A 72,089-nucleotide genomic window follows, 5' to 3' on the forward strand; every position below is an offset into this window, starting at 1 on the left:
AATTTTTCCATTTCGGAATATTCGCGATTTAAAGTCTGATTTACCTTTTTCCATTCTAAGTAAATAGACCTCGAAATTCACCTAACTCATTATACTCATATTCAATTATGCAATCTATATGATATATAAAAGGGGAGTTTTGAAGAAATTTACAAGATTGTCATTTAATTTAAAAAATTATATTAAGTTAAATATATATAATTTAAAGGCCATTAAACCTGTGATTAAGTGGAGTGAGTGGGAGGTTTTACTATGTCATGTGTGATTAAGTGGAGTGAGTGATTAAACGTTTGATTAGAATTCCAAATAAAAATATTTTTTGTCCTTTCATCGAATGCATGTGGTGTGAATTGTTCGATTGTGTACTTTCATGGATCTCATCTTATGCTTACCTCTACAAATGATCGTTTTAATACATATTGAGTATTGATTTTTTGCATTGCAAATTGATTTTGTTCCTTATATTATTGTAGTTTTAGGCCACGGGGCGGCTTTAAAGATGACAAGCGAGTTATTTAACCTATGAGTTCTGTTGAAGAGTGACGAATTGATGGTTTTAGTTTATAGTGATGAGTTTGATTTTAATTTTAAAGTTAATGTAGTGTATAAAGAAGTTTTAAAAATGATGAGTAATTATCCATTGTGTTTAATTCTTTACTATGTCATGTGTGATTAAGTGGAGTGAGTGATTAAACGTCTCATCTTATGCTTACCTCTACAAATGATCGTTTTAATACATATTGAGTATTGATTTTTTGCATTGCAAATTGATTTTGTTCCTTATATTATTGTAGTTTTAGGCCACGGGGCGGCTTTAAAGATGACAAGCGAGTTATTTAACCTATGAGTTCTGTTGAAGAGTGACGAATTGATGGTTTTAGTTTATAGTGATGAGTTTGATTTTAATTTTAAAGTTAATGTAGTGTATAAAGAAGTTTTAAAAATGATGAGTAATTATCCATTGTGTTTAATTCTTTATTTTGTGATAGATTTTTATCTTCCTACTCCATGATTTAATGTTTAAACATTATATTATGCGATTTGTTTCAAATTTATTATGCTTCAACGTTGATTTGTATAGATTTTTTATTCTCATATAACTACAATTGTTATTCGTATTGTTCATTGTTAATATTGATTCTAATTTTGTTTAATTAATTTAAAATTGAAAATTAATGTTTTAAAAATATATTAATCTGTAATAAAAGTGAAATTTCCACGTTCCACTAACTCATTTTCAAATTTTTATTCATAAAGTCAAATAATTTCTTAAAACTCATGCCGAATCAAAATGAGACTATAAACTGTGGACGGGGAAGAGTACGAGAATTCCAAACCATACCCCTATTCATTTAAGCCTTGATAAACAAAAAAACAGAGGCAGGCAGCCCATCATCAATTAGGCAGATTCTTCAATATCAGACTAGTTGTATACTGCATTGATCTTTGTCATTGCTTCAATCAGAACTTGGAACTTGAACTTCTCAAGAAACATCTATATTACAACAATAAGTTCTCTTAAATCTCAACATAATACTGCAGGAGTTCCATTTCAAATTTATGCATCTCTTCACTTGGGACTCATCGCATGTTTCCTTCAAACATTTGTCCATCACTTCCATTATCCTTTTCTCTTTCAATAGCAACCATGCCTGTAACAATCACATATTTCTCACTTTTTTTCATACAACAAATATAGGAGGTGTACATTGCCTAGGAGGCTATGACAATGGTCATTGTGCTCAAATTCTCTGTTCCTTTTCTCACTTATTATCTCTAGCACCACTACTCCAAAACTATAGACATCAGACTTCACTGAGAACTTGCCATGAAATGCATATTCCGGAGCCATATAGCCGCTGCATAAAAATAATACTACTACTCATTAATTAGGCCATCATGAAAAATAGCAGTCTAGTTTGATGGGATACAAGAAAGTTCACTATGTTCCACCAACTCTCTTAGTTCTAGATAGAGACTGATCCTCTTCAAAAGTTCTTGCTAAGCCAAAGTCTGATATTTTCGGATTAAGACTTGCATCTAGTAATATGTTACTTGTTTTTAGATCCCGATGGATAATCTTAAACTTGGAATTATGGTGGAGATAAAGCAGTCCCTTTGCGATTCCCATGATAATGTGTAGGCCACGTCAGAATTGTCCTTCTATCATGACCTGCACATGATCCAATACTTTATCAACATATTTATTAGATACAAACAAACAAAAGGATGAGTGAGATATTAGGCCAGCACCAAGAACAAAAGTATCCAAGCTCTTATTTTGTACGTATTCATATATTATCACCATTTCCTCTCGTTCAATGCAACAACCAAGGAGTTTAACGAGGTTTATGTGTTGAAGTTTTGTGATCAAGAGGACCTCGTTCTTGAACTCTTCAAGACCTTGTCCAGAAGATTTCGACAGTCTCTTAACTGCGATTTCTTGTCCTGTTGACAGACTGTCCTACTTATGAATATTATCAAGGGAGTAAGGATGCCTGATAGAGTAGAGGTAATGCTCAACTCAAAGCAATATGTGAAGGTTAGTTACCTTATAAACAGGACCAAAACCTCCTACTCTTATCATATTGTGTTGGGGTTTGTTGCTTCCCCAATAGTTGCCAGTTTGATCGATGGCATTTCTAAATCCTCGTCATACTTATTTACTGCCGTGGAGCATCAAAAAACAAAAGATTCAATGCCTCAGGCTCTGCTTAATTTTGTGTTATGGACATTATAACAAAGTTTATAACTTTTACCTCTCCTTTTCCATTTTGTTAGTAAAACTATACTTCCATTGATGAAACTCGAGACATGACCCCAGTAGCAATGGATATTAGACTTATTGGTTCCTTCTTCTCCTCCTCCGAAATAGAGCTAATTAGTATAGGAAAATTTACCAAGAAATATCATACAAATAGCTTCAAAATATGAGGAAAGGATCTTACACCAACCTAATTGTGAAAGTGGGACGCGGATATAGATGTTCTGCATGCTATGAGTAGCAGGAAGCTCTCTGGTGTCAAGAAGATCCCCGAACCACATCAAACACCCACTGCCACCACTAGTTATGTAGGGATTGGCACACGCAGAGCACTTACAGTTCCTTAGCACTCGGCTTTGCAGTCATCAAGGCTCATGCTAGTATTCAACCAGTATGTCAACATATCATGGTGCTTCACTCCTTTAACCTCTACAAAACCATCTCCACTCTCGCAATTCAACGGCCTAATTCTAGCACATCCACCACACCAATCTTGAAGATCCTATTCGTTGGGAAACTTAGGGGCAAATCCTGCGAAACACTCACACCTTTGCTCCTTCTCAACCGTGCAGATTCCATTGGGGCCGCAGCTCCCATACTCATCGCACTGGTCTCGGGGGAACGTGAACATGAGATTCCACTTATCCTTTCTGGGACTCATCATATACTGTTGGATGGCGCCAAAGGCGTCTATTGAGGTTCTCATGATCACGGAGCTGTGATAAGGCCTCCACATAGACACCAGCCTCCCTTGTTCGAAAATGTATTCAGCACTTGGGAAAGCACCATAGAAGCGAGGGATCCCGTTGAAATAGAGGCCATTCCACTTTCCACATCGAAATCTTTTCCTTGTGCCTTCCAAAATGAGTATCTCAGGCAAGCCGTGGTTGTCTATCTTCATCACGAAAACTCCGGGCGAAGGATCGTCTCAATCTCTCCACGATGTCAAATTCGTGATGAGATTAAGCTTCATACCTGATGTAATCAAATTCAAACTCTAAATATATGCAAACCGTCAAACAATGTACACTTTATGTATATATAATGTACTATCACTTATAATGAACATTATATGCATAAAGTGTACGTTGTTTGACGTTTTGCATATAAGACTGTTTTCTGTGCAAGTAATATGCAACTTGTTGTTCAAAGCAGACAATATCATACTAAAGTGAGTTCAGGTGTGCGTTACCGAACCCTCACAATACCTGGTAGCCCCGTGTCAGTTGGGAAATTGAAGCTTTGCCATAAGCAGTGGCCTTCCTCCGTCGAGACAACCAGGTTTCCGGTATCAAGGACGCTGCCGTTGGTGGATTCGTTGACCAGATAACAGCTCCATCTCTTCTGCTAATACAAAGACTTCCATTTAGAGAGATGCCAAAGTTAACTCCATGTGAGTGAGTGATGGGGTGGTTTCTGTTAGCAACCCAGACAACCACTTCAGGTGTGAATTTATACCAAATTCCTACAAATACATTCTTTGACTTTCCAGGTTGGAAAAATCCGAGTTCAAAGACTTGGCTTTCGGAAACCAAAGTCTCCCCAATACCAATCTTTTGGTTGTGGAGAAGTGAGTGATTTGCTCCACACGTTGATTTGAGAAGCACATAGCAGAGGATTGCTGTGAAAAGGTAAGGCGCCATTTTGAACACTGATCATAAAAATGTTTGTGATTGACTGATTGCAGAACCATGAAGACTTTATGGGGTAAATAACTTTTGAGTCAAAAAAATTGAAATTTAAACTAGACTTTTAAGCACAATCAACAGTCCGTATTGAGTAAAAAATTAAAGAATAATACTCCCTCCGTCTCATAATAGATGACACACTTAGGGAATGACACGAGATTTTAGGAGATATTGTTTTGTGAGTCGGGTGGAGAGAGAAAATAGTATATTTATATTAATGTGAGAAAGAGTGTTTTCCAAAAGAGAAATGTTACCTATTTTGTGAGACAAACTAAAAATAAAAGTGTGACATCTATTATGGGACAGAAGAAGTACACAATTCTTCTAATGAAAAATAGACATATAAAATAATAAAACTATAAACACTTAACAAAAAATACAAATGTAATTAATATCAATGTATTTAAGAGTGATGTATAGTACTCCTCCGCCCCACCGAAGATGACCACTTTCCTTTTTTATTTGTCCCAACTAAAATGATCCATTACTAAAAATAGAAACACTTTTATCTCTACTTTATTCTTTCTATTTAACAAACAAAATAAAGTTGAATAAAATCTCATGCCGTCCAAGGAAGGGGTCATATTTCTTGGGACGAAGAGAGCAGATATTTATAGGAAAAATCAAATGAGATACACCCTCTTATAACCACTTTTGTTTCCACAAATAAACAAATAACCAACAAATATTTAGGAAAATATCATAAAAAGTGGAAAAAGATCATTTACAACATGCATAAAAATTGGTGGGAAAAAACTAACTTTTTAAAAGTTCCATGATATTAGGTGCCAATATCCTAAAATTAAATTACATAAACATACCTTGTTTTAATATTTTAACCATGAAAAATATAAATCGTTTACCTATTGTGTAAATTGTGCACCTCAAGTACGTCATAGTTCAAAAGAACCATGGAAACAACATACCTATTGCGTAAATTACGTATGCAGTAGATCTTGGACTCCTAATAATCTTTTCAGCACCCAAACTGGAAATGAAGCATCAATTTTTGTTCCCTGAAATAAATATAATTCAAAAACATATTATGTATTTAATATTAAAAATTATATTAGACAAGAAAAGAATTGTTGAATTCTTTGCAAAGAGACATACTGTTCGGTCTTGCAAAATGTCTAGTAATTGAATGTTTTCTTCGGTACTAAATAAAATATAAAGTATAAAATATCAAAAACACAGGAAAATGAGACTAAATAAAGAACATACAAACATTTAAACTCTGTTTGAGGAATTTATGCGTGTTGATTCATCTCATAGTCGAGGTTTGATATTTATAGAAGATTTTGGAGGACTTTTGGCTACAAAATATCAAATTTCGAATTACATTTCTTGAACATACAAACCTAGCTAATACCTATTGTTTTATAAACATTTACTAAACTACACAATAGATTTTAAACTACTATAAAATATGTAAATATATATACATAGCTAATTGCCAAATTGACTGATTGCGGAGTACTAATAATCATTTAGTCAAAATTATCAGTTGATCTTAAAAAAACAATTTGTAAAATAGATTCTCATGGAATTATGGATATATTTATTGAGATTGCGTGAAATAGTTGGTCTTCAAATATTTGTTGATTATTTAAACACAGATTGAAAGTTTTTACCATTTGGTCAAAAAATAAAGCTATATTAAAATTATGAAGTTCACCATTAGACCAATGCAAGAACATAATAATTATTAAAGAACAGAATGCTTGTCACGACCGCACTTCCTAAGGATAGAAAGCACGGTGGATCGCGACTAATGGGGGAATTAAGAAGCGGGGAAGAAGGGGGAAAACAATCAAGGGAGTACGATATGTGGATCAAAAGATGAAACTTCATTATCAAATCATAGTCTCAGATCACGAAGCAACATAGTTTGAATAAAAATAATCCAACGGAATAAAGAAAACATCAGAGTTATAAAACTTGACGTAGCGGAAGCATTTGAGAGTTAGCTACTACTATGTATGAAGACACAATAGTAACCAGAACGTTATTGATTACAATTCTTGGCTCATTGCTCAACATCCTCCGCCTCCCGACCTCGCTCAACCTGCACATAGGGAAAACATATGCAGGGGCTGAGTACTTGATGCACCCAGTGAACTCATGCCCGAAATACATTTATCATTTAAGTTATGTCAAGCCATCATAGAGTGAAACTCGGATTTTACTTTAAAAAGACCGAGAGACACCAAAATCATTCCTTTAAAAGTGTCAGCGCTGACAATCATCATCCTCCATCATATACCATATCTGAACCTTCATGTGAAACGAGACTGTGGCCACAATCTCGATCACTGGACCGGCCGACCTAGGGGACGGCTCACGATCCCTATCAGTGCACTAGTCCGAGTAGGGACTCACTCCCTAGTCAGACCCGAATTCGTTAACTATCAAAGTCTAGTAGGATATTATCCCAGTAGACAATCAGATAGGCAATTCAAAACATAAAAACGGCATGACATACTATTTTAAACCACCCTTATTTCACCATAAACATATCATTTCAAAATAAAAGAATTTAAGTAATAAAGCCCACCTCGAAAGCTTAGAATTTTCCTTAAGCAGCTTCTCGTTCCGACCTTAGCGGCCGTGCGAACCACCTTTTCGGAAAATACATAAAGTTCACGTCAATCTCGATAACGAAGACATTTTAGAATGCATGCACTCTAATTAAAATCTTTTAATTCGTTTTCTCGGTTTTCGTGCATTTTCGATTATTCGGCGGTCGCCCAAGGCGTCGCGTGCGACGCCGGTCGGCCGCTTACGCTCGTTCTTTCCTCCGTTGGCTCCTCGTATTTTCCATGACGTCGGAAATAAATTTCCTAAAATTATTTAAACGCATACTTAATTCATCGCAATTATTTCTCCTCGTAAATACTTTTACTTCGCACTTGGGTAGTATTATTCGTGCTTCAAATTATTCCGGGATTTAATTAAATCATTATTCACGATTAAATTATCGGTCCAAACATCTAATCATTCCCCCACCTTTTATCTCCAATTTAAAATTTTGAAGCCCAACAAAAAGATTTGGAGCCCAACTAACCAAACATCCCATTTTAATTAATAGGTCCACTTTCAAAAAAACAAGTAGAGGCCCAAATGACAAAGGCCCAAATCCCTTTTTCTTCCACCATTTTACACGTCTCTCTCATCTTCTTTTATCTCTCTCTTCTCCTCTTCCTCTCTTCTTCTTCTTCATTTAAAATTTCCGCCGCCCCTCCCTTTTCGCGTCGGAGCCGCCTGCCCGGTGAGAGGAGTGCTGCCGCCGAGCGTCGCTCAGCGTCGTTGTACTCCCGCTGTCGCCTTCGATCCGTCAGCGTCGCCGTCGCGGTGGGGGTCCAGCCGCCGGCTTACTTAGCCGCTGCACAGTGCCGTCGTGGCTGTTCCGTCGCTGCTGCTGTTCGCCAACGGGAGCTGCTGCCGGAGTCGACGGACAGCGCAGCTGCTGTCGCCGGACAGCATAGCTGCTGTCGCGCCATCGTCCCTCCCCGTCGAGCCGCTGCCGTCGCTTCCTCCTCCCCAAAACCACTCCGAACCCGCTCGGAAACACTCCGAAAAGACCCGCAAGGTGTATTTTTATTATCAAGTTACGTTCTTTGGGACTTTCGATTGCATACGGCGAGTGTTTCAATTGTTGATTGTTATTTTGTTTGATTTGATTATGGAAGTGGATTATGCAATGATGTATGAAATATATATACAAAGATTCATGCTTTGAGGCTTGAAAAGAGATTATACCTCAAGAAGGATTGAATTTGGTGGTGGAGGAGCAAGAATGGTAGCAACCGACTTCCTTCACTCTCGGCTCTCTTCTCAAATTTTGTTTTGTTTGAAGTTGAAGTAGAAGAGTAGTGGAAAGATGAATGAACATAGGTTATAAAATGGGTGACTCTTGATTTTGTAGAATTAATTGTGAGAAGATGGAAAGTGAAGAGAGTTGGAGGTGAAGAGCCCCCATGGTGAAAGACCGTAGACTACTTGGAGAAGAAGAAGGAAGGAAGATTTTTTTTTTCTTTTGGGCTTGCTCTCATATCTTTGGAAATTGTATTGGGCTCAACATATATCATTTAAATTAGTTTGGGTTCATTTAGTTGAAAGCCCAAGTTGATAATTATTTAATTGTTAGGTATATATTGTTATGGCCCAAGGCCATTTTATATATACTCATTGGACTCTAATTTAATTTGAGAAGCCCAAATGTAAATATACGTACTTTATATTCTCGCATTTTTTCGATAATTAAAATTCGCAAAACTTTATTAACTTTTGTTATCTTGTTCAACACAAAATAAAGAATGCCTAGCGTCACAACTTATATTTGATGTTGTTCCAAATATAATTTCTTCGACCGTTCCTCGATTTACGCGCATCATCTTCCATAAAAAGTATGGGCGTTACAATGCTATTACTCCTATTACTTTTATTGCAAAATGCAGGCAACTAAACAGAACACCTATCTTGATTGAATTACAATGGCTATTGGTTCATTATTCTTGGATTTCAGAATAAAAAGTACATGCACATTGTAATCAATATTATACACTCCTCTCGCCCCATAAAAATAAGGACACTTTCTTTTTTCGTCCATCCCACAAAATTTTCTCATTTTCATTTATGGAAAGTTACCTCAAACTTATTATCCATATAAACACTAACAATAATATGGGTCTCACCATCCACTAACACTATTTTAATTATTCTTCTTCTCAGCTCTCTTACTTTACCAATGCATTAATTCCCGTGCCGTCCCAAATATCCTTATTTTTTTGGAACGAAGGGAGTAATTATAAACCAGTAATCACTACATAACTATAAACCAAATTTAATTTTATATAAATAAAAAATTAATATGCAATAGAAGTAAATGAATGAACATGTAATGAAAAGTAATTAGTTTTTGGAAACACATCAAACCTCTTAGTAGTTTTATTAGTACCTATTAATATTAAGCTCTTATCCTGTAACCTGACAAATGCATTAATAATTGATTGTCTGGTATCTAAAAGGAACTATCGGGTATGGAGAAGGAAAAGTGAGGACCTCAAGATAGATGGGAACACTGATTCAAGTTGGGTTTAACCTATAGATCGGAAGTCAACAAGAGGATACTTCATCTATGCATGGAGAAATCTAGTTTAGGGTTTAGGGTCACTAAACTCTAAATCTGGTCGCGTGGAAAATAAGAAATTAAAGGTTGTAGCTTTGTCAAGTGCAGAAGCAGAATTTCAAGATTAAGAGCGGTCTAACAAAGATATTGTGGTTAAGGAGGTTACTCAGTGAAATCGGTTTTCCACTAACTTCAAAAAACCAACTGTTTTGTGATAATAAAGCCGTCATCAGCATTTCATAAAATTCAATCCAATATCATGGGACTAAGCATGTGGAGGTTGATCGCCACTTTATAAAGAGGAGATTGAAGGAGGAATTATATAACTCTCATTTGTTCAATAAGAAGAGCAGTTTGCTGTCATTCTAACAAAGACTGTAAATCTAAAGTTTTTCAGTGAAGTTATGGACAAGTTGAGTATTGGTGATGTCATTGCTCAACTTGAGGAGGGGTGTCAAACATGCCATACTCAAGACTTACCAAGTGAAGAGAAGATATTCAAGGCAAAAGATATGTAACTGATAGGGAAAATATACATCTAGAAATGGAGTAATTCTCTGCCTAATTTACATTGTATTAATTCCTATAATAAGGGAGAGGACTCGATCATATATCAATTGACAAACTCATGTTTTTATCGGTTTAATTGGTCTGTTGATGTGCTAAATGCCGAGTTTATTACTCGAAATTGTCTTTGTCCAGCCAATTATTCTATCTTTTGGAGCTTTATATGTTTGTTGAGTGTTTTAGGAAAAACAGACGGAAAAGGAGGAAAAATGCGATTGTGCCGCTATGGAGGCAAAATGGCTCTAAACAGCACCACCCGGCCGGGTGAATTAACAGCACTGAAATTCTACCCGGCCGGGTATCCCAGTTTCAGCATGCGAGAGTCAGGAGGGGGTCGATAATGACCACCCGACCGGGTGGATTTACACTATATTATTTCACCCGGCCGGGTACTTCAGTTTGACGTCGATTTTAGCAGAAAATGCGATTTTGAAGAAAAAAATTAGAAAAAAAGGCTAGGGTTGGAGACTACGAGATTCATTCGACACCTACCGCCTCCAACACTCACACACACCTCGAAGAACACCTTTGAGAGAGAGAATTGAAGATTGAAGACTCTAGATCGGAAGATTGAAGCTTCATTCCATAGATTCGTTCCACATGAGTTCTTAGTATCTATTTTTCATGTTTTTGTTTGTATTCTTTGTGTTTGACTTGGTTTCCTCCATGAACATGAGTAGCTAAACATTTCTTGTAAAATTCTTGGTGATGATACACTGATTTCATAGTTTTTATCCAATTAATTTTGTTCTTACCTTGCTGTTGTAGTTATTTGATTATTCTTGGGTTTATTCCTTTCAATTGCTTGATCACCTCTTGATTGTGTAGGATTAATTAGATTAATCGGGAGATGAAATAATTAATCTGGAAAGAAGAATAATTCACACCTTAATACAACAGAACTCGAGAGAGTTGAGGTTTTGAGTGAGGTTTTTGACCTTATCGAGCTATTGGGAGTTAGGGTGTTTAGGATTAGAAGGGGACTTCAATCCTAACACCTAATCTACAGGTTTCTCACCTCGGGAGAGATTTAATCTATAATTGTGGTCGACTTAATAACTCTAGAGACACCAAAAGGTAAGGCAATTTGATTGGATAAGAGCTTGGAATGGTGCATCGGATCCTTGAGTTCTACAATTTTCTCCATATTATCTTCTCACTCCGTGTTTACTTGTGTTCACTTGTTTACTTGCTTTTTATATGCTTTTAGACTTTAGTAGTGTTAGAACAAACCAAACTTTTCCCGATTGTCTAGATAGTAGTTAACGTTTGTTCGTGGTAGTTAAGTTGATACAATCTTGTCTTTGTGGGATACGATATTCTTACTTGTTTTATGCTACACTAGCCTCGAATTGAAATTCGGATCCAAATTCTGAAAAAACAATTGAAATTTTTGCCAGCTGGTTGTTACCAAGTTCCAACCCATAAATTTGTAACCCTTTTTCACAATATAACAACGAGAGATGCAACATTCGTGGAATGCCACAGGCCTACAACAGTATCCGATTGTATAGACTTTCCACGAAGAGCATTCTGTCCAAAAATAACAAGAGCCTAACATCAAGCAAAGTCATGAAATGTGTTGGTAAGTTAGAATTTTAGTTCAAAAATGTTATATGAGGTTGTTATCTTGATTCATTGACGAAGGGATTCAGCTCATCCCATCCAGACAGTGGCGGGCAGCCATGGGAGAAACTGAACATAATGGAGGTGTTCTTTGCGAAGGGAACGCAGGGCTGTGAATCATCTCCTGTCTCGTAGATAGGTGCCACCCAATCTGATCTTTAATGGTGAAAATGCTACATGAATATGTGGCAAAAAATAGGAGGCTTTTAATGTATTATTTTCGGGCAAGGATCCTTGCTGCGCACAGTAATATGAACACACAACACTTTAAAAGAAAAGAAAAAAGAGATGAAATAAAAGAAAAAATACCTGCATTTTATTGTGTGAAGGCCTGTGTTTCAGATCTCTGGCCTTTATTTTCATCAAACATGAAAAAGTTTAGAGCTTTCGTGATGGAGAATACATTTTGAAAAATTAAGAGCCTTTAGAATTTGGAGTACCGGAAAGATGCAGCGAAGGCGAAAGGGAGTGGAAGCGGCATAAGTTTCAATTGTTTTTTTTTTCCAGAATTTGGGTCCAAACTTGAGGTGAGTATTTTGGTTAATTAATAAAATATTAAAAGGAAAATAATAAGAATAAGAAGAGAAATAATATAAAATAAAATAAAAATCTCAGAAAAATTCGCACATCAGTCTCATATTTTGAAAGATTAGCGAATTTAATCATGAATTTTGAAAAGTCAGCAAATTGAGACCATTTTTCTGAAATCTCTCTGCCACGATAGTGGTTGCCGACTCCAAAACAATAGTGGGACGGATCGACGGACAAGAAACACATCTCCTTCTCTATACCAAAACTGTATTACGGATTAAACACCTCTCCTTCTCTATACCAAAACTGTATTACGGATTTTCATATTTGGATGCAATAATTTTGGCCAGAATCTAAGAAATTTGAGCTTCAAGAGCGTCCAGGCCGGATTCGTGGAGTTAGGTGAACAGTCATATTTATGCAAACTAGGCGGCGATATAGCGCCGTGATCGACCAGTGATTGAGATAATGCGGTGATTATTTAGATGCACGTAATCGCGTGTAAAAATTATGGTAAGTACTATAGGTGAACAATGTAAGCAAGAAAAGTAGTATTAGTGATAAACGAAGAGCAGTAAAATTATGAAATTGTATATGACGTGAACATAAAAAAATATTAGAGAATTAGAAAAACAAATATGTAAAAAAATAACATTAAACACAAAAAAGGACAAAATATCGGAAAATAATACTCCCTCCGTCCCACAATAAGAGTCACATTTTGTCATTTCGGTCTGTTCTACAATAAGAGTTACATTTCACTAACTCAATGTAGAACAATGTTTTAAAAACCGGACCGGACCGGCTGGTTCGACCGGTCGGACCGCGAACCGGTAGGTAGTCCGGTCCGGTTCACCCCTTTAAACCACCACTGCATTGAACCGCCGTGAACCGGTGGAACCGGCCGGTCGGACTGGTTGGACCGTGAACCGGAAATCGGTTTTCTATTTTTTTTTCAAAATTTTTTAAAATTTGTTGTTGGTAGAGGTTGAACTCATGAGCTCTCTTCTAGTTAAGAAGACCTCTACCACTCCACCACATGTGCTCATAGAACAATTTGAACATTAAATATTTTTATACATTAACCATTAATTTTATCTACAAAAACTATTAATTCATTTTAATTTTATTATTCTTTAATATAATTGTTAATTATAATATATATAATTATCATCCTTTATATTTTAATGATGCTCTACTTACCACCTATATTATTATTAGTACCATATATAAGATTCATTATTTACTATAAATAAATTTTTTATATTACATACTTAATTTATATACCCTAGCTATTGACATTAATTTTATCTACAAAAACTAATAATTCATTTTAATTTTATTTTTCTTTAATATAATTGTTAATTAAATATTTTTATACATTAACCATTAATTTTATCTGCAAAAACTAATAATTCATTTTAATTTTATTATTCTTTAATATAATTGTTAATTATAAAATATATAATTATCATCCTTTATATTTTAATGATGCTCTACTTACCACCTATATTATTATTAGTACCATATATAAGATTCATTATTTACTATAAATAAATTTTTTATATTACATACTTAATTTATATACCCTAGCTATTGACATTAATAAATAATCTTATCTAAACTAATTAATAAGTACTTAATTCATATTTAATTATATATTATTTTACGAAATAAATTTTCTTAAATTAATATAAACATTATCTATTTTAATTCATGAAATATAAAATTTTTTATCTAGACTAACTAATATTAAATATATATATATATATATATATATATATATCTGAATATATTTGCTAAATTTTAATATTATTTATATTTATACATCACTAATTATCTATAAGGTTTAATGTTTTGTGATATATTATTAATTGTAAATCATTTACTAAATTTAATATATTTTTATATATATTTGCAACAGTAAAACGGTTAGACCAGTGGTTTGACCGGTTGGACCGGTTGAACCGTGAACCAGTAACGTCTCCGGTTCGCTTGTCGTTCCGGTTTTTAAAACATTGATGTAGAAATACTCAACTCGGATTCATACGATCCAAGAAGAAAGAGAAGAGAGAAAAATCTCGAATGAATGTTAGATTCCAAAAATATCCGAGTGTGAAGCTCAAAGCTATTTATATAAAGGGGGAAAATTAGCCAACTAATCACACACTTATTTCATGATTAACTAACAACTAATTAACTTGATCATCTCATCAATGAGCTGACTTGGCACCCACTCAGCTGCTGACTGGATCACGACTCAGCACAAGAGTCACTTTATTCTTCATGCTCCCAACTGCCCACAGCTTCTAGCTCTCACAAACCTTCACCATTTTTAGCACTCACTTCACTCATATTTTATTATAAAATTAATATAAAAAAGCAGATCTCATATTCTACTAATTTTTCTAATCCACTATCCTATACGTTTTTTAAACTCGTGCTCACATCAAATGTGACTCTTATTGTAAAACGGAGGGACTAGGAGTAATATTTACTTAAACAATATAAACTCTTTCACCTGACATTTTTAGTGATATTAGTTTTTTTTATATTGGGTTAATAGTTATTTAAATTATGAAATTTGGTCAAGGATTTTGGTCAATCCATGAACTCGTGAAATTGGAATCTAAAATTACAAATTTTGATTTTTTTGCAATGGTCTCATTCATGCACAAAATGCCGTCTTTTAACGATATTCAAAACGACGTGTTTCATTAAAATAAATATTTTTTTAATATTCCTTTATTTTCTTATTTCTCATTTATTTTGTTGAATATTGTCATTTTTAATATCAACAAAAAGCCGCCGAATTGTGTATGGATGGAACAATTGAAAAAATTGAAAGTTCATAATATAATCCTTTTATAAAATACAGCAAATATGTAAATACTACTCCTTCCGTTTTTTAAAAATAGCAACTATTTCCATTTTAGTTCGTTCCTTAAAAATAGAAACTTTAGAATCTTTCTATTTTAGGACATGGACCCCACAATCCACTAACTCTACTTGCACTAGTTTTTCTCTTCCACTCTCTTACTTTACTACTCATTTTTCTTTTCATCTCTCTTACTTTACCAATTCTTCTCACTTACTTTATCAATTGTGCATTAAAACTCGTGTTGTTTCAAATGTTTCTATTTTTTTAATACGGATGGAGTATCATTCACCAAAAACCTTTTTCAGTTTTACTCTTTTAAAAATTGTATCCATAGCACATATGTTTGCTTAGGGTTGGAACGGTACGGTATACCGTGCCGAAATTGTCATACTGAATACCGTACCGAAAGTGCGGTATGACCAAAAACCTTATCGCATACCGGTATACCGAAAAGTCGGTATACCAAAATTTAGATATCGTTACCTTACCAACATTTCGGTATACCGCAATATGCGGTAAGCCAAAATCACGGTACGGTATACCGAATACCGCATGTCAAAACCTAACATTCATGCATTAAATAGCAAAAATATCATTTTAAACATCTAGGAAATATCCAAAGTGATAAAAATCCATCACAAAGCAAACATAGTTCATGACATTCAAAATCCATTCAATTATGTTTAATAAAATTATATAATAATATATTTTATAAATAATAAATATGTTAAATATGGTATATCTGCGGTATATACCGCCAATTACGGTATATACCGTATTTGCGGTATACCGTGTTATACCAGTATATACCGTAAATTTGACGTATATACCGCAATTGCGGTATACCGCGGTATATACAAAATGCATACATTTACCGTACCTAAAACTGTCGGTACGGTATGATACCGTACCGAAAAGTACAGTATACCAAAAATTCGATATTTTTGATATTTTTTCGGTACGGTAAGTGCGATATTACGGTATATTTTCCCAACCCTATGTTTGCTAGGGAACCTTAAACCATCTACTCATTTAGTTACTTGCCTTTTATAAATCATACTCCAAGGAAAGCAAAATTTAGTGGGCCATTGTCCAAATTTTGAAAAAATACAAAAATCTTAACATTCATTATTTTGTTTTTAACAAAAGTTTCGTTGAACGCTCGAAAACTTAAGAATTGGGTTTACCGTAAATACTATTTCATTAAACATGTTCAAGATAAATTCTGGATATGTACTGCTAAATTAAATCTAAATATTCAGAATCCATTACTTGAACAGAATTTCAATTACTAGTAATATTTTAGAGCTGCGAATTACAAGACAAAAATAATTATCCAATTAAACATAAATATCAATCTTTTATGGCTCGGTCCAAATCAGGAGCCCAAAAGGGAATTTGGCCATTCAAAAGAAGATAGCCCACCACCCAACTAAATATGAACGAAAGGATAAGTGATGGGGGTTTAATAAATTAATAACTAATCCAAGCCCCTTGGCCTAGCGGTAAAGGGTGCTGGATACCGCGTCCATCCTGGAGGTCTCGAGTTCGAACCCTAGGTGGCGTAATTTGTCTTTCCTCCTTGTTATAGGAGTTGATTTGTAATTTCCTCCTTCATATATATGATATAAATATATAAAGTTAATTTAAAAAAAAAATAATTGATCCATCAGTATATCTGAGCCTTTTAACTTTGGGCCACTTTGATAGAGTGTTGGTTCAATCCGATTAAAAAAGGTTCAATCCCTCCGAAATTCACCCTGAAAGATTTTTGAGGGAAGGTGTTGGCAAACGAAACTATGATAAATATAACAACATCTCGAACCAATATAAAAAAACAACTTAAATCACTATATAGATGTCATGAGTCACTCCTTTTATTGTTAGTTAGTTAGTTTTAAGATTGAATCCAATAAATTTCTATCCATCATTACCTAATATAATTAGTGATTCATGAATTCACACCTAATTCATGAATTTCTATCTGTCCTATATTTGAAATTTCACATTGATCTAAAATACTCAATTTTACATTTTTTTTACTGTGATCTATATTGAAAACTATGATACTTAGGTGCATAAATACTGCATGCCTTTACAGCATTGGCCGACTTTGACCATAAGATTCAATTAACAATCTATCTAATTAGACAAATAAATGTCCGGCTTAATTAGGACCATTTTTTAATTTAACAACAAACAACCGCTACAGCCATTTGTAACATTCTAATCTAACAGCTCTTATTTTATTCATTTTTTCCCTTAATTTCGAAGCGACAAAAATTGTTTGATAAAATTGCCACCAAATTATTATAACTGGCCCGACGTCGTTGAAATAGTTTTTCCTAGATAAAAATGATGTTCAGTTAGCCTCATGTCATTTTTATATCGTTGAAAAAGTATAACTCCGAATTCAATAGTGGTGGTAGTTATTTGTTGATAACAAAGTGATTAAATATTAAGTTTAATCCATAATTAATTAAAATATTGCTAACATAACTATTTCTCTCGCAATAATGACACATGATTGAGATGTTATTTTGGGTGTTAGTTGGAAAGAGAAAATAGTATATTAATGTGAGAGAAAGATTTTTCTAAAAAAAGAAATGTGACAACTTTTATTAGATAAACTTAAAAGAAAAGTGTGATTACATCTATTATGACAGAGGGAGTATACTTTATGGAATGGAGAAAGTGATTAACAAATATTTCATTTGCTCATAATTAATGGTGTTATTTTTCTCCTATAGTATAATAATTTTCAACAAGTAAGCATTTTCTCTTGTGCAATATGTTACAGACTCAATTCTCACATCGGTTGTGAGAACAACTGGTATGAGGTATATAGACTAAATGAGCTATCTCTCCTTACAGATTAGTCTTTTGGGATGAGTTATCTTATTTGGTCGATATAAATTGATACTTTCATTGAGAGCTCAAACGGCTCAGAGTGGTGGCCGGGCAACGAACTTGTCGTGACCAACGAGTACGTTTGGGGGCGACTCAGAGTGATGACCCACGGAGTGGTCGCCGGGAAAAGAATCTGTCGTGACCAACGTGGCCGTGGCCAACGAGAACTCGGAGTGGTGGCCTAGGGTGTGGTGGCATGTCAAAGAACCAGCCGTGACCAACGAGGACGTTGGCCCTTAAAAGAGAGTCGAATGTTACGGACTCAATTCCTACATCGGTTGTGAGAACAACTGATGTGGAATATATAGACTAAATGTGCTCTCTGTCCTAACATACTAGTTTTTGGGATTAGTTCTCCTGTTTGGACTGTATCTAGGGCTGTCAATTTTTGACACGACACGATAACACGACACGAACCGGCACGAAATTAATGGGTTTGGGTCAGAGCTTATTGGGTTCGTGTCCTTATCGGGTCGACCCGTTAAGGACACGAAAATTTCGTGTCGTGTTCGTGTCGGGTTCGTGTTATCCGTTAACAAATAATATTTTAATATTATTAATTCTTATTATTTTCATTTTTCAATATTTATTAAATTGACTCTCATAGTCTCATATGGTCATAGCTCATTTAAATATTTAATCACTTTCCAATACGTGTTGTTATCGTGTCGTGTTGACCCGAAGTGGTTCGTGTCGTTAATGGGTTCGTGTCGTGTTCGTGTCTGAGGGTAGCGGGTCATGTTCGTGTTCGGGGTTTTCTTAACAGGTCGTGTTCGTGTTTGTTGTTATCGTGTTCGTGTCGTTATCGTGTCGACACGATAACGACCCGACACACACGATTTGCCACCCCTAACTGTATCACAATATCAAAATTGAAATATAGCTAGGAGTCTTAAATGGTCAACGAAAAGATGGTTAATCATCCGAAAATTTTCATTTCGATTTCGAACAATTCTTTACAAAAATTGTTTGCTATAAATGTTTTCATGAAGTAAAAGGTGTTAAATTTGAAATATCCTGTCAAATAATTGTATAAATGTAACCCTTGATACTTGTTGCTATAGAGAGATAATTGCAAACCAACTTAATTTTAGTCTACATGTTGTGCATCTAACCAATTATTTAATAACCTGTGTTGCAATCACTTACAACAATAATGTTTTAATTATTCGTTGATTTAATAGAAAAGGAGAATTTTAATTCAAACAAAAATTGACCTACAATTATGACTACAAAAATATCAACAGAGTCTATAACTTGCAAATTTTCCAAACATCTTATATAAATCCTTAATTTCGAGTACTATTATATATAACGCGACCCTATAGATTAAATATATAAGTATTATTGTGGGGAAGCATTGGAGTTTGTGAGTTAGAAGTTTTAATAAGTGCGTTTGGGAAAAAGAATTGTTCAACTTTTAATTAAGCTTCAAAATCAACAAACGAAATAGATAGATCAACAACCCTTTCTCATTATATTAATATAGTATTTATCTAACTAATTATTCTGTGTGTATGTGACAAGTTTTCACTCTGTCAAAAAAGGAAAAAGTTAAAAAGTGTAAATTCTTGTCATCTTCTTCAAGCAATGGGAAGATCATAACATGGCGTTATGATAAATTTGGAATAGATCTCTTCAATTCAGTAGTTTTGTGTGTTTCATTTTATTAGAGTTTTTTTTAGTAATTTTATGTGTATGTTTTTCAAGTAATAAAATATACAGATATGAGAGATAGAGAGAGTCCTCACCTTCATTTAAAAACCTATTTATTCATTGGTTTGATTATATACTTATGAGCTTATGCGATTGGTGATATTTCTATGTCGCAACTTTGGTGAATAAATGATAATGGAATGCAACGTAAATTTATAGCTGACATGACATATAATTAAGAACTTGTTTGTATAACATCTTAAACTACTACTCCCTAACTCCCATACAAGTAGAAATTTTAGGGACGTCACAACATTGGTAAAATAAGAAGGGTGTAGAAAGAAAAAGTGATTAATTATTAGTGGAGAACGGAACCCACTTATTAAAGGAAAATAAACTTGCCAAAATTAAAAAAAATGCTATTTTTATAGGACAAATCAAAATAGAAAAAAAAAATACTATTTTTTTTTATTCGGCCATGGGTAAAATCTGGCATCAGATTAAATGTGGTCAGGGTTTATATTCTAGGCAAATTTCAAAAAGTTAAAATATTGTCAATTTGTTCGCCAAAAGATAATTTTGGTTCGAAACCAAATTAGTTTAAACTTCATATATTTTATTATTGAAGCTAATTATTATAAAGCCCTGGGCAGATATCGGAGCTGCGTGCTTTTAAAACTGTATAGTAAATGTTTTTTTTGTTAGTTTGGTGTCAAATTTGTTTGAGTAGATAGATCATAATTTCATAATGAAGAAATACATAAATATTTTCAACCGAACGCCATATTTATAAAGTTCGAGGATGTGTAGTCCAAACGGAGCAACCAAACTTAAAAACATTGTGTACTACTTTTTCGTATGCGAATAATTGATTTAATTTAATACGGCTCGAGTTTTCAAAATTAATAAAAGAATGTGAGTGGGTTTTAGTCAAGATGAAGTCATTTAAAAATATTTTTAGTTTATACAAAGTACTCCTATATAACTAAAACGATCCAAAAATAACTTTCTGTGTTATGAACAAATCATTTAAAAAAAACACTCAATTGTTTTTTTTTTAAAATTAGCTCTATCTTTTATTATTTTGCTATGCATGACGATTTATTTATTTTTACAACAATTATCGAATTGTGATCATGACAAAATACCATATAATTTTGATCATGAAGAAAATCATACAGTATTAACATGCAAAATTTAAACTCTCAAAGTAGAGATGTCATTTCTACATTTTTTTAGCAATCATGATATCTAAAATTCATCAATGAATTCAATGGCCATGTTTTTTTTAATAAAAGAATAAAAATGTTACAAACAATTAAAATATGGCGAGCTGAATCTCAAATGCGATAGATTTGCATAAAAAAGAAATAAATAAATAGAAACAACTCACAAACAAGACACACAAAGCAAAGTGTATTAAGTGTCACCCTTTATTAGGGGCAAGAAAAAATATCGAAATACCGCACATTTCGTACCGAAAAAATACCAAAAATACCGGTTTTTCGGTATACCGCAATTTTCGGTACGATATCGGTAACGATATCAATTTTCCTATACTGCGGTATACCGTGCTATACCGAATATTCGGTATATACCATAGATTCGGTATATCGCGGTATACCAAATCCTTGGTGCATACCGAAAAATCGGTATATATTGAAATATTATACAAATATTATAATATAAAATTGAATTAAACAGAAAAAAATCTTCAAAAATCTTACTTTTAAATATTTTTGTGTATACAATAGATTTTTTTTGCATAATGGTATTACGGTATACCGTACCGTACTTCGGTATACCCATTCGGGTTAACCCGTTTAGTCTGTTTTGTATTCGGGTTATAAATTTACAGCTCTAACCCACTAATTTTACCGGGCTATTCGACCCCCAACCCACGAGTTTCGGGCTGGAGTGAGACAAAAAATTTACAAATAAGGATATTGATAGTTGAAATATGACAATTATAATAGATGTACTAGTTTTTTATGCAATAGGAGGATTCCATAAGTGAATAATAGTAGTAATATGTTTTTTCATATATCATTGATGTGTCAAGGTTTCACTTAGTGACAGATAGAGACTAGATGAGCAAAAACCGAAATCAGACTCCAGCTTATCGGGGTTATACTCCACCGCCAATCTCCCCGGCGGCAGCCCAACCAACATAAAATAAACCTAATAAGATACTCCTTTTATACACGTTCCTTGAGTCGTTTTTCAGTACGAAGTTTTACAACGTTGTGTTTAATGGGATAAATGGAGATAAAAATAAGTGGGGGAGAGACGAGAGAAAAAAGAAAAAGTAAAAGAAATTAGATAGTATTTTATTTTATGCCATACAGTAAAATAGCTTAAGCAATTTGTGACAACTCGAAATGAAATACTTTAGGGCATCCGCAATGGGCGGATGATGGCATGTCCGATGGCGCGCATCGTCCGCCCCATCCATCGTCCGCACCCATTGCGGGTGCGCGCCATAGGGCGCGGACGATAGTCGCGTCCTATACTTCGGTCGCGGAGGATAGCGCGGACGATGACCATCGTCCGCCCCATTGCGGCTGTCGCGGACGATGGCCGCGGACGATGGCCATCGTCAGCCCCATTGTGGAGGTCGCGGACGATCAACCGCGGACGATGGCACGTGGTTTCGTTTTTTTATAAATACCGTTCATTTTCGAAACTTACATTTACATAATTACTACGAAATGGATTCAAGCCCCAATAGTCCTACGTTTAGCGCAGGGGTGCATTGGCCGGGTACAGAACCCGGCGATTATCGTTCGTTCGACACCAACACCCATTACGATCCCGATTTCAGTACGGAATCGTATGGGTTGTCTGACATGGAGCCGTCTCCGCACCGCCCAACCGCAGCGGCCGATGCGCGCCTTAGTTTTTTTTTTATTAGTTCAATGATGTAACTTTTTTTTATTAAAACTTCGCCGTTTGTTATTTAGACCGTTTTTTATTTACTCGTTACTTGTTATTTGAAAACAGTTAAATTAATTAAACAAAACAATAAAATGATGATGTGGCGCGCCATAGGGCGCACCTTAGGGTGCCCCACTGCAGGTGGGGAGGTAGGAGGATAAAACTGCTGACGTGACGCGTCATAGAGCGCGCCTTAGGGCGCCCCATTGCTAATGCTCTTATCCGTCCTGAAAAAATTGTCCATTTATGATATTTTGATTCGTTTCCCAAAATTAGTTCATTTCTATTTTAGGTAATATTTTATTTTTAATAGAAAGTTTAAATAATATTTTATTTATATCATACTATATGCATTTCAAAACTCCTAACCGTCCCTAAAAAGTTTGTCACTTATTTTCATTTTCCTTCATGTCTAAAAAGTAGTAACCTTTCATTTTTACCACTTTTGGTAGTGGACTCAACATTCTATTTTTAACTCATTTTGTATTACATTTTTTAAAACTCGGGCGAGTCAAATTATGACAAATTATAAGGGACAAATTTTCAAATTCTCTATTTATGTTAAACGGATGTCTGTGAACAGACGAATGACGCTCAGCCTTCTCCCTCGCTAGCCGGCTCTCGATTCCCTTTCTTCATCTACCTTCATTACCACTTTATTACTCCATTTATAACTATAAACCATATTTCTAATCTCTTCATTCCCATCAAAAGGAAACAAAATTAGCAGTACTCAATTTCCTTCAGCTAAGAATCAAGAATAATTTTTTCACTGTCACTAAGCTGTGATTCCGCACTCTAATTCCTCCTTTTCAAATTTTCTTTTCTTTTCTGATCCCTGCAATTCAAAGCAATGTTACATTTTTAGGCTTAGCTTCCATTGCAATAAACCACGGCCCCACCATCAAATTCAAACCATCCCCTCTCACTCTCTGTCTCTCTCTCTATCTCTACGCTCTTCATTCAAATGGCTTCCATGAACCAGAATAAGGCTCCTTCTCAAACGAGTTTCTCTTCCATTAATGTAAATCTCTTTTATAATTTTCAAATTGCTGGGATTTCCCCCCTTTTCTGGCGCTGCTGTTGCTTAAATTAACGATATTTCTGTTTATACAGAGCAAGTGTAGTAGCATCGATGAGGTTTCCATAGATAAGAAAAGAAGCACAAAAATGGCAACACGAACTCGAACTCAAACTCAAACTCAAACTCGTCGAGCATTTTCAATTGTAAATGGGGGCCAAGATCTACCCCCAATTCCAAGCAATTCTGGTTCTGATTGTGGTGCAGTTGAGTTCAGCAGAGATGATGTGGAGGCATTACTCAATGAGAAGTTGAAGAAAAATTTGAATTACAGAGTATGTTGCAGTGGATATTTCAATTATTAGTTCTATCATAGTACAAAAGTTTCATGCTTGAATTGTGTTGCAGGAGAAGAATGACAAAATGATTGATTTCATTAAAAGACTCAAGCAATGCATCAAATGGTTTATGCAGCTTGAAGCAAACTGTGTTGAAGAGCAGGAAAAAATCAAAAAACTGTTGGAATTGGCGGAAAAAAATTGCGATGATACAGGTATGCTGGTTCGTCGTCTCATCAACAACGGTCTTTGTTTACTTGTTAACATTCTTGTGGCTCTCCCCAGAGTTGATGATGAAGGCCAGGGAAGATGAATTGAACTCTATTATTATGGAACTGAGGAAAAATTTGGAGGCATTGCAGTCAAAGTTTGCAAAGGAGGAAGTTGATAAATTGGTACGAGGCTGACATGCATCGAAAGTAGTTTCATGTTAGTGTTTTTTGGCTTGTTGTAAACTGAACTTATAAATGAATCTACTAGGAAGCATTGGATTCTTTGGCTAGAGAAAGAGACTCGAGAGTTGCTGCAGAGAAATTACAAGCTTCTCTTTCAGAAGATCTCAGACAAAGCCAACTAGATAACGCTAGTGCCAACCAGAAGGTAAGTGGCGAATGCTTGTAATTTGAAGTAAACGTATTTTGTCTCAGTGCAACACCGAGAATTGTCTGCCTTCTGTAGGTTCAGTCACTTAATGATACATATAGGCGGTTACAAGAGTTCAACACGAGCTTGCATCAGTGGAACAGTAGGCTTCAATCAGATCTTGAAACGACAAACACAATGCTCAAGCGTGTTCAGGAAGAAAAGGCAGCCATTGTGGAAAACCTTAGCTCTCTGAGGGGCCATTATACTTCTCTGCAAGAGCAGCTTAGTTTGTCACGAGTAAGGTTTTTTTGGGTTTATTTTTTCTTTCATAAGATCTGTTCTTTTCATTTGGCATGAAATGTTAGGTAATTATTCATGTTCCTAATATATGTATAGGTCAAAGAAGTGGAGCTCAGTTACTTTAAGGATATGCCAGTTACGATTAGATCTGTTTATTAGGCTAGTTGAACATTGGTCTGAAGCATTTTATTTCATAATAGCCAGTGGGTGGCTTTTGGTGTTCACCAAATGACATCACTTTCACAACAATGAGGGATCGGTTTCTTCTGATATACGACTGCCATCTCTATATATTAAAAATTCGAAACCTGCAATATGTGATTTACATATGCTGATTGGTCTGTCCCAGTAGGTTATTTTTTGTTGTGCTTTAATAATTTTTATTACAATAATTTTTTCGCTAATTTTCACATGGTTTTTACATAGTTCCATATGTACATGTTAGACTAGTTCTAGTTTGTTTCCTTCAGTCTTACCTGAGATTGCCAAATGCACGATAGTCGTGTAGAATTGAAAATGACTTATTTCATACTTGATTGTCAAAGGCATCCCAAGATGAGGCAATCAAGCAGAAAGAAGCACTAGGCTGCGAAGTTTCATGCTTGAGAGGCGATCTCCAACAAGTGAGGGAGGACCGCGATAGACATTTGTCACAAGTTCAAGGGTTACAATCTGAAGTTTCAAATTTCAAGGAATGTACTGAAAAGTACACAGCAGATTTGGAGACTCAGAGCACTAAAACAATGGAACTGGAGGTTTGCTTTTCAATTGATGGTTTGTGGCGAAGGCTTGATATGTTTTGATTAATGGATATATTTATTTGTTGCAGTCAACATGCTTTGTTCAAAGTGAGCAAATAAGGAGATTACATGAACAGCTTGCTTCTGCCCAACAGAAATTGCAGGTTGTTCATATGGCCTAAATTTAATGCAATTTATTTAACAGAAATTCGTTTGTTTTGTTTAATTTTCCCATTTTCTTTATTCCTTTCTAGCTTTCCGATCTATCAGCTATGGAAACGAGATCTGAATTTGAGGAGAATCAGGCATACATTCTTGAGTTGAAAAGTCGTCTAGCTGATGCAGACTTGAAGATTGTAGAAGGGGAAAAAGTTCGCAAGAAATTGCATAACACTATTCTGGTACTTTGTTATACAAAAACTATTTGATTTTATATAACTACCCTCTCCTATTGTTAGAAATTTAAGTTATTTTCTTATTTATTTTTTTGATATCTTAGTCTGGTTAGAATCCTTGTTAATACAGGAGTTGAAAGGGAATATTCGTGTATTCTGTAGAGTGAGACCCTTGCTTTCCGATGATGGGGTTGGAAATGATGTAAAAGTTGTTTCATTCCCAACATCAATGGAAGCACAAGGTCGAGGCATTGATTTGAGCCAAAATGGTATGTCCATTCCCTATATCTTGTTTAATAGTAGTATGTATTATTAGGTGGTGACGTGGTGTTCGGTTTCCCTGATAATATAATACCAAGATATAATCTAGGATTGAGTTGTGGGATTATTTTAGTCATACGGGGTTAGTTATGACTAATTATCCCATGATTGTCCATCTAGGATTGAGCTGTGGGATTGAATCTCACGAACCAAACACACTACATATTTAATCACGAGATACAATCTTGCAAACCGAAGACCCCTTTAGTATATTAATAGTTCTCATGTCAATAATCTCCTCTCAGTTTTCTACCTTTTGTTTTCCTGCAAGGGCAAAAGCATTCTTTCACTTTTGACAAAGTATTTGTGCCTGATAACTCACAAGAAGATGTCTTTGTGGAGATATCACAGCTTGTTCAAAGTGCGCTTGATGGATATAAGGTATAGTACCTTCTGTACTGAACCGAAGAACCATTTCATTGTAAATTTAGAGATACCTAATATTATTACTAGAGTTATGGCTGATCACTGATAAGAAAACTCTGCAAAACTTATTAGTAAGTTTGAGCAGTCACTTATTTACTTGCCAAATTTGGATAGTTTTTAGTAGGACTTTGGTATCATCAAAAGGAACTGTACTCATGTTATGTTACAGAACTTCATTTGCCTATGATGGAAGTTGCACATTGGTGCTAATTCACAAACTATATTAATTTGATTGCATTTCATATCAGGTCTGCATATTTGCCTATGGGCAAACAGGCTCTGGTAAGACATATACGATGATGGGTAAGCCAGGCCTACTAGATCAGAAAGGTTTAATTCCACGATCACTAGAGCAAGTATTTCAAACAAAACAAATGCTTGAAGCACAAGGATGGAAGTATGAGATGCAGGTGCGGATGAAATTGTGGTCCTTTCGTTTACACCTTTTCAAAGAATATACATTTATATTTTGTCTAAAATTGTTTACATGTATAGGTGTCAATGCTTGAAATATACAATGAAGCAATACGTGACCTGTTATCAACAAACAAATCAACCTTTGATGCATCACGAGTAGAAAATTCTGCAAAGCAATATGCCATCAAGCACGATGCAAATGGCAACACCTTTGTCTCTGATCTTACCATTCTTGATGTCCGCAGTAGCAGAGAAGTTTCCTATCTCCTAGAACGGGCGGCACAGAGCAGGTATGAAAAAATGCATGTTTAATTTGACCTTATTTTTCTTGGTTTGCCTTTTGGAGAAAGACTATGTAAAGCATTATTTATCTTTTGTGCTTACTTTCTGAACTTATTTCCGTAGGTCTGTTGGCAAGACCCAAATGAATGAACAATCTTCAAGGAGCCATTTTGTCTTTACACTAAGAATAGTTGGTGTTAATGAGGTATTATTACTATTTGCTCCACAGTACGCAGTGTGCTCCTCTTTCGGAACTCTGTCGCATTGTTTCCAACTTACTGAGACTTATTAATGTTGTATAATAGAGCACTGACCAGCAAGTCCAAGGTGTGCTGAATCTAATTGATCTTGCTGGTAGTGAGCGTCTTTCCAAGAGTGGTTCGACTGGGGATCGGCTTAAAGAAACTCAGGTATCGAAGCACTCGCCTTGAGTTGTTCCTTGCAAAATTCCTGAACTATCTGACTTATTATCTATCAACAATCGATCAGGCCATCAATAAAAGTTTATCGTCACTAAGTGATGTCATTTTTGCCTTGGCAAAGAAAGAGGAGCACGTGCCGTTTAGGAACTCAAAACTCACTTATCTTCTCCAGGTAATTCTTTAGCTTTCCTTGCAGTGAGAAGTTATGTCATTGACTATGTTAGAAATGCTAAGATTGGGAATTTTTGTTTCTGTTCATATAAACACACAGCCTTGCTTAGGTGGAGATTCAAAGACTTTGATGTTTGTGAATGTTTCACCGGATCCTGCATCCGTGGGCGAATCACTATGTTCGCTACGGTTTGCTGCAAGGGTGAATGCTTGCGAGATTGGCATCCCAAGACGTCAAACCAATCTAAGATCTACCGATTCTCGATTGAGCATTGGTTGATTTGATGCTTATGGGGGTGGGGGGGTTACACTATAGTGTAGATTTAGGAAAGTGTGTTTACACTGTGTTCTTGGCATTTGACAACAAATGACAGAAAACTAACTACATTTACATGTAATATGTACAGTTGAAGAGATTGGGTATGCATCAGATGTAGAGATATACACGGGGCTTCTGCCTTTCTATTATTCATTTGTATGTAGTCAAGATTTTTGTATGATGCAATTTTTGATCTTCACAATTGTAATAAGGGTAAAAGCTAGTTAATTTGAATTTCCAGAACCTGATAGTGACAGAGCAATCAAAAGTTGAAATTCAGCAATTATAGTCATAAAATATTTGGACAAGCTGAGGTAAACATGCATCTAAAGTGAGTTGAAAACAACGAGAGATTCCACAGAAAATAAATTTAAGGTTAATATGCTCTAATTAGATAATGACTTGAAAGCACACGTCATTTTTTGACTCTTAAAAAAGGCATTAAAAAGGCAGAGAAATAGTGCAATTATAGCCGTAGAAAGTGGGGGATAAAAATAAGTACTAGTGTTATGACTAAGCATTTACAAGTGGATGCTTTCGTCCAACTTCTTGTTATAGCCTCTCCTTCCTCAATTGCACTGTGGGTAGTGCTACCTATATCTTTCTCTTTTTTTTTTTCTTTGTTCGTCTCCAATTCTTCAATAATCTACACCACCATTCCCACCTTTGTCATAATACAAAATTAAAGCAGCCTTTAATCTATTTTTGCTTGTGCTAGTGCCCCACAAATTGTTTGAATTTTTGTTGGAAATTTTAACTCTTTATTAGCAAATAAAACAAAATGAATATAACAATTTATCATGTCAGTGAACAATAAAACTGAAACTACTCTAATTTTCATGGATCATTCCTCTTATTACTTTTGGTTTTAGAATATAGCCCTATGAATTTCTATCATGATATCAGAGCAGGTCACCGATTATGAGTCAAATGTAACTGACCCGACCCAACAGTATATCTGGACTGAAACTAAAAAATGATAGACCCAACAGTATATCTAAGCTTTAAATTAAGTACAGTTCAATAGAGATTTCGTCCAATTCAATCAGGAAAAAAAAATCCAAGATCCATCTTTAGTGTAACAATATCTCATATTCCTTCCATTCCAAGATAATTGAGTCGTATTCCATTTTGAGTTGTCTCAAGATAGTTTAGTCGTTTCCTGTTTAGGCAAAAACTTTATCTTCTCTTATACTTTAATCTCTCTTCCTCTCAATTGCTTTATCTTCTCTCTTGTTTTATTCTCTCCACTTTAACTTTTAACACATCAAATCTCGTGCCAAACGAAATGACTTAATTATCTCGAGATAGAAGGAGTATTACTGTAAAGATATAATTGAAACAACCGTATAATCTCATGGACCACTAATTCTATCACATGGACCACTAATTCTATCACCAAATAACTTTAGGATAGAGGTATATATATTTCTAGCTGAAAGTTCTTATCATGCTATAGTTGCACATCTATTGATTTACCATTGAAAGTTAATGAAAAGTAGTTGAATTCAAAATTTATATAAATGAAAATCAATAGACATAATCTTACATAGTTACATTATATTAGATGACTATAAAGATACTTAAACTTTCAAATAGAAAAAACTAATCATTTTAGAACAAAAAAATTCAACGAGGGGAAAGAGACTAAGATTGATGATGATTTAGCGAATTTTTTATGGGAATAAATGCAAGTAATAAATGAAGATCACAACACTGAAAATTACGTGGTTCGATTTACTGAGGTAAATCTACGTCCACGGGAAGAATAGAGGGCAAATTTGTATTGCTTGATCTAGCTTACAGATTACAATACTGATTTGCTATATGAGATTCAGGATCTAGAGAACTTAACCCTGGTCTATCTGATCTAAGTTCTATTTATACATTCGAACTAAGATCGTGGTTTGCAGCCCTGGTAGGGGGGTTGATAACTGCTTAATACCACTAAATAGATCGTGGGTGTAATGGAGGTCGTGGAGATCCTGCATGGGTCCACTATCTCCTTGTTCGGTCGAATACTGAGACCGAACTGCTGAACTTTGCCGATCAGCTTTTGCCGATCTGAGAGTTGAGCTCGATTGGTCGGCTTTTACCGAGCTATAGGCTGTGACCGAACTCTTTGGTTGTGCCGAACTGATACTCTTTCTTGGGTTTTGGGCTAATGGGCCGTCACTGCTATTGGGCTCGCAATTATTGTTTAGTTGTTTAGTTCGTATCCCATCACCACCCCCCCCCCGAAAAGCGAAGTGAATCACTTCGGCATTTTGGATAAGTGTAAGGGGGAGGCTGACGTCAGGGGACGTGCTCTGCACGTGTCTGCATTAAATGTGACAGCAAATCCGGCCAGAGAATCCAGAAAAAGTGGGATTTGAAACGGTGCGACGAATTTGAAACGCCTCTGCGAATCTGATAAATATTTCCTTTCTTCATCATTGGAAAACTTTTGCGATTATTTCTTCTGCATTCTCTCTCTTTTTCGTAAAATTTTCTTCCGCTTCTTCAAGAATTTCTTCAGAGACTTTCGACCATCAAAGAGTAAGAATCATGTCTTCTTCTTCTGAAACTGTTTCTGAATCAGGTAGTGGTAGGAAGGGGGGTAAGGGATCTTCTGGCCGGAAAAAGTCCGGGGAGAAGACGGTAGAATATTTTCACAGCATTTTGAGTAAGGATACTGTGATATCCTTACACAGAAAATATTTTCTTCCTGGGGGGTTAGTGGTGATTCCCGACGACACTCATAGGGCTAACTCGCCGCCGGAGGGTTATGCCACCGTTTACGAAGCCTGCTTAGAATGCGGGCTTCGTTTCCCTCTTCCCCCCGCCTTTGTAGAGCTTCTTGATTTTTTCCAACTTCCTTTAGGTCAGGTGACTCCAAATTCTTGGAGGCACTTATCGGCCTTTGCTGCCGAGCTGCGTAGACTAGAAAAGGATCTGTCTCTGAGGGCAATCCTTAATTTCTTTCAGTTTAAGAGAAAAGGATCCTGGTTTTACTTGATCCCTTTACAGCCCTTTAGAGCCTTCTGTAAAACCAAATGGCCGATGTGGAAAAATCGCTTCTTTTTTTTACAATAGGACAGCGGCTCCGGACTTTTCCTGGAGAGGGCCGAAGTCCGTAATTCCTCATCCTCGGGTAGAACCGTTGGACGAGCTCGAGGGCGGGCTCAATAAGATTCCCATGATTAGGAAACAGTATTTGGAATCTGAGCTCGTCAAGGGTGACTTCGTGTTCGACTCCTCGTCTTCGGACGAAGAGACTGAGGGTGAGGATTTCTTTTTTATGCTTTACTGCTTTAGCGGCGAAAACTAACTTTGTTTTCTTGCTTTTTGGCAGTGAACATGCTAAGCAAGCTTGGTCGCAAATCCTCCGAATCAAAGGAGCCGGAGAAACAGAAAACCACCAGCTCGGCGTCTGATGCCGAGAAGGATCCGAAGAGGCAGAAGACCTCTTCGAGTCAGTCTTCGGATCCAAAAAAGCCGGGATCGACCTCGGCAAGGGGGAAGGCGAAGACTCAGAAACCCCCAAAAGCGCCAGAGAGAGACATTGTCCAGGGGGGTTATGGATCAGGAGTGGTTACGGCCACTTCGGAACATATCTCTGAGCCCTTTTTATGGCCAAAGGACTTTGTAGAGGTGAATTTTCTTCTTGGTTTTCTGGCTTTGCTTCTTTCCTATTTTTTTTGTGGCCCCTCTATTGACTTTTTCCTTTTTCCATTTTCAGAGGAACAATATGCTCTGCAAACTAGTCACAGTTGAACTCTCTAAAGCGTCCAGCGATTATGATGAGATGCAGAGGAATTTGAATGCTGCTCGTCACCAGGCCGAACAGGCTCGGGCAGACTTTGAGAGGGCAAGGGCCGCTATGATCTCGGCTCAGGATGAAGCCCAGCGTGCCAAAGACCAGCTCATCATCCAGAGAGAGCGGTCGAAACAGAGGGAGGCGGCTGCCGTGGTTGCTCAGGGGGAGGCTCTCCGTGTTTACACGGAGAAACTCTTTTTGAGCAATCAATTTTCGGCCCTTATCGGTGATCTGCTGAAATTGATGACCGATAATGTTGAGCAGGAACCCGAAGTCGTCTTGCCGCTGTATGGCCGAGAGATTGCAGCGCGTCTCTAGAGTCTGCCGCTCCTTGAGGAGCTTGCGTCTTCATCGGTCCTGCTTTCTGCTGAACGAGTCCGTAATTGCCGTGCTGACCGTGATGAGAACATGGAGGCCATCTTTGCCTCCTTGGGGCCTGTTTCACCCGCTTCAATTTTCAAAGAAGAGGGTGAGCAGGAAAATGAGGCCGGCAAGGAGACCGAGCAGAAGGATCAGCAGACCGGCGACGGGCACGCCGAGCAAGAGGTGCAGCAGATCGGCGATGGGGGCGCCGAGCAGGAGGGAGGGAGGAGGGAGGCCGAGGCTGAGACCGAGGTCGACAAGGAGAAAGAAGCTGAAACCCACAGGGAAGCCGGAGACGAAACTGGCGGAGTATGATTTCGTCTCCCTTCTCTTAGTTTAGTTTCTTTCTTTCTATTTGTAAAATGGCCTTGAAGCCCTCCTTGTGTAAATTTTTTCTTGTGAATGAAAAAAATTCTTCTTTCTACACTCGTGTCTTCCTTATAGCTTTTCTTAATCTCTTTTACTCCTATTGTGGTTTACTGCCTGCTCGGTAAACTGAAATGCCGAACTGACATAGCTGCTTCGTATTCTTAACTCTAAGGAGCTGGAGGTACTTCACTGGAAGCGGCTATACTCTTTGGCTTTAAATGAAGCTGAGAAAAAAGCTATAGATGACCAGATGAAGTATGATGAACTCTTGGCTCGTTTAGTGGAGCTGGAGTCCAACAATAAGGACTTAGAGTCCATAAAGAAAGATCTGGAGGCCGAGCTGAATACTGTCATCGCTGAGAGGACTGCATATGAAGATTTCATCTGCGGGCGCGGGGGAATGACTATATCTGAAGTTCAGAATCAAGTTGATGAACTGTGGGAGAAGCTTCATGTACTCCGGAAGAACAATGTGCTGGAGAGCTCGGCTTGCCAACAAGTTGTGAAATCATTGCGGCACTTGGCTTCTCTGTACGACATCATTCTTTCCCGGCGTCCCTCAATCGAGAGATTCCTTAGCCGTTTCCCGCTAACAGATGCTCACACTCCAACTCAAACCTCTAATCCACTTACTCAAAATTCTACTCCAAATCAGCAACGGACTCAGGAGCAACCGGAAACGTCAGGACAAGAACGCCCTGAAGTTCGTAGAGGAGTTGTGAATATGAGTGAGCAAGATCAGCGAATGCTTCGTGAAGAGACTCTTCGCCGCCGAGGTGCTAGAACTTCCCGGACTCAGGGAAGAGGCGGTAGGTCGATCAGAGCATCTCGTCCACCTACTTATTCTTCAACTGCTCGGAACGCCCGAACTCAGCATCATGAGGATTTTTCGGATAGGTGGCTCAACTTTAGCAATCGTAGACAGTAGAATAGTCCTTTGTAATGGTGTAACGCATTCTCGTAGGGCAGCGGAATTGTATGCCCAACAAGACTTAGTAAATGAAATTTTTTCATTTCGCTTCTATCACTGCGTATTTACAGTTCAGCGATTTTTTATTTCATTTATTGTACTCGTCCTCGGTCTTATGAAGTAAACTCTTCTTTGACCGGACTTAGTTAGTGTCCTTATTTGGCGAGTTTTATCGCTTGGATTGGACTTTCCCTAGTTAACCGGAGTGGTTTTCGGCTTATTGCAGTTCGTTTCAGACGAATTGCTTGTTTCTTAAGCTGAATTGTGGAGTCTTGTATCTTCCTTAGAAGCTTGGACTCACAATTGTCTTTAATACATGATCTAAAAAAATGGGATCAGCCTTTAAGGAACAATATACCTCAGTAACATTTATAAGAGACAAAACGCACATAGAGAGACAAATAAAAAGGACGAAAAAGATTTTAATCTTTTAAAAAACGACAAGTATAAAGAACAATAAAAATATGAAAGCACATAACCCTAGGACCGAACTAGACACAAGACTGACCGGACCTTGTCTCTTACAAATAGAACTTCTTGAGGTTGGAAATATGCCATGTTCGGGGTACTTGTTCTCCTGACATGTGAGTTAATTTATAAGACCCTTTTCCCAGGACTTCTGACACCCGATACGGACCTTCCCATGTGGGTTCAAGTTTGCCCAGCTTTTCTGCTCGGCTTACTTCATTGTTTCTTAATACGAGATCTCCCACTTGAAACTGCAGCTTTTTCACCCTTTGGTTATAATACCGGGTTACTTGCTCCTTGTACTTGGCTTCTTTTATGAAGGCCAATTCTCTTCTTTCTTCGGCAAGATCTAGTTCGGCTCTCAGTCCGTCGTCATTCAGTTCTGTTGAGAAATTAAGGGTTCGGGGGCTGGGTATGCCGATCTCAACCGGAATTACGGCTTCAGTGCCGTACACTAGACTGTACGGAGTTTCACCGTTGGAGGTTTTTGGTGTAGTTCGGTAAGACCATAGGACTTGAGGAAGATTTTCTACCCATTGTCCTTTGGCTTGTTCTAACCGAGTTTTTAATCCTTTCACCAAAGTACGGTTTGTTACTTCCGTTTGTCCGTTTGCTTGTGGGTGAGAGACTGAAGTGAACCGCTGTTGAATATTCAACTCTTGGCACCAATTCTTGAATGTTTTGTCAGTAAACTGAGTCCCATTATCTGAAATGAGGATATGGGGTATGCCAAATCGGCAAACTATGTTCTTCCAGACAAAATCTAATGCCTTTGAGCTTGTTATCGTAGCTAATGGTTCAGCCTCCACCCACTTTGTGAAGTAATCCACGGCAACGATCAAGAATTTCATTTGCCGGGGAGCTTGTGGTAGTGGTCCTACTATGTCTATGCCCCATTGCATAAAAGGCCAAGGGCTTTGCATAGCACATAGATCAGTCTGCGGCGTCCTTGGGATATTTGCATGGATTTGGCATTTCGTACATTTCTTAACTAGCTGTACTGCTTCTTGTACCAAAGTTGGCCAATAATATCCCCATCTCAGAACTTTTTTAGCTAATGCTCTAGCTCCGATGTGGCTACCGCAAGATCCTTCATGAACTTCTCTAAGGATGTAATCCGTCTCTTCTGGTCCTACACATCGCAATAACGGTTGAAGGTAGGACTTTCTATATAGGACTCCTTCATGAAGTTCATACCGACGTGCTCGGCATGTGATTTTCCTTGCTTCTCTCTTATCCTCGGGCAGTTGTCCTTGATCTAGATACTTTAATATTGGCGTCATCCAGTTTGGTGAACTGGTTACTGAGTGTACTTCAGCTTCATCAATGCTTCTGTGCGGTAATTCCTCCACCTTTGAGCTCGGATATGAGGCCAACTTACTTAAAGTATCTGCTCGGCTATTTCCCGCTCTGGGAATGCGGATTATCCGAAAATAAGAGAAATTTCGGCTAATACTTTGCGCTTTGTCCAAGTATTTTTTCATCCTTTCACCACGGGCTTCACTTGTACCCAGCATGTGATTCACTATGACTTGTGAATCACAATGAATTTTGAGAGATTTGACAAGTAGACGTTGCGCTAACTGAAGTCCGGCAAGAAGGGCTTCGTATTCGGCTTCGTTATTAGTGGTTGGGAATAAGAACCGAAGTGAATAAGTTACTTCGTGTCCGTCGGGAGCGATAAGTAGAATACCAGCTCCACTTCCTGTCTTATTCGAAGCTCCATCTACGAATCCAATCCAACAGTCCGGCGGCTCTACTTCGGGTTTCTGGGGCTGTGTTAGTTCATCATTGGTAGGATTTTTCTGTTCGGCAATAATAGGGATTGCCTGATCGAACTTTGCCTCTACAAGAAAATCTGCCAAGGCTTGTCCCTTGATGGCTTTCCGAGGTAGATATTCTATTGAATGTTCTCCCAACTCTATGGCCCACTTGGCAATTCTGCCTGATGCTTCTGGCTTAGTCAAAACTTGCCGAAGTGGAAGATCGGTTAAGACGCATACTTTGTGAGCATAGAAATATGGCCGCAGTCTCCTTGCTGCATTTACTAATGGCAGAGCAATTTTTTCCAGAGGTTGATACCTTGTTTCGGGACCTCTTAATGCTCGGCTTGTAAAGTAGATAGGACGCTGTTTTAGGCCTTCTTCTCGCACAAGCACCGCGCTAATGGTTTGATCTGATGCTGCTAAATATAAGAATATCACTTCGGCATCTGTTGGAGCAGAGAGAGTAGGAAGTTCGGTTAAATAACTTTTGAGTTCGTCAAAAGCCTTTTTCTGTTCGGCTCCCCACTCAAACTTTGGTGCCTTCTTCAAAACATTGAAGAACGGCATTTGCTTTTCGGCTGCTTGGGAAAGGAATCTATTCAGTGCGGCTAGACATCCAGTTAGCCTTTGCACATCATGTATGGACTTCGGCATTGCCATGTTCTGAACAACTTGAACCTTTAGGGGATTTGCCTTGAGTCCTTCCTTTGAAACCCAACAACCCAGAAATTTTCCCGAATCTACCAAAAAGGTACATTTTTGGGGATTGAGTTTGAGGTTGGCTTTTTTGAGCACGTCGAGAGTGGATTTGAGATTGTTTTCGTACTTCGAAGTGCTTCTGCTTTTAACAACTATGTCGTCAACATATACTTCAACCTCTTTTCCGATCAGGTGCCGAAATAGCTTATCTACCATCCTTTGATATGTGGCTCCGGCATTCTTTAAACCAAATGGCATCTTTTTATAAGCAAAAATACCGAAGTCAGTAATGAAAGCCGTTTTTGAAGCATCATTCTCATCCATTAAAACTTGGTGGTATCCTTTATACAAATCAAGAAAACAGAAAATTTCGAAGCCTATCAGAGCTTCTACTTTTTTATCTATGTTGGGAAGGGGGTAGCAATCTTTAGGACAGTGCTTATTTAGATCCGTAAAATCTATGCACATCCGCCATCCTCCTTCTTTTTTCTTGATCATCACATGATTGGCCACCCAAGAAGGATATTTTACTTCAAATAATACATCCGCTTTCAGTAATTGGCGGACTTCGTCATGGATGACTTGATTTCTTTCTGCCGCAAAGAGTCTTTGCTTCTGTTTTATAGGCCGGACTGAAGGATCAATATTTAACCGATGTGTAATTACCTCGGGAGACACTCCAGTCATGTCCAACGGAGACCACGCAAAGACATCTTTGTACTCTTTGAGGAGCTGGATGGTCTTTTCCCGGAGTAGAGGTGTTCCCGCGAAACCGATCTTGACCGTTCTGGATGGATCATCTTCGTATAACTGAACTTTCATCGAGTTCGGCTCCGGTGTGACTTCGTTCATTTCGCCTGCCTCTGACTCCGGCTGCTGTGATTGCTATGCTTGATGGTGCCGATCTGATTGTTCGGCACTTTTAAGCGCAATCTGCAGACATTCTTTTGCTCTCTTTTGATCACCTCGGATGACTGCTATCCCTCCTTTAGTGGGGATCTTGATTGTGAGGTGATAAGTAGAGCAAATGGCCCGAACTGTGTTGAGCCAGTCTCTTCCCAGTATAATGTTATACGGGGATCGAGCTTTTACCACAAAAAACTCGATCACCGTACTGGAGCTAGTAGGTGCTCTTCCTACCGTAATCGGAAGGCTGATAATACCTTCAGGGCGGGTGTCCTCCTGGGCGAAACTTTTCAGAGGAAGTGGGGCCGGACTGAGCCGAGCTGGATCCACTTCCAGTTTATCAAAACATTCTTTAAAAAGAATGCTAACCGACGCTCCTGTATCCACAAACACTCTGTGGATCAGTTTGTTTGCCACTCCAGCTTGAATGACAATAGCGTCTTGATGAGGAGAAATGGCCGGGACGGGATCTGCATCTGAAAATGTAATTACTTCCTCCTTCTTCAGCCTTTTATGTGTTGGCTCCTCTCGATTGAAGCCTCTGCGCTCTGATTTTAGAGACGATTTAGTCTTCCCGGCTGGGAGAGCGTCAATAGTTTGGATTACTCCATCATATTGCGGCTCGTCATCGTCTTCGGGATCCTGTTGCCTTTTAGGATCCTGAGGAGCGCAGTTCGCACTTCTCTGTTTCTTATTCTTTTTCGGCGGCTTGCTTTGGTATTTTTTTAACGTCCCTGCTTTCACAAGAACATCAATATCTGCTGCCAAATTTCGGCACTCCTCGGTATCATGACCGTGGTCTTGATGGAAGGAGCAATATTTATCCTGACTTCGGCGCGTGGCCGATTTCGTCATCGGCTTTGGTTTTTCGAACATATCAGAATGCAGTTCGAAAATTTCCGCTCTCGACTTGTTCAATGGTACGAACTGAGCGGGTGGTTTCTCAGGATTGAGACGTGGTCCCAATCTGTCTTGTACCGGTGCCCTTTGAATTCTTTCAAAAGGAGTTCGGCGAGGATGTCCCTGATCGCTATGATCGGGCTTCCTCTTGTCTCCTCTGGAAGAGCTGTCTAAAGACCGTTTTCGACGGTCTGCCTCATCAGCACGAGAAAACTGGTCCGCAATGTCCCACATCTCTTGAGCTGTTTGCGGACTGCATTCAACGAGCTTTCTGTAGAGAGCTCCTGGCAGAATTCCATTTTGGAATGCCGAAATGACAAGTAGATCATTGAGATCATCTACTTGTAGGCATTCCTTGTGGAATCTTGTCATGAAGTCGCTAATCTTTTCATCGCGACCTTGACGTATAGAAAGCAGCTGAGCCGAAGTGATTCGGGTTTCAGCTTTCTGGAAGAACCTCCTATGAAAAGCATCCATTAGATCTCTGTAAGATCTAATGCTGCCTTGAGGGAGGCTATCAAACCACCTTCTTGCGTTCCCGATGAGCAGCTCGGGAAACAGCTTACACATATGAACCTCATTGAGACCTTGGTTCGCCATATTATACTGATAGCGTCCCAGGAAATCATGAGGATCCACTAACCCGTCATAAGTCACTGACGGAGTTCGGTAATTCTGTGGCAACGGAGTTCTGGTGATATCATCCGAAAATGGAGTCTTCAGCGCTCCATACATAGCGAATCCGACATCTCTACGGTATGGTGGAGATGGAGTTCTCCTGTGATTTCGGTAACAAGGAGGAGAAGGAACATATCGGTGGTGAGGATTCTTTCTCCTGGAAGATACGACACTACTGCGGTAGTGACTTTCATGTCTGGAGGGGGAGGGAGAATCCGCCGTTTTCTTCTCCGGCTTCTGGCTCTTTTGCAGGAATGTTAAGAACTCATCCTGCTTCTCAGCCAAGAACAACTTGACAGCCTCATTCAAATCGAGCTGCTGGGGAGGCTCGGTGCGATGACTTTTTGAGTGGTTTGTTCTTTCACCGTGAGAACTGGAGGCAGATTTCTCCAGAGGCTGTTTTCCAGACCTACGGGCTGGACTAGCTTCCTCACGTTCATCACGGACGGAAGTATGGGTATTATGTGATCTGGTACGCATTTTTTGGTGGAAGAGGATCAAAAACTCGCTTTTATCACAGTTTTGGTTTTCTGTTTTCCCACAGACGGCGCCAGTGATGATTTAGCGAATTTTTGATGGGAATAAATGCAAGTAATAAATGAAGATCACAACACTGAAAATTACGTGGTTCGATTTACTGAGGTAAATCTACGTCCACGGAAAGAATAGAGGGCAAATTTGTATTGCTTGATCTAGCTTACAGATTACAATACTGATTTGCTATATGAGATTCAGGATCTAGAGAACTTAACCCTGGTCTATCTGATCTAAGTTCTATTTATACATTCGAACTAAGATCGTGGTTTGCAGCCCTGGTAGGGGGGTTGATAACTGCTTAATACCACTAAATAGATCGTGGGTGTAATGGAGGTCGTGGAGATCCTGCATGGGTCCACTATCTCCTTGTTCGGTCGAATACTGAGACCGAACTGCTGAACTTTGCCGATCAGCTTTTGCCGATCTGAGAGTTGAGCTCAATTGGTCGGCTTTTACCGAGCTATAGGCTGTGACCGAACTCTTTGGTTGTGCCGAACTGATACTCTTTCTTGGGTTTTGGGCTGATGGGCCGTCACTGCTATTGGGCTCGCAATTATTGTTTAGTTGTTTAGTTCGTATCCCATCAATTGACACGCCCCTGTAAGGAATATATGATATCATCTTTTGATGCATACGAATGCAAAGAATATCCATACGTAGTTTTTACTTAGTGGATCAACTTAATAATTAATTTCTATTATTGAACACCACTTAACTATCATCAGTGAACTCTCAGCAAACCAAGAAACTCAACTAAAAACCACTAACAAGATTTGATTTTTTAATCTAGCTCATCAGTGTTGATTGTATTTATTCAAGTGAACCTATCAACAATCTTAAGTTATTAACATGAAACGTATGGGAAGGGTAATCCTATAACGTAGGATAAGACTCATTTCATGCATCGGTTTAAGGGTAAAATGTATACTACTTGATCGGTTTATCGCGCAAAATAAGTTTTAAAATGTGCAGAAATGCTACTTGACCAAGGCAGCAAGGCCGAACTGATCAAACAAGTACAAAAGGCGAAAAAGGGCCGAGAATCGGGGAGTTGATCAAGGGGAAGCGATCAAGCAGTTAGGTGGGGACCGCTGGCTTCTAGAAGAAGAACACGTGAGGAAATGAGCTGGATATGGGGCACCATTCTGTTATCAAGGACGACGTTCTAGAAGGGGACACGTGCTGGAATATGAGAATGCAAGGACGAAGCTGTTATACGAATCTGTTACCAAAAAGCATCGTCATTCTAGAAGAACAACATGTAGCAATCAATGAGTCGCTCACTCTCAGAATGAGCGAATATTCCCTGTCAAGATCGTTATCCAGCTGGGAGTCGAATCGAGCTTATAAATAGATGATGTGCCACCACAAGAAGGGGGATCCGACACTTTACTTTCCGTCTAGTTTAGCTTAGCTTAGTTATCTAGCGTAGTTCAACTCTCTAGCTTAGTGTGGTTCAGTTCTCTAGCTTAGTTTAGTTCAGTTCTCTAGCTTAGCTTAGATAGCTTAGTTAAAAGGGCGACCGAAGGGAGCGCTGCAGAATACTCATTTCTGTTAGCGTTATCTTAAGTTTCCCGCTGAGATTCTTCTCAGTTCTTACCGCTTTCTTAGCTTCCGAAGTGTTAGCTTAGTTTAAATTTCACGCTGTACTCAGTTTTTAGTTAATCAAAGTTATTTTCGTTTACATTCTCGCATTTACTTTTCTGCTGTTAACTGCAATTCACTTGACCCAGTAGTTAAAGTTCCATTGATCAAGCTAGCTAGTTAAATTCTGCCTAGAGTAAAGACAATAGTTAAAAACTCCCAAGTTAAAGCGTGGCAGCAGCCAACCCCCCTGTTCACTACTCACACACTCGACACACCAACTTCTCTGTGGAATCGACCCCGAACTTTCCGGTTTACTGTTAAAGTTGTGCAAAATTGGAAGTTTATAAATTACTTTGGCAAGGAAGAAAGAGCGAGAGCAAGACTGCAGTGATTAAGTGGCAACGGCAATTTGCTAACTGATCCGACCGGTTCAGTTATCATTCCATATAACTTGATCCGCATTCTAATCGCGTTTTCGCCTCTTTCCAAGTTTCGCCAACGTATTTGGAATTATTGAATATAATTTTGATTTATTACATCTTTATTTACATTCTGCCTTATTGGAGTTTTAAGTAGTAAATACTCCATCCGTACTATTAAATATGAAACATTTGGTTTTTGGTACGAGATTTTATGTAGTGTTGTTTTGTGAGTAAATGAATAGAAAGTAAAGTAAGAAAGAGGAAAAAGTAGAGATATTATTGTTTTCATTTTTAGAAACGTTTCAATTTTAATGGGACAACTCAAAAGGGAAAACGTTTCATTTTTAATGGGCGAGAGAGTATATGTTTAATCTTGTCAGATCTAAGGATTTCTAATTGTTTTACATGCTTTGAATGGTTAATCTCGTAAGAAAGCTTAGATTTAGGTTCTGTTTTCCTCTAGTCTGCCGATCCAAGCAAGTTGGCCGGTTTATGTAGATATCAGTTATTTATGTTTAAATTTCGTTCGCATTTTTAGTTTATGATTACGTCTAAGCTTATTTCACTATTTGGAGAAATAAAAGATTTTTTATTTTGAAAACTAAAAACTTGTAAAATAACGAAAGCAATAAACAATTCAGATAATTCACGGAGATAAAACAGATGAGACGAGAATTCCAAGGATGTGTTCTCACAGTTATGGTTTATACAAGTTCTAACTACAACACACTAGCATAGTTCATACTTCACTAGAACGAATCACATAAATATTGTCCATGCAGCACAAAGTAGATCACATATACTAGGGGCGTCAATCCTAGATTTGTACTCCCTCCGTTCCATGCTAATAGAGACATTTCTTTTTGGCATAGAGTTTAATAATAGTGTGCTAAAGGGATGATGAATAAAGTAAGAGAGATATAGAAAGAACAAAGTAAAAGAGATAATTACTTTTTGCCAAAAATAGAAATGACTCAATTAACTTAAAACTTCCCAAAATAGAAAAATGACTCTATTAACATGGAACAGAGGAAGTAACTCCTAAAGGCTCATAAGACTCCTATTGTTCTCGCTCTTAATTAAAAGTACCGTTTCAAGGGGAATTAATTGTAGCGTCATCTAAGCTCTTCTAACACGCAAACCTCCTCTCATGATTATGTTGCACGTCAATAAACATTATAAAATGTGTCACTCAAACATGAAGCATTACCTAACACCTAGAATAGAAGCAAAATAATGAACATAATGGATATTAAATACTCCCTCCATCCCCCAATAATTGTTCACTTTGTTTCTGGCACGATTTTAAGAAATGTAAAGGAAAATGAGTTTTAAAAGTTAGTAGAATATGGATTCCACTTTTATATATTAATTTTATAATAAAATATGAGTGAAATAAGTTAGTGGAATGTAAGACCTACTTACCATTTATTGTAAAAGTGAAAATGGACAATTGATGGGGGACGGACGAAAATGGCAAAAGTGGACAATTAATGTGGGATGGATGGAGTAAATAGGAACTGTATAAACCAAAGTCGTTACTGATACGAGCATATCTTCGGGAATATCCCCCATATCTATATTATTTAGTTAGTTATTGATTTACCATATCTTTTCATATTTATTAGGATTATTTTCTTGTTCCTTAAGTTAGGGTATCCACTATTATAAATAGTGGACATTGTTATTCTTTTGGATCATTGGAGAAATATCAAATCAATTTATCTTTTATCGTTCTTTTATCTTTTCGTACTTTATTTTTTCGCAAGTTCATCTCGTCAAACCTTAATTGACCGAGAATCCTAGGCTGCTCGACGGTAGGATCCCGCGAACGAACCTAACCCTTCTCCGGTGACCTCGCGCTGCCGGGACCGATACGAGTACACTCGTATCAGTTACTCACGCATCCCTAGAATTCTATTAATTTAGCTACTCATAATGAAATAATCTAAACCCATAGTTTATAGGGAAAACATAGAAAATACAAGTACTAAGATAATATAACCCAAAGGTTGAATCTCGTAGCCTTGATCTTCTCTTGAATCCATGCTTCAAACTCCTTGAACAATGATGAACGGTAGAAGAAACTCTCAAATATTATGCTCTGGAAAATTATGCAGCAAAAAGTTCCTTTGATAAAGCTTGAGGGGGTATTTATAGCCTCCAAGTCATATATAAAATGATATGGTAAATCTTCAGCATAGTATGGTATGTCTTGGAGAGAAAATAGGACAATTTCTGTGCCTCGCATTTTCCAAGCAGGCCGCTGCACTTTGTTCAGCGGTCGCTGGCGAGCATTCCGTAGCGTTTGGATCTAAATCAGTGGTCGTTGTGCGTATTCTCTTTTTCAGCTCTATTTTCCGAAGTGGACCGCTACAGGGGCAGCGGTCGATGGCGTCCAGCGGTCGCTGGCAGAGGTGTAGCGGACCGCTTGCTGGCTTGAAAACTCCAAATTTTGCAACTTCAACTTTTTGCTATCTTTTTAGACTTTATTTTGCACATTTCTAGCAAAACATGTCAAAATACCAAAATAGATAAAATATGTAAATAATGGACATATAATACACTTTGATACTCAAAACGGGCCAAATAATGGTCTTAAAATAGTGTAAAATCCGAGCGTATCACATGTGGTACTTTTGCAGCTTTTTAACCATTTTTGATTAGTTAGGAAATTGTGGTTCCAATCTGCTATCTGGACAAATCGACTACATTTACGGAAAGATCTGCTTAGTTAATTAATTTAGGTGTACGCTGCGGTTTACATGCCACCGGTGAATTTGAAAAGCACTTGGTAGATTAAATTTCCTTTATGCTCAAGCATGTCTATGTTTTAGTATGTTCTCGCCAACTGACCAGTTTAGTTAGGTTACCCTTTTTCTAGTTTGAGTCTTTTAATTCTAATTCCATTTATAGTTTAATTAGTTTCACTTAACCGACCTTTAAAGCGTGACAGCAAGCCAACTCTTTCCAAAGTCTCTAAACATATCGTGCAAGTCATCTTTCCTCGTGGGATCGATCCTTACTGCTCTATACTAGTTAATAATGCGTGGATTAAGGTTTTGAAGCGACCAGTTTACCATCTATTTAAATGAAAACTCAATTATCTATAAGCTTTAGTGTCTATTTACCTTTACATGTTTGGTTTTGTCCCTCTCTTAAATACTTATAGCAGCCTTGTTATTATAGTATACTTGGCACTTCTCAGGAGGTAAGTCTATCTCTATCATCAGCTTCCTCAGCCACAAGATTTTAGTCAGACAACTTTTTATACCTCTGAACTCAGCTTCAGCGCTGGACAATGCAACTACCTTCTACTTCTTACTTTACCATGTCACCAGAATGTTGGAGGTTTGTATACTAAAAGTTGTTTCAAGTGTACATGTCCTTGTACAGTTCCTCATGCAGGTATACGTGAAACTTTGTTCCCACTTCGAACCCTTATTTTGAGATTAAATACATTAAAGTAATAATTTATCTCATGACATTGTTGCATTAAATAAATGAGTCTAAGACTTCTATATTGTAGGTCAAGTAGTGAATTTGATGGGTTCACAGTAGGGCACTTGACCTTGCATGAAGAAAAATATTTCACGACCTAGATAGGCTTTGGCTACTATAAAAAATGTTGCAGTGTTTGTCCGATATACTCTTTTCTACCTAGGAAAGGCTAACAACACTGGTGTGGTATAACACTGAACGAATATGATAATGAGAGAGTATTATTTATTGCTATCTACTGAAAAATACGATCTCGAGAGTTTAGTATTTCTTAGTCTTTGTACATAATATTGTATATATGTTCATTTGATCAAACATTGCTTTGACTTATCAATATGCAAGGATTTTTCGTATCCCAAAGTATGATATCTTGGGTGGTAATAATTAAATGGTTAGAATATATCAAGAATATTATTACACTGAATACGCGTGCCAATGGTAGTATGATTATATCCCTAAGAGGTGTTTGGATAGTTTATTATTCAGTAAAACTGGTTATGGATAATAAATAAAGTTCCAAACTAGAAAACTCTTCGATGATATTAATTTAATTTAAAGTCCCGTAGCAGACAAAATAATTAAATTAATAGATAATTAATACCTTAAACGCGGGAAATATAATAAATCAAAATGGAATTAAGTCTTCTTAATTTAGGAATTGGATGGGAGATCAATAGTATTTTCTGTACCAAATAATATTCAATTGAATATATATTAAGTCATGCATTAATTGATTTAATTAGTAGATATTCAATGGGCTAGTCCAATCCAATTTATCTATGGATCTCTAACCAAGCTCAAAGAATGCTTTATAAATAGAGATGAAGAGAAGACTAGAGGGTATGAATTTTGTGCACTAGTCTCCTTCTCTAACCCTAAAATCGGCGCCCTCTAGTGTAGAAGAATGAAGAAGTTTTTCAAGCACTCCTGGTCTAGATCTAATTCTTCGTATTCTTCGTAACACAATTAGGGTTCTTGTCTTCGAAGCTTCATCTAGATCTATCAAGATTGTTTAAGATTTGCCCACACAAATGGATAATCATGAGTATGGGAATAAGTTAGAAGATTCGTGGTGGAGACAAGATTTGACACCTGGAGAAGGTGCGAGCCACATCAACCATTTGGAGGATCAAAAGGTAACAATCGGTTCTAATCTAATAAGCATGTTTTATGTGTTTTTATCTGTTTATTGTAGATCTATATTAATTGCTTTAAAATTGGATTTAATCACATAATCACCTAACTAGATCCGTAAGGGTCCGTTTGATGCCGCGCTCTTCCGTTGTGCGTACCCCAACAATTGGTATCGGAGTCAATTTTTAAGCTCTAATTATGTGATTGATTATTTGTAATTTTCGAAAATTGTAGTGTAAAAACTAGGGTTTTTCGAAAATCGTGTAATTTCATATTATATGTTTGAGTCTATGTTTTTCTTGATTAATTATGCAAGATTTATGATGTGACATTCTGGATTGAAGATTCAACATTCAAGATGGATGGATTTTAATCCTAGATTTATAAAAATATTTTAGATCAATAATGAATGTCCTAGATCTATATGTTCTTAGTAATATATGGTAGATTATATGTTCGATTTAATACATATATGGAGTATATATTTTGGTGAACACATGTTAAATCAAGAAAATGGTTGGATCCATGATTGAATACTTTAAATCGATGAAACAATATAATGAATCTTTGAGCTATATTCAAGATTTGATCTATTGCAACCCAAAATTCTTGTAATTTACTCCACATGTCTTGTAACTTAACATTTCCATGTTTCTGTGTGATTTCCCTTCGATGGAGGTCATACACCTGGATCCGGTCTCCGCCGCTGGCATACGTCACAGTCAAGCTATCCTAGATATATTTCATTGTTGGCTGTTGAGAAACGCGACTAACCAATTGTGGCTCGAGATTCTATACGAGCCATATAAAGACACAGTGGTCGGCTTGCTGTCATTGTGTGTACGCCGGATCAGTTCTTCGTGGTGGGGAAGGGACTCCAATACCGTGAGATACCATCCCCCGCCCGCTAATCGTCATCTTCATGAGCGTCGCCCATAACAATTAATTATCCCATTTAATTTGAATCATATCATTTGGAGTTGAGTATCAATCTTGTATGACACACCAGCATCGCTGGCTTACTGGTTCCTACTGTTTGATGTTTGGATTTTGATTCATCGCAAAACTATTGTGCATGAAGTTTGAGAAAGGGCGTGCAAACTCATTTCCCTTAATACTAGGAACTGATCATTTCCCTTCTAACACGTACTCCCTTCGTCCCATAAAACATGTCTCATTTTCCTTTTCAATTTCTCTCATTAAAAATGTCACATTTTCATTTTTTGAAAAAAGTTTTCTCTAACATTAATATAAAAATTATATTCTTTCTCTTCACTTAACACACAAAATAAAACTTCCTAAAATCTCATGTCATCTCACAAGTATGACATCTTTTGTCGGACTAATGAAGTAATATTTTACTAATCTTATATTCTCTCTGTTCCACCACAACTAATTGTTATTTATTTTTTGATTGTCTCACTACAAATGATCAAAATTTATTTTTAGCAAAAGCAACTCATTTACTATTTTCTCTGTTATTCTTTCTTATATATATATTTTTCTTTTCTATTATTTTCTCTTCTGTTTTATTTTTGTTCCATTTAATACAAAAAATATTTCTCCATGTTTTCAAATTTTATATTTAAAAGAAAATCATAATAGAATAACAAAATTATTAAACTTATACCATTCCAAAAAATATTATTTGTATAAGACTAAAAAAAGCCCGATTGGTAAATTGGGCTTATAGGCGAAAGGCGTAAGTTGTTATTTCCGATTATAGTGTGTCTATGTGGGGAATCTTCGCTTCGATTTATTTATTCGATTATATTTTCAATGCTTAAATAACGCCCAAATCCACTGCATCACAACAAAAATAATTGACAACAAATAATATATTAATGAAAATAGATAGATTCCCCTTTCCCTTTACCCATTTCAACTCATGTGCTTGCTATTCTCCGTTTTCCCCTAAATCCCAATTCTCCTTCAACCTCGTCAATTTCATCTTCTTCTGATCAGACATGGTTTCGCCTGAGAACACGAATTGGCTCTACGATTACGGATTCGAGGATATCACTGTCCCAGAAGGAAATTTCGCCGCTCCAAGTTCCGGATTCTCTTGGCCCGTTCAAACCCTCACTGCCTCCACAAATGCCAGGTGCTGCTGTTTTACTCTTATTTTCGGCCTTTGTATCTCATGTTATTCTTCTAATTCGGCTCTTTTCGAGGTTTCTGGTGTCTTCTGTTAATTGTTTTTTTTCTTCTGAAATTAGCTTCGGTGCTTTGTGGTTATCTGATTTTTTGGATTAGGTGTTGTTTTCGTGTTTTCAGATCAAAGTTTTGGTTTTTTCTTGGCGATTTTTTGTTTCATTTTCTGCTTTTTTGTGTGGCTCCTTTAATCTGTTGGGATAAGGTATATTTCTAATTTAGTTTCTTCCTTGCTTCTCTTATTTCTTTCATTTTATTTTTTCTCCATTGATAGTTAACTTACTTAAACTTGTTTAGAAGATATTAGAGCCTAGATCACTGAACCTTTACAACCATGAAATATGAACCGTCTTCTAACATCAACTGTGAAATGTCCTAACTTTGATTTTGTGACAGTAAATATGTGTTCTAATTTGTTGGTATCTTTACGCATCACCTGCTGTAAAATCTGGTAGGTGTTTATTGATGCCTTTTTAAGTCCTCGCACAATCAACCGCAGTCGTACATAGTTCTCATTTGCCTTTGAGATTACGATATCAAAACTCATTATTTGAGGCTGTTATCAATTTTGTAAATTTTCAGAATAGATCTTTGTGTCACCCTTTAAAAAAGTCTTCCCATTCACTGCACATGGGGAAATTTCAAATTACAACATGGAGCCTACTTTAACAGTTTTTACTATCACAGATTCACAACCGTCTTCTAGTAATTGGCAATTGCATACGCCAATGTTTCTGTCTGTTCTTTCTTGAAATATTTTGGGTGCTGGAGGGTTTAGAAACAAAGGAAAAAAAATGGGTTGAAATCTAAGGTTGGTGCATTGTCTCTTCCAGGTTCTAGGCACTTTGTCCATTCAGTTTTATGGTTCTCTATTCGAAGAGTCGTCCAATTGATGGACAAATAATTTGAGTCAGTTAATTGGAAAAACAAAATGTTGAATGGGAAATTTATAGGGGGGCGTATTATCTTTAAGAGGCTTTAGTGGTACTCATCATTCATTCACTTTTTGGGGTAACTCTAGCTACTGTGCAGCTGTGCCAAAACTACAAACTTTTGTGCTTCCCAAATCATGGATTTACATACACTCTCTCAGTTGGTTGAATTTGTTTGTTTATTTCAATAGAATTTTTGTTTCGTTATTGATAATGGTTAGAATAGATGATTTGCTTTGCATTTTTTGCTAATGCATTTGGTTTTTTCCAGTTGAAGTGAATATAAGATATTTTACTAGCCTACTTGAACAGTTAAACTTCAACTGTTCTCTATACTCGTATTGGAATATTGTCCATCAAGCCATAAATTAAGTTGGGACTCAATTGGCGTAGGAATCACTGTAGAAATAACTTCAACATGGTTTGTATTCATGATATATGAATACAAAAAGTTGAGTGTTTTTGTTTCTCTTTCACTTGAAGACCAACTGCATCACTTGAGAATTATTTCCTGGCGTGTGTTTCCTATTTCTGTTTTATCTGCTTCTAGTACTGCTGGTAAGTTTCATTATAGAATTAAATTTAAGTCATTCGTTCAAATCCAGATATGCTGTGTCTACAAAATTTTGTAATATGTCAATTAATTGAGGTTCATAGTGTTCATTCCTGGTAATCTTATTTGTATGATGTCGTTTCATAGTATTTAATTGCTTACTTTTGTGTCAATTGTCTTTATTGAAGTTCTGATGTCTAATACAAACATGGAATTGTGGTCTTCTTGTGTTTCTGCAAATCAACAGCCAAAAATGAAAATTGAAATGATTGATATTTGATACAAAGTACTTACTGAAAGGATGATATGTTAGGGTATGAGTTGGAACTTGGAAGACTTTTTGACAGAAGATGTTATATCGTAGACCTGTTTGTTAATGTCAAGGAAAATTATTTTATATGATTGTGGATGTGTCTTACACTATAATCTGTTACTGATTTATTATGGGGTTTCTTTAATGTATTCATAGTGTTGAAATTGATGGATCATTTGGAGAATCTGACTCGCTGAAGGAAACTGGGTCCAAAAAAAGGTATAAAGCTTTCCTTGGTTTGTGAGATTGATTGGTCTGAATTTTGGCCAAGCTTTCGTGACTTTTGAATTTCACTACTGTACTGTACTAACTACTAATGAACTATTCTGCCAAACTATAAATTGGCTAACATTTTTTATTTTTCACAGAGCTAGAACTGAGACATGTGTTGTATCAAGCTCCAAAGCATGCAGGGAGAAACAACGAAGAGACAGGCTAAATGACAAGTAATTCTTCTCTACACTTGTTTGCCATGCTGGTTTTCTATTTGGCTTGTTTCCTCCAGTAACTTTGGCTGCCTATTCTGTAGGTTCATGGAACTAGGTGCTCTTCTCGAGCCAGGGAGGCCTCCTAAGACCGATAAAGCTGCCATTTTGGTCGATGCTGTCCGAATGGTAACTCAGTTAAGAAGTGAAGCTCAGAAGCTGAAAGACTCGAATTCGAATCTACAGGAGAAGATCAAGGAGCTCAAAGTAAGACCACATGTTTTTGGGTATGATTATCCAAGGCAGCGGCTAATCATCTAACTCGTGATATACTATTCCGTGATGATTTCTGTAGACCGAGAAGAACGAGCTTCGTGATGAAAAGCAAAGGTTAAAGGTGGAGAAGGAGAAGCTGGAGCAGCAGCTTAAGACAATGAGTGCTCCCCAACCTGGCTTTTTGCCAGCTAACCCAAGCATCCCCGCTGCATTTGCCGCCCAAAGCCAAGCTGGTGGTAACAAGTTGGTGCCAATCATCAGCTACCCTGGCGTCGCCATGTGGCAGTTCATGCCACCAGCAGCCGTTGATACGTCTCAGGATCATGTGCTGCGCCCACCGGTTGCCTAAGAGGGCAGTCTGTTGACATGCTTATCGCGGTTTCGTTGTTGAATTGTTGGCCTGTGCTTGACTATTACCTTTTGTTGAACCTGTTTAACTTGGATAATGTTGGACTAGAGATTGTGATTTGTCAAACTTTCTTATCATAGTGAAGTTTATTGCTTCTCCTGGATGCTGTAAATCTGTATAGATTATGTCTCTGCGTAGTTAAAAAAACAAGTACTATCTTTTAGATGTCGTATATCCAATTGACACATGACATGCTATAATATAAATTTGCCAATTTGTAGCTTGTTCTAATTTGGATGTGGCCTCCTGTATTTTCTCAATCTTGAGATGAATCGTGTTACGGATATTGGAAATGAGCCGAGTCGAGCCAAATCAATACTGTCGAGATTTCTTTTCAAGGTCGAGTTCAGCTGAATATTTGATTGAACATGTTTGCAAATCTGTCTAGTTTCGACCCAAAATCTTTTATGAGCCTAAACTCATTCACTAGAATTTTGAAGTCAGTTTTTTTACAAGTCGAGCTTCGAATAACTAATCAAAAATAGAACTACCTCCGTCCCTGAAAATTTTTCCCACTTTTCCATTTTCGTCTGTCCCCCAAAATTTGTCTCATTTCACTTTTTACCATTTTTTTATAGTGAACCACATATTCCACTTACTCATTCCTACTCATATTTTATTATAAAACTAATATATAAAAGTAGGACCCACAATCCACTAATTTTTTCAACTCACTTTCTATTACATTTCTTAAAACTCGTGTCGGGTCAAAGTGAGACAAATTTTTGGGGACGGGGGTAGTACTTGACTGGAGCATCTCCAACATTTATACTAAATTCTAACTTATTTTAGTGAAAATGACATATCAAATATGATTTTACTCCAATCATTTACACTAAATTTAAACATAAAAAAATATTTTCTATATTATGCCTTTTTTATTCACAAAATTTGAAAAAAAAAATCATTTTATTTTAGGTTAAGTGTACCATCAGAGATGATGGTCTTGGAACTAACAAAAAGTTATCAATGTCTTATAATAACTCTCCATTCTAGTAGCTCTACGGAGTTGGTAAATTCTGTGTATTTTTCAGGCGCGACCGGCGGCATAGGTTTCACATTAAACCCAATGACAGAGCGCACATGAAATGTTGACTGTTGCTTTAATTTTAAATAAATTATTGTATTCCCTCCGTTCTATATTAGGAGTCATTTTGACTTTTCTGCACTCGTTTTATAAAAATGATAATAAATAGTTAAAGTCGATAAATGGTAAAATAAGATAGAGAATAACGTAGAGAAGTATTTATTATTAATTTTATAAAACGAGTGCAAAAAAGTTAAAATGACTCCTAACATGGGACGGAGTGAGTATTACTTCAGTATTTTTTAAATTAAAGAAGGTTGCTGATTGATACTTTTTTTTCCTTCCAACAACTAGATAAGTTTTCTTATTTTTTAATTCTCTTTTTGTAAATATTTATTTTCCGCACATCATCCATTTTATCTCATCTATCATTCCAATTATCTTGCTTATCTTCCATTTTCCCCCTCTTAATACAACAACACAGACCTATACAATTCATATAATCTCCGACACAATGATACACCAACCATACTTGTTAGAAGAATAATGTTATTACATTATTTATACGTGGAATTTTTTTCGTATTTAGTTTATTTGATCTTACATTTATATGTAAATTATTTAATATGCGACGATGGACTTGATCTTACCTATTTAATTAACTGTTATTTTATTATATTTCAATTATTTAGTGGAGATGGCACAAACTGAACTTCCAGGTGATATTATCTTGTTTGTTTATTATAAAATAAATAAGTGTGAAACGTTTAAAATTAAAATAATTTAGGAGATTCTGCATCTCGACACATAAAAAATGAAAAACATTGTATATGTTGAAATATATTCAAGACTTGAGAAGCAAGGGAGAGTTATGTATGTTGGTAACCAAAAATCCTCATGAAGAAATATTGTCCAATTTACATGTGCAAAATGAATGATAAAAGTGTTTTGGAATGTGAAATATCTTTCTAAGATGCTCAGTTATCTCACGAAGAACTCTCCAATGAAGGATAACTCTCCTTGCTAATGACATACGAGTGCCACACTCCAATTTGCTATCTTCCCTTTCATTTTCTCTACAATATAAGCATAAGTAACCTTGTTCACCATACTTATTTTCTTTTGTATACTAGTACTATTTTTTGCCTTAATTTAGTATTTTCGGATAAAAGTGAATAAAATTGAAACATAGAAACTATCAAATCATTTCTATATTCTCTCTTTTTCCTTATGCTTACAAACCTCCACCAACAACCGGGCCCCACCTATTTTATAAAATTCATTGTTATGAACACTAATTTCCCTAATCATCTACCACTTTATTCACTCCTGAGCCTTCTTCTCAAGACTACATGCACCAAACAATCCACAATCTATCCGTACAACAAAGAATCGTAAGAAAATAAAATCAATACATAAAATTCAAAGAGAATAACAGCAAATAAATATCATTAATTATGCATTCATTCACTAATCACAAAGATTTGAGCGATGCCTTTAATTTGCAACATGTTTCGGTCTTGATTAGACACGTATTAAGTTTGTGGTTTAAGACCAAATCAAGCTTATGAATGAAATAGGGAAGAAAGCAATACATTGCAGAAATGAAGTTTATATACATATTGAAGCAGAACTATTATTTGGGTTATAATCTGATAAATTTCCTTTACATCGGTCAGAATGTAAAATGAACAAAAGGTGCACACTTCCCCAATCAATCCAAAGCATCTAGTGTTCGCTTCACTCTCTATATCGATTTTCCCACAGAATAAAAGAATATCACCACACCTGAGGAGACACAACATTAAAGATTAATCGGGGACCAAGCCTAGTCTCCCCCGCGATACCCAGTTAATAATCCCAACCTAAGATAGATCAACATGACGGGGGGCAGGGAGAAAAACAAATTCAAAAAATGGACCACTAGCACAACAAGCACAAATCTTGTCAACATACCTGGTGCTGGGCTGACAAATTAATAATACGATTCGAAACGAAACTAGTCCAGAATCATGACAATCAAACAGATTGAGGGCTCCTATATACACACAATGCTTCCAACAAGATACTCCTTTTCAGGAATGTGGAGGAATTACCTTAGTCAAACTCATCACCTTCTTCAAACTGGTTCTTCATGTTCGAGCCATCTCTATTATTTACAGATCTAAGTTGGCCCTCCTGTGCAGTGTTTGCTCTAGTATATACAGTCTCCTCTTGCTTGGTGTTAGTTGTTGGGGTGTCATTGTTATTTACATAGCCCCTGCTAGTTTCAGTTAATGTCTGGAGACCATCTTGTCCATTTGCATCAAGACCATTGTCCGGTTCATTCCCACCTACAATGCCACAGTTAGCCATGCCATCAAGAGAACCCATAAGGCGCCTGCCGTGAATCTTTCCATTCTCAGAGGAAGTAGACCCCTGAGGCTGAAAGTGACCATTAGTGACTGCACGAGTAGTAGAAATCCTGAATATGAAGAAAGGAAAACATTTATGCAGCCTTTTTTATGAAAAATCTCAGAAATAGAAATTAAAACCAAAATACAGAAGCTATGATTCTGGCTGCCAGAAATCAGGCTCTCTCCACTGGATAAAACCCAATTAAGCAAGTCAAATTATTTTGACAACAACATGCATACGAACTCAGTAAAATTATTTGGGCAGCACATTTTTAGGTTTCTAACATTACCTCTCACATTGAAATTTAGGCTTTTGAAGATAATCAAAGATAGGAACCAAGTCTTTTGACCTAGCTTCAAGCATACGAACAGGGAATCTTTCAATTTCAATTTCTCCACCATGATCACCTTCATTTAGGTCATCATTCTGCATAGACTGAAAATAAATCTGCTAACACATACAAAAGAAGACGATATTATCACAACCCTCACCTGATTTCTAACTTAATGATTAGTAACTCAAATTCACAATAACAACCTACCTCAGATCTGGTCCATACCAGGTTCTGCTTTTGATGCATTTGAAGTTCTGCTTCAGATATATACATATGATGTTTTTCCTCAGAAATGATATTTTCATTTATTGTTAAACCAGAAACATCAGAAAATGTGCCATTTTCATGTCTCATTATTTCCGGATATACTTTACTGCTATCTGAATTTCCATTTTCACCATAAATATCAACATTATCTCCCTGTTCCTTTCGGTTTTGCTTTTGACAAATATTCCATTTTTGCATTGCCTCAACCATCAATCTTGCATCATAATCAATACCGGATTCAGAAATGAGACTTGCTCCAGGCAAAGCCATCACACCATCCAGAGCAGGAGAACAATGCAGAACATATTGTATCACACTGCCAGATGGAGAGAAAACAAGTAGGTGATAATTTTTCATCAAGGAACTCTGATCCCCATGCATACCAGCACCTTTGCAGTTGTGGAAAACAGATGCAACTGCCCCAGATAGTGAGCTTGACCGCCCGGTTGCAACTGCAGCAGCACCGTTTACTGTATTTCTCCAACCATTACTTCCGTTTCTTATTCGGCTGACAGCATTAAGGTTAACTGGAGGACCAGATGCACAGACGCTCTGCTGAGTCAGCACCTGCAATCCTGAATTCGGTGATCCATGAACTGCAGTCTTTGTCATCAAGCTGGATCCCCTGTTTCTTGCACTGGAATGAGAATCAGAAGACTGAAAATTAACTAAACCCCCAGATACAGATATAGCAAAAAGATGACTCGTCCCTCTTAAGGAACTGATCATAATCCACTGGCTGTCACTGCTAAAACTTATGTCCTGTATAACCTGCAAAAGCAATATGAAGATATTAGATTTTGTCCCCTAAAGAAGTTAACAACATTCAAGAGGGATTCATCGTACAGCATTGGTCAGACCACGTTGCAGCCTGTAAAGATGGACATGAGAAGCAGCTCCAGATGAGTCGGGCATTATACGAAAGACATTAATGTTGTGGCCCTGAACTGAGGCAGTCACTAAGAGAACACCACTTGGATCAAAGCACAATGACAAAATGGGGCTTTTATGTGCCTTGAACTGGGCAATTACATCTTTGCTGACAATATCTCTGACGACAACCTGTATAATTAGAAAAGCTAAAACTGTAAAAGGTGCAAGCATTGCACATCACTACATAAAGATACACCTAAACCAGTTCTGATGCTTAAGTAGAAACTTTGTGCAAGTATATCAATACCAGAAAATACAAAACAACATGCAACAGTTAAATAAATATGCTTGGTGACAAAATGCACAACAATAATTTGTAATATTTACAGTAATTAAAGGTTTTGCTCAAGAGATTCACACACTATTAAATACTATAAACTAAATACAGCATACCATCCCAACATTGTGTGCATCAGGTGAATGTCCATTAGCAACACCATTGACATTAAGACGACCGCTCCCTGATTGAAAATTGTTGGCTTCAGGATACAGATCAGAATAGTACCTTGACAGCTTCTTATACCCCATATCCCCTAAAGTAACAATACCAGCAGCAAGTTGTTTGCTTGACTCTCGCGCAAGATGTCCAACAAGACTTCCATTCAAAGAGTGAGAAGGTAAATTTGGTGAAGGACTGACATGTTGAGGACTCACACGTCGAGCAGTAGAAATTGCAACTTGACTCCCACTGTAAGCCATCCACCGGGGTCCCACAGCAAGGGGTCCAACACCTATATTTCCAAATCCACTTGGCACTGGATTCGTAAGGATTGTATATTCTCTTTCGAGTGACGAAGCATTAAGACAATGTATCTGTAACAAAATCATATCAGGTTCAAAACAAAGACCTAGTATAATATGACTTGCAGATGAACATACAAAATCAATCAAGTTTTGGCCGAGTAGAACACACCTGATTTGATTGTAACACAGCAACAACTCGAGAACTGCATCGCACTAAGTGGACAACGGACCGAAATCTTAAGAGATGTACGTACGACCGAGATTTGAAGGAATAGAACCAGACTACTGTTGGCATACAAGTACCATTAACTGAACCATTGCCATGTTGGAGCATCCCATTACTAAGGGCTGATCCCTCAGGAACATTAATATCACCGGAAAAGGATCCATCAGCACAGATCACCAGCAAGGGACGACTGTCAGCAAATTTGTCCGCAGGTTCATTTGATGCCAAAGGTTTTGGTAAAACTTGCATAAATGAAACAGGGCCATCATGCCTTGATACTATATTACGCACATTGTCTGCAGCTTCAACATCCCAGATCTGAAACCCATAACTGAAGCCCAGCAACAGAACTTGACGTGAATTGCCTTTTTCAAGCTCTAGTTTGTCAAACCCAGCCCAGGAAACCTAAAATTGGAAATAAGAAAAATAGGTTAGTTTTATCAGAAAACAATTTCAAATCCAAGACCACTGACTAACTAATCAAATCAGGACGAGTTTGAAAAGGATGTTGTGAAGTACTAAGATATATTAGCCTGGAAATCCTAGCTATCATCCTAAGTAATCATGGTGACAACTCCAAACAAGAATGGGTCATCTCCCAAAAAAGCAGTGTTACTACAAGACCGACCAAGGTTGGCAGGAATAACAAACTTGACAGTGGCATCCTGTTTTATTTTACTACTAAAAAATTGAAACTTCGCAAATTTTGCTGAAGCAAACTAATGAATCTGCATAAATGCTGTTTTGAACAACTATCATTTATATAGTAGTGGCTCAAGAGTATAAGATCAATAAGTTACCATGATAATTTCAATTAAAGTTATTATAACAATCAGTATTTGATAGCAAGAAATTAACCTAATACTAAAAAAACAAAATGCATTGAATAAGATTCCATAAAGGACAATACGAATATCAAACCCTTGAATAAGTGTAATTTCCAAAAACAGATTAACGACAAAAATTAAATAAGGGTTGAGAAAAATTAATGTCCAATTCAGACGACGACAAAAGTTCCACCGACCCAAACAGTCGCAAAAGCAAGTTAGTCATAAATTCTTGTCTACTCAGAAGAGAACAGCAGGTTTTGGATAAGCAATGAACAAAAAAGGAATTAATATAAGCAATCACACACTGATTAACATTGAAAACACCAAACTAATCAACGAGGTAAGTTTGTCGTATCTCAAGCATATCCCACCTCTTTGGCCTATTGAAAGGAAAAACATATTGACCCACAGCATGTAACTGAGCGACTAAAGCTATTGCAGTTACAAAAGTAACATCTTGTAGAAAAACATGACATGAAAATGGAAAATCGAGTAAGATTGCTGCAAGTGGAACCATGGTATAAAAGGACAGAGTAGTTGGTGCTTTTTCCTTTTTCTTTCTAATTGAGGGGAGAGGCTGTTGCTAAGAGCAAAACAATAGACATCAATATTTCTATCTAACCAGGGCCATTATATCTTCAGCAATATGTTCATGAGGTTTTGCATGTAGATACTGATATATGACACAGAAAGGGATATATTCACAATTTGGAAAAATACCAATATACGCCCAAGATAATAATCAGGACATGTCGTTAGCAACTACATACAGAAATCAAACTGCTCTCAATCAATGTATGCATTCATGCATGCATGCTTTAACAAGTTTTTAAAACAGTAGGTACAGCAGTGGCTTCATGTTTGTATCTTGGCCCTAAATACCAATTGTTACAGAAGCAATTTCATCAACATTAACAAAAAGGAAGCAGGCTGCAACTTGCTTGCCAAAGTTACAGCTCGTCTAAAAGTTGGCACAGCAAACTTCACAATCCAAGAAGCAACAATAATCAGTAAGCATGCATTAAACTATATATATAAGATTTTTTCCAACATGTAAAGCCTTTGAACAAACCAAAACTGTAGAAAAACAAAAAAAATCCCCCAAAAGCCACACCTGATCATGGCTGGTGTCACCATCCCTCTCCACAATCGCCGAAGCTGCAGACGCAGCAGACCTCACACTGGAGGCAACGGTGGAGGCGCCAGATGAAACAATCTTAAGGTAGCTCGAAAAGGCCCTAAACGAATTCGGAAGTATCCCATTATTAACTCTACCCCGCGGCACCACTGATCCACCATCACCACTTTTCTGGATATCATTCCTCATCCCCAAATGAACAAACCAACGGAAACAACCCTAAAAACCAATCCCCACAACGATACACCGCCCTTAACCCCCTCACCACGATCATAACCTCCGGAAAACTTGCCCCTTCTTATACCGATGAAAACAAATACTCCGGCTATGATCAAAGCCCTCCACCAACAGGTGTCTGCATCTTCAGCTTACAACTCAAAATCCCACCCAATAATGATGCAAATCGAAACAAAAAAAAACGGTTCGACTACACTTGCAACACCGTATGCTTTGGCTTCTTCACAATAATCACAACCACCAGAAAAAGCACAAGTTGCCAAAGATAACAGATTCTGACCGAATAAAATTCAACTGCAGCACACAACAAAATCCCTTAAAAAACTCCTTTGTTGAGTGTGCTCTTTTTTTTCTTTTCCTGCATCTATCTACCTCTATCTATGATCACAAACCAGATAAAGTAAATACCAGATAAAAATGAAAGAATTTCTATGATCAACTAATCAATATATACAAATTAGCAAGGTTTTTACAACGAATTAAATCCTTAGGGTTTCGTTGATACTGATATTGATATCGAGAGAAAATAAGATGTGAATCGCTGAGAACTAGCAGTTCTAGAGAGAGAAAGTGAGAGAGATTGAATGCATCGGATAATGAATAGGTGAAGAAATAAAAAGACGACTCTCTCTCTCTGGAATTTAATTCAATTTTGTATTTTTTTTAATTAGAAATTTGAAGAGTTGAGCAGAAGACAACTCCGCCGCACGTCTTCTCCTCTTCTCTCCCCACCGCTGTCAAAACCTTCTCCCGGTGAAACTGTAATTTACGGGTCGTTCCACGGGAAATGCCGTGCACCGTTGGCTTCGATTGCGACACGTGGAGATTGAGACACGTGGTGCGTTTCTGAAGCGAGTGGGTTAGTTGGAGAGTGGAACGGATTAGCGGTTGCGAGTTGCGCCGAATTATAGGTGGAGTAGACGATTGAAATGGTGATGACGTCATGAATAATAAATATGTACAATTAAAAAATGGGCATGGGAATCCGATGAGAATGTACGCAGCATTTTCCCTTCCGGGGCAAGCATCTCGTGTCGGGCGATACATCTCGCGAGATGATTAGAGTATCCACTATAGGCGAACAGCCCAATAGCCCCGCACTTTTTTTTTGTTCACAATCCCAGTTTATTTGTCCGCGCTCACAAAAAAAGTTGTCCGTAGCTATAAGGCAGACACTTCCAATAGCTCCAAAATTTTGTATTCACTTCTCATTTAATTTTATTTTCATTTATTTTAAATCAATTATAATAAAAAATTATCATAATGTAAATAATTAGAAAACGAGGTAATTGAGACCGAATATTCATTGTATTATGGAACCGGAAAAATTTTACAACGAACATGTAAAAAAAATACAAATAAAAATGTCGCCACCGTCTACTCGGTGGCGGAGTCGGATTCCTTCTCCTCTTCTTCGCCGTCTCCCCCGCTTCCGCCGGCCGCCCCTGCAAAATCCTCATCAGACAAGCCTAGACGGCGCTGGATCCGACCTATGAGTTTCCAGTATATACCCTTGATGACCGGGTCGGTTGCGGTCTCGTAGCGGAGGCAGTTATCATGCAGTTGTTGCATCAACTGCACATCTAGGTTCCCCCTCAAGACCTCGTGGGGACCAGGGGCCATGGGCTGCGGTATAGGGGCGGGCTGCGGGATGCGCGATCCAGACGCAGCCGACGATAGGCGGGAGGAACTTCCAGCCACTCTATCGCTTCGGATAGAGGCATGTTGTCCCGGAGGGTGTGGGTGCCTAGAGTGTGTAGCAGAGGGCTCTTCGGTTTGCTCGTCGTTGAGGTCGATTGATTGCGAGCCGCTGCCGCTGCTGTAGTCCCCGGCTATGTTATGTCTAGTACGCTTCGCCCCAGGAGCTCCTGCCCGCTCTTGCGCACAGATGGCCTTGAATTTCGAACAGTGCTCGACAACAAGATACTCCTCCCACATTGTGAACTTCGTCCAGTTTTCCGTGTTGAATTGGCTCATAGACAGTGCCTTCACGTCGGCTTCGCTTCGGCAACTCTTAGCATTTAGCATGTTGTTCTCGTATATGCTCGCGAACCGCTTGGTGGCCGTCAAAATCCTAGACCACTTTTTGCGGAGCTGTTCCCCGTCACGCAGTTTGGCGCCTTGAGGTTTGAACTCGTTGTATGCCAACAGGACACGCTTCCAAAAGCTCCCCTCGGTCTGATCGGTTCCTACTATGGGGTCCGATGTGACGGCATCCCACGCCCGCGCCACAGCAATGGACTCCGCTTTGGTGTAGAGTGTGGCCCGTTTACCGCCGGCTTCCGGCGCCGCTACCTCACTGCCCTCGCCGCCACCGCCGGTGCTGCCCGCGCCGCTGCCCGCGCCGCCTCCCGCGCCGCCTCCTTCCCCGTTGCCACCGCGGGTGCCGGCTTCCACCCACTCTCGTCGGAATGGGTGTATCCACGCGCGCTGCCAACGTATCCGATACGCCCGGACTAAGCAGACCCATCATCGTCTCCAGTGCGTCTCGATCTGCATCGGTGAAAGGAGATTGACTGGATTGGAAAGGGGTCTCCGAACACGGATGGTTAAGCGCGTCGAGGTTGGGTCTGTAATCTCCAAAAGCCGAGCGACTCAAATTCCTCTTAAAAGGTCGGGGCGTGGGAGAATACCTCCACGGCTGAGATGGAGGAGGGGTTGGACTCGATCCCCACGGAGGGGGAGTTTGACTCCAACTCCACGGCTGGGACGGATTGCCGCCATATCCCGACGGCTGGGAAGGATAGGCGCCATATCCCGATTCGCCAGTGCCGGGTGATTCATCGTCTCCACCGTACATTTTTAGAGGGTGAAAGTGTAAAGATTGAATGAATGGAGAGTGTGAAAAGGGTGTAAATGGGTGGTGGGGGTGGTATTTATAATAGAATTTTCGAAAAATATATATATATATATATTTTGACCGGGGCGGCCGTGAAGGGGTTGGCAGCGGAAGCGTGCATGTTCTAACGGATCACATAATTTGATCTATTTAGCAGATTATCTAGACAAAATCTATTCGCGTAATTATCACATGTATCATGCTCATAACTTGAATTAAAACATGCTTTAGCATATAAAATCCCTAAAACATGCTTAATACGGAATTAGCCAATTTACCTCGTTGATTCAATCAAGAATTGATGATGGCTTGCTCCGTCTCCTCGTGAAGATCTTCAGTACTCGACCTCGGATCTTCTGACTGGTGTCCCGGACTGTATACTGATATTTGTGTGGGCAAATCTCACCAGAATACTAGGACTCGAATAATGAAGACAGAACTCAGCTCACGAAAAAAGTAATTTTCGAACTCTCTCTCTCTAGAGGGGAGGGGGGACGAAAATTGGGAGCAATAATAATTGTTATTTCTGTCTGCTTTATTCTCCTATTTATATTAAGTCACATATTGGGCCAAGTCAGAGATCTAAGGAAGAATTTGGACATGGCCTCACCCAATTAGCTTTTTACTAATTAAATTGAACCCACAATTTAATATAAGCTTATATTGGAATATTAATAGCAGCCACTACAGAAGTAATATTGCACTGCCTTTCCAAATCCGAAATTACAAGTATTCCAGGTTTCCTTTTATTTGTTTAATTCATTTCCCGCGCTTAAGATAGAAACATCCATTAATTAATTAATGTCTGCTATGGACTTAATTAATTAACATATTTTATTCTCCAAGAGTGGACTTAGCAAGAAACTCTTATTTATTATTCATAGAGTAATTAAACTCCAACTAGCTAGGTTCCGAATAATAAAACCTTGTTTCGAGCTCCTCTTGTGGATGTTATCAAACGAGACTCTCCTCGTGCACGATTCAACTTAATAGCAATCCTAGCACCTCTAGATAATGATCACCACTACCCAATATACCTGGATCGTTGGGTGACGAAAAAACTCGCACCTTTGGTAAGTCAAAGTAGTAGATACTCAATATCGTATGCTCAATGCTAACGTACATTGATTAAGAAATTAATTATCAAGACCTCATCTTTCAGTAGATAGCATAAAGACTCGTCTTGCTGTTAGATCCATTCAGTGCTATACCCCACCAACGTCATCATATTTCAATAAGGCTTAGAAATAATCGGACTGACATTGCAAGCTTTCACGATAGGTAGTCTAGGCCTATCTAGGTTGTGAAATTCTTATTTTTCTTTGTTCAGAACTGATCGCGTACCTTAAATTGAGCGCAGCCCACAACCGGTCTACTAGAACAAAGACTTAGACTTATGTTATGTTCGCTTATACATTTAAATATGCAATAAACATCCATTAAATGTAAAACATAACAACATTATGACAAAAATAATCTATTGCATTCATTGGAAAATAATTATTAGAGTTTTACAGTATTCAATAACTCGAAAGGTGATTTCTAGTATACAAACCCTAACAGGCTGGCGCGCCGACCGTCGGCGCACTATAGGCCGGCGCGTCCTCGCACAACTCTCGGCAGAGGCCCTTCCGCCCCGGAAATGCCGTCCGCCTCGGGGCGGACGTCCTCGCCACTATAGATCGGTGGGGCGGCAGCGGGAATGGGCAGCCGGCGCGCTGCCCCTATAGTGGATACTCTTATGTTTATAGCGCACAAAAAATACTCCCTCCGTTTGTAAATAGGGGAATTCTTTTCGACGCGGATTTTAGAAATTGATTTGTTAAAGGTTAAAGGGAAGATAGAAAATTAAGATATAGAATAAAGTAAGAGAGAGAATAAAGTTTTACCATAAAAGGAAATAACTCAACTAACTTGGGACAAACAAAATGGAATACGACTCAACTATCTTGGAACAGAGGGAGTACTTTCTTCATTCATGATTAAGTGACATAAGTTGATTTGGCTATAGTTGAATGAAATGGAACAATAGTATCACCTCAAGTGATATACTCCCTCCGTCCCCGATTAATTGTCACTCTTTTCCATTTCGATCCGTCCCTTAATAATTGTCACACTTCATTTTTACCACAAATGGTAAGTAGGTCTCACATTCAACTAACTCACTTCACTCACATTTTATTATAAAACTAATATAAAAAGTGGGTCACACATTCCACTAACTTTTTCAACCAACATTTCTTTACATTTCTTAAAAACCTTGCCCGATCAAAGAGTGACAATTAATCGGGGACGGAGGGAGTATTTTTTATAGAGTAAAGATCAATTTTGGTTCTAAACATATGACAAAAATACAAATTTGATCCAAAACATTCACTTTTTGAAAAACATGTCCATAACAAATGAAAATGTCGCCGAAGTGGTCCTTTTTTTACGGTTCCTTCAAAAAACTAACGGTCGAACGCTAATTGCACAGTGGCATGACCGTTAGTTTTTTTACGGAACGATAAAAAAGGACCACTCCGACAAGGATTTCATTTGTTATGGACCTGTTTTTCATAAAGTGAATGTTTTGGATCAAATTCGTATTTTGGTCATATGTTTAGGACCAAAACTGACCTTTACCCTTTTTTATGGAGTATAATAGTATCTTTACTTTATTCTCTTTATTTAATTTAAAAATATTATATAATATTTCATGCTGAAAATAAAATATTTTACATTTAGTAGAATGAAGGGAGTACATTAGTTTTAAACTCCTCCGTCCTATGTAAGTACAACATTTATTTTACATGAGATTTAATAATTTAGTGTTTAAAGTGTTGGTTTCTCGGATTACAAAGATAACTACCGGGCGTAATACAACCCAAAAGAAAGGAAAGGAAGAACTGAACTTAAAAATACAACGTATAATCGAAACTACTAAACCAGTGTGATTAGCCGAGTCGAGGAGGCCTCTTCCCGCAAGACGAGATACGCCCCGGTAGTGCTCTTCGGTTTGGCGTGTCGTCCCCAAAGGTAAAACGGCTACGTCTCTATTGATGCAGCACCGCAATCAACAGAGCTCCGGCGAACTGGATGGAGGAGAGGGCAGAGCTTCGACAGAAAAAACTATGCAGGGAGAGGGAGAGAGCTTATGATGCAGAATGCTTTTTGAATTGTGTAGTGATGCATGGAATGGCTGGCCTATTTATAGGCTCAGTCCACTGCAGGGGGTCAACAGCCATGATGGCTGTCATCATGGCAATTCGTAACCGACGTCGGTTACAGACGTGTGGCAGGAGTGTGCCATCCGTGTGTGGAGCGTGTGGATTTCTCACGTGGCAACCGTGACTGTGCCTCGCTTGACGACGTGTCAAGCCACTTGGATTGCTGACTCGGCGGTGGTCCAAAAAGAATAGTTTGGGCCAAGCACCAAGCCCAAAGACCACCCAAAGACCAATTGCCAAGATCCAAGATCCAAGTCCAAGTCCAAGTCCAAGTCCAAGTCCAAGTCCAAGTCCAAGATCAAGATCGAGATCGAGATCGGGATCGAGATCGGGATCGGGCTCGGGATCGGGCTCGGGCCCGGGCCCGAGGCCCGCGACCACGAGCACGAGCACGAGCACGAGCACGTGCACGGGCACGGGCACGGGCTCGGGCTCGGGCGGGCGGGCGGCGGCGGCGCGCGCGTGTGCGCGCGTGTGGGCTCTTTCACCCATCTTGGTCCACTATAATTATTAAGTAACATAAAGTCACTTAATTTATACACATTAAAGATGTGTTAATCCTCCAATGTGGGATAATTAACACTAGTTAATTATTCCCTAAGCTCCATCTCCAAGCTTTAATTAAAAGCTAATTATGCCCAACTTTAATCCACTATTTCTCACTCACCGGAAATCGGATTTGAGAAAGTGAATATACTACATTTACCTACGTAAAATGTAGATCGACGCTATGTCATTTAATTTCACAAAATTAAATGTCTCGTCACATTTATTATTTGGTCAAAATCCATTGACCGGGCATATTTAATCCATGATTTTTTACAATCCCCCACATGAGTGGAAATAGCCGAATGCATATGCATGCAGACACAAGCTCAACCCTCGCGAGGTATATAAGCATAAGGATAGGTAGTTGTTGACTTTGAACCCTCCATAGTCGACACCATCGGATACACAGGCGGCTTAGTAGCGCGATGCTTTGAACTAATCCCCCACGGCGTGCACCGAGACAATGGTGTTAACACTTAAACACCTCAACCTCATCCGTTCTCACGTTTTGTGTCCATTGCGGTCTTGGACACCACTTTGGATTCATAAGTGCGTTTTTTATGAAGCGACCACACTTCGCACTTACGTAGGTGATTCTTAGTCAAGTACCTTGCCATACTTGGTCTCTTTGAGAATTCCATCTCTTTGAGATCCTTAAGAACCATTAAAAGTCATAGACTTAGCCTTTACCACGAGGCAAGTTCTCCAACACTCTATTGCTCTCTAGGGAATAGATATAGTTTGAGTGTTTTTCCATGAACTCTCATAGCTTAGTTGTCCCTTTGAACCAAGTTCTTGGGATCTCCAGTCATCATGGTTGGGTTACCACTATGACAATTCTTTAGTTTGTGGATTTCAAACCCATTCCCTCTAGCAACTTATTCATTTGATCACGGTTTAACCCTTTGGTTAGCGGATCCGCTAGATTATCTATTGACTTCACATAGTCAATTGTAATCACCCCTGTTGTGATCAAATGTCTCACGGTGTTATGTCGTCGACGTATATGTCGAGACTTACCGTTATAGAAACCATTGTTTGCCCTTCCAATAGCCGCTTGGCTATCGCAGTGAATCAGCACTGGTGGCACTGGCTTAGACCAACATGGAATGTCTTCAAGGAAGTTCTTAAGCCACTCGGCTTCCTCACCAGCCTTATCCAAGGCAATGAACTCCGATTCCATTGTTGATCGGGCTATACAGGTCTGTTTTGTGGATTTCCACGATACAGCACCACCCCCAATAGTAAAGACATATCCACTTGTTGAAAGTGAGTCTCTATTATCGGATATCCAATTGGCATCACAGTACCCTTCAAGCACCGGGGGGTATCTCGAGAAGTGTAGCCCAAGATTTTGAGTGTGTTTTAAATATCTCAAAACCCTCACAAGAGCTCTCCAATGCTCTTTGCTTGGATTGCTCGTGTAACGACTTAACTTGTTCACGGCACAAGCAATGTCAGGTCGAGTGCAATTAGTCAAGTACATAATGCACCCGATGACCCGTGCATACTCTTCTTGTGCAACGGGCTCGCCTTTGTTTTTGCTCAAGTGAACGTCGAGTTCAATTGGAGTCTTAACCGGCGCGCCATCATAGGCTTTGAATTTATTCAATATCTTCTCAACATAATGTGATTGTGTTAAGATGATTCCATCATTCGTTCTTAAAATCTTCATTCCAAGAATTACATCGGCTAGACCCATGTCTTTCATGTCAAAGTTTCTCTTTAACATGGCCTTTGTATCGTTAATTACTTGAGTGTTGCTACCCAAGATTAACATATCATCAACGTAGAGACACACTATAACATGACCGTTATTAGTGCTCTTGATGTAGACACATTTGTCGCACTCGTTGATTTTAAACCCATTTGATAACATCACATTATCAAACTTCAAGTGCCATTGCAATGGCGCTTGTTTCAATCCATATAGGGATTTCACGAGCTTGCATACCTTTTTCTCTTGTCCAGGTACTACAAACCCTTCGGGTTGTTCCATGTAGATTTCGTCTTCTAGTTCACCATTCAGAAACGCGGTCTTTACATCCATTTGATGAATCTCGAGATTGTGCAATGCAGCAATAGCGAGAAGCACCCGGATAGATGTAATCCTTGTTACAGGTGAATAGGTATCGAAGAAGTCATGTCCTTCTTTTTGTTTAAAACCCTTTACTACTAATCGGGCTTTATACTTATCAACTGTTCCATCGGCCTTAAACTTTCTTTTAAGAACCCATTTGCATCCTAAAGGTTTAGCACCTTCGGGCAAATCAACCAACACCCATGTGTGGTTTAGCAAAATTGAATCAATTTCGCTTTGAACAGCTTCTCTCCAATGCAGCCCGTCTGGGCCAGCAAAGGCTACTTTTATCGATGTTGGTTCTTCATCCAACATGAAAGCAATGTAGTCAGGACCAAAAGTTTTTGGTGTTCTGACTCTATTACCACGTCTTAGTACTGTATCTTTTGGATCGGGCCTTGCACGCTTGCGCGATTCAGGTTCCGCATCTGTTGATTTAGAACTAGTGGCTTCTTCTTCCACTTGTTTAGAACTAGTGGCTTCTTCAATTCTTGTCTCAGAATTGGTTGATACTTTTTCCTTATCTTTGCAAGGAAAGGTATTTTCGAGAAATACAGCATTCCTCGACTCAATTGTTGTTCCTACTGTGATAGTCGATATTTCAGACTTGTGAACAACAAATCGATATGCACTACTGTTAAGTGCATATCCAATGAAGATGCAATCAACCGTCTTAGGTCCGATTGTAACTTCTTTGGGCGGAGGAACCATCACCTTTGCCAAACACCCCCACACTTTGAGGTATTTGTAGGATGGCTTCCTTCCCTTCCACAACTCATAAGGAGTAACATCTTTTCCTTTGAGAGGGATTTTATTCAAGATATAGTTTGCTGTCAGAACAGCTTCCCCCCACATGTTATGTGGTAATCCTGAACTGAGTAGCAGAGCATTCATCATCTCTTTTAGAGTTCGATTCTTGCGTTCTGCAACACCATTAGATTGTGGTGAATATGGAGCAGTTGTTTGATGAATTATACCACTTGCGTTGCATAACTCCTCAAACGGGGCTACATATTCGCCTCCTCTATCGCTTCGAATCATTTTGATTTTACAACCAAGTTGATTCTCAACTTCGTTCTTATAATTTTTGAACGCCTCTATTGCTTCATCTTTGCTTCTTAAAAGATAAATGTAGCAATATCTTGTGCAATCATCTATGAAAGTGATAAAGTACTTTTTACCACCTCTAGTTTGCAACATCTTTAAATCACATACATCCGTGTGAATTAATTCAAGGGGTTTTGTGCTTCGTTCAACCGAGTGAAACGGCAACTTAGTCATTTTTGCTTCAAGACAAATTTCACATTTATCTTGGATATCCAATTCATTAGCCTTTAGTAAATCTAAATTTACTAATCTTTTAATGGCTTTTGAATTTACATGTCCCAATCTACAATGCCACAAATTTGAAGACTCAATCAAATAAGAGGAAGTAGATGCTTTATTCTTATTGGCCAATGGCTTCGCAACACTTCGAGTTGCTACACTAAGCTTGAAAAGCCCATCGGTTACATAACCTTTTCCGATGGATTTTCCAAACTTATACAAGACAAACCTATCGGACTCAAATACAAGTTTAAACCCTTTATTAACTAGTATTGATCCTGACACTAGGTTCTTGCGGATGTCCGGGACATGCAGCACATCCTTCAAAGTGATAGTTAGGCCAGACGTCATCATGAGAATCACGTTGCCAACGCCGAGGACTTCTGACGATGCTTGATTCCCCATGTTGATCTTCCTCCCTTCAACAGCAGTGTAGGAGGCAAACTTGCTCCTGTCGGAGCAAACATGAGCAGTAGCGCCGGTGTCGATGTACCAGCCTCCCTTGTTATCAACAAGGTTAACCTCTTCAGTGACCACTGCAATGAGGTCGTTCTCATCCCAGTCCTTGAACTCCTTCTCAACGACGTGGGCTGCCGGCTTCTTCTTCTTGCTGCGGCAGTCTTTGGCAAAGTGGCCCGGTTTGCCACATTTGTAGCAGTCGCCTTCAAACTTCTTTGAAGGCTGCTTTCCCTTCCCTTTGTCGTTTGGACGGTTTGGGCGAGGGCGTTTGTTGGAGGGACCGCCCCGCTCCAACAGGTTGGCTTTGGCTTCATTTGGGGTGAAGCCCTTAGCCTTTTGATCACTTTTGCGCACGTCGGCCTCAATGCGCAACTTCACGATCAAGTCTTCAAGGGTCATCTGCTTTCGCTTGTGCTTGAGATAACTCTTGAAGTCCTTCCAACTTGGAGGGAGCTTGTCAATGATCGTGCACCTTAGGAACTTATCGGGCAAGGTCATCCCTTCAGCCACTAAGGAGTGGATGATCATTTGGAGCTCTTGGACTTGCTCCATGATGGGTCGAGAGTCGACCATCTTGTAGTCCATAAACTTGGATGCTACAACCTGTTCAGTCCCTGCAGCATTGTCTATGCTATATTTCTTCTCTAGGCTTTCCCACATTTGTTTAGATGTGGTTACATTGGAGTATACATTATAGAGGCTATCATCTAATGCACTTAAAATAAAGTTTTTACATAGATAATCCCCTTTTCTCCAAGCTTCATAGTCCGCCATGACTTCGAGCCTAGTCTCTTGGTCGCTTGGCGCGGGCGGCTCGTTCTCCGTGAGGAAGTTGGCGACGCCCAATGTTGTCAAGTAGAACAACATCTTCTGGTACCACCGCTTGAAGTCAGATCCTCCAAACTTTGGTGGTTTCTCGGCAGGTGGCATCATTCTTGGTGCCAAAGGTGCCGCAGTTGGTCCTTGGAAGGAACCAATTCCGTTGCCCCCGAAGGAGCCAACAACTTGGTTGGGCATAGAGCCCCCACCATTCATGTTGGGCATAGAGCCCGCCATGGTCGTACCAGCCCCGAAGGGACTAGCACCCGCATGAGACCCGAAGGCCCCAGCATTCGTGTTGATCCCGAAAGATCCAACACTAGTATTGAGCCCGAAGGCACCAACACTCGATCCATTAAAGGATCCGAAGGAACCACTAAAAGTGGAACCAACCGAACCACCAAAGGTGGAACCAGTGGACGCCCCGAAGGGGTTGTCCCAAACCCAAGGGACGGTGGATGAAGCGGCTGGGAAGCCAGAAGTTGGCATCATCGAGGGAATCGATGAAGTGTTGACCGGTCCAGTGGTCGCCATGGTGGAGGGAATGGCGGCGGCGGTGGTGGCAGCGGCGGTGTTGGAGTCGGTAGACATCTCCAGCAAAGGTGTTTAATATTTCGAAAGTTTTAGTTCAGTTTAGAAGTCCAAATTCCTTCAAAGGCAAGTTATCTCGTCTTGCGATTGTTGGTTTCTCGGATTACAAAGATAACTACCGGGCGTAATACAACCCAAAAGAAAGGAAAGGAAGAACTGAACTTAAAAATACAACGTATAATCGAAACTACTAAACCAGTGTGATTAGCCGAGTCGAGGAGGCCTCTTCCCGCAAGACGAGATACGCCCCGGTAGTGCTCTTCGGTTTGGCGTGTCGTCCCCAAAGGTAAAACGGCTACGTCTCTATTGATGCAGCACCGCAATCAACAGAGCTCCGGCGAACTGGATGGAGGAGAGGGCAGAGCTTCGACAGAAAAAACTATGCAGGGAGAGGGAGAGAGCTTATGATGCAGAATGCTTTTTGAATTGTGTAGTGATGCATGGAATGGCTGGCCTATTTATAGGCTCAGTCCACTGCAGGGGGTCAACAGCCAT

The 72,089-nt window shown here is 38.2% G+C and overlaps 3 protein-coding genes and 2 long non-coding RNA genes across 9 annotated transcripts; 3 read left to right on the forward strand and 2 right to left on the reverse strand.

Annotated features, from left to right (window-relative positions):
• Positions 1-1,530: 1,530 nt before the first annotated feature.
• On the reverse strand, positions 1,531-4,405 carry LOC121784002. 4 transcript variants are annotated; one of them, XR_006046687.1, is made up of 5 exons: positions 3,973-4,405; positions 2,955-3,739; positions 2,760-2,855; positions 2,552-2,666; positions 1,531-2,459 (listed from the first exon to the last, which is right to left on the reverse strand). It is a non-coding gene; the product is annotated as an uncharacterized LOC121784002 (long non-coding RNA). The 4 variants fall into 4 exon arrangements; XR_006046685.1 differs by having other exon boundaries at positions 1,531-2,173; positions 2,254-2,459; positions 2,760-3,739; XR_006046686.1 differs by having other exon boundaries at positions 1,531-2,448; positions 2,760-3,739.
• Positions 4,406-7,664: 3,259 nt separating this feature from the next.
• On the forward strand, positions 7,665-8,595 carry LOC121784477. The gene is made up of 2 exons (XR_006046706.1): positions 7,665-8,254; positions 8,381-8,595. It is a non-coding gene; the product is annotated as an uncharacterized LOC121784477 (long non-coding RNA).
• A 14,708-nt stretch (positions 8,596-23,303) lies between these two features.
• On the forward strand, positions 23,304-28,581 carry LOC121785160 (kinesin-like protein KIN-14N). Its single transcript, XM_042183535.1, has 17 exons — positions 23,304-23,715; positions 23,808-24,047; positions 24,121-24,265; positions 24,336-24,445; positions 24,531-24,650; positions 24,729-24,932; positions 25,481-25,690; positions 25,765-25,839; positions 25,930-26,076; positions 26,201-26,339; positions 26,663-26,772; positions 27,066-27,227; positions 27,313-27,524; positions 27,640-27,721; positions 27,822-27,926; positions 28,006-28,110; positions 28,210-28,581. The coding sequence occupies exons 1-17, from the start codon at positions 23,659-23,661 to the stop codon at positions 28,387-28,389; spliced, it is 2,403 nt and encodes an 800-aa protein (XP_042039469.1). The 5' UTR covers positions 23,304-23,658; the 3' UTR covers positions 28,390-28,581.
• A 19,774-nt stretch (positions 28,582-48,355) lies between these two features.
• Positions 48,356-51,701, forward strand: LOC121785049 (transcription factor ILR3-like). The gene is made up of 5 exons (XM_042183389.1): positions 48,356-48,631; positions 50,636-50,698; positions 50,848-50,925; positions 51,009-51,171; positions 51,260-51,701. Exons 1-5 carry the CDS (start codon positions 48,495-48,497, stop codon positions 51,527-51,529), a joined length of 711 nt encoding a protein of 236 aa, XP_042039323.1. The 5' UTR covers positions 48,356-48,494; the 3' UTR covers positions 51,530-51,701.
• A 2,492-nt stretch (positions 51,702-54,193) lies between these two features.
• LOC121784642 (autophagy-related protein 18f-like) lies at positions 54,194-60,422 on the reverse strand. Of its 2 annotated transcripts, XM_042182829.1 has the most exons (8): positions 59,462-60,418; positions 57,461-57,922; positions 56,941-57,360; positions 56,461-56,676; positions 55,555-56,385; positions 55,303-55,460; positions 54,713-55,080; positions 54,194-54,404 (listed from the first exon to the last, which is right to left on the reverse strand). In XM_042182829.1, exons 1-7 carry the CDS (start codon positions 59,672-59,674, stop codon positions 54,714-54,716), a joined length of 2,667 nt encoding a protein of 888 aa, XP_042038763.1. In that variant the 5' UTR covers positions 59,675-60,418; the 3' UTR covers positions 54,194-54,404; position 54,713. The 2 variants fall into 2 exon arrangements, with proteins under 2 accessions (XP_042038763.1, XP_042038764.1); XM_042182830.1 differs by lacking the exon at positions 54,194-54,404 and having other exon boundaries at positions 54,815-55,034; positions 59,462-60,422.
• Positions 60,423-72,089: the final 11,667 nt, after the last annotated feature.

This window comes from Salvia splendens, chromosome 21 (assembly GCF_004379255.2).
Source record: "Salvia splendens isolate huo1 chromosome 21, SspV2, whole genome shotgun sequence".
Taxonomy (NCBI): Eukaryota; Viridiplantae; Streptophyta; class Magnoliopsida; order Lamiales; family Lamiaceae; genus Salvia; species Salvia splendens.

Bases quoted from the DNA above. Each gene is read 5' to 3' on its own strand.
- LOC121784642 (XM_042182829.1), bottom strand. From the start codon at position 59,674: ATGAGGAATGATATCCAGAAAAGTGGTGATGGTGGATCAGTGGTGCCG. The intron at 57,361-57,460 runs GTGTGTTCTACT...ATTTTGTTACAG, and splicing joins CTGTGTTACAATCAAATCAG to ATACATTGTCTTAATGCTTC. The intron at 56,386-56,460 runs GTACGATGAATC...TTGCTTTTGCAG, and splicing joins AACGTGGTCTGACCAATGCT to GTTATACAGGACATAAGTTT.
- LOC121785160 (XM_042183535.1), top strand. From the start codon at position 23,659: ATGGCTTCCATGAACCAGAATAAGGCTCCTTCTCAAACGAGTTTCTCT. The intron at 24,266-24,335 runs GTATGCTGGTTC...GGCTCTCCCCAG, and splicing joins AAAAAATTGCGATGATACAG to AGTTGATGATGAAGGCCAGG. The intron at 26,077-26,200 runs GTACTTTGTTAT...TTGTTAATACAG, and splicing joins AATTGCATAACACTATTCTG to GAGTTGAAAGGGAATATTCG.
- LOC121785049 (XM_042183389.1), top strand. From the start codon at position 48,495: ATGGTTTCGCCTGAGAACACGAATTGGCTCTACGATTACGGATTCGAG. The intron at 48,632-50,635 runs GTGCTGCTGTTT...ATGTATTCATAG, and splicing joins ACTGCCTCCACAAATGCCAG to TGTTGAAATTGATGGATCAT. The intron at 51,172-51,259 runs GTAAGACCACAT...TGATTTCTGTAG, and splicing joins AGAAGATCAAGGAGCTCAAA to ACCGAGAAGAACGAGCTTCG.